This window comes from Crassostrea angulata, chromosome 6 (assembly GCF_025612915.1).
Source record: "Crassostrea angulata isolate pt1a10 chromosome 6, ASM2561291v2, whole genome shotgun sequence".
Lineage (NCBI taxonomy): Eukaryota > Metazoa > Mollusca > Bivalvia > Ostreida > Ostreidae > Magallana > Magallana angulata.
Window position 1 is genome coordinate 4290605 of NC_069116.1, and position 60948 is coordinate 4351552.

The 60948-nt window shown below is 34.6% G+C and overlaps 3 protein-coding genes across 52 annotated transcripts; 2 read left to right on the plus strand and 1 right to left on the minus strand.

Moving 5' to 3' along the window:
- The first annotated feature begins 22164 nt into the window (after positions 1 to 22164).
- On the plus strand, positions 22165 to 33005 carry LOC128190845 (uncharacterized). The gene is made up of 7 exons (XM_052863058.1): positions 22165 to 22342; positions 22450 to 22677; positions 26004 to 26110; positions 26827 to 27217; positions 27965 to 28330; positions 28619 to 28855; positions 29108 to 33005. Exons 1-7 carry the CDS (start codon positions 22165 to 22167, stop codon positions 30538 to 30540), a joined length of 2940 nt encoding a protein of 979 aa, XP_052719018.1. The 3' UTR covers positions 30541 to 33005.
- A 661-nt stretch (positions 33006 to 33666) lies between these two features.
- LOC128188424 (von Willebrand factor A domain-containing protein 7-like) lies at positions 33667 to 39054 on the plus strand. Its single transcript, XM_052859469.1, has 11 exons — positions 33667 to 33939; positions 35371 to 35493; positions 35744 to 35917; positions 36343 to 36421; positions 36517 to 36611; positions 36703 to 36888; positions 37042 to 37281; positions 37399 to 37518; positions 37649 to 37864; positions 37948 to 38015; positions 38165 to 39054. The coding sequence occupies exons 1-11, from the start codon at positions 33717 to 33719 to the stop codon at positions 38330 to 38332; spliced, it is 1692 nt and encodes a 563-aa protein (XP_052715429.1). The 5' UTR covers positions 33667 to 33716; the 3' UTR covers positions 38333 to 39054.
- Positions 39055 to 39848: 794 nt separating this feature from the next.
- Positions 39849 to 60735, minus strand: LOC128187089 (uncharacterized). Of its 50 annotated transcripts, XM_052857242.1 has the most exons (31): positions 60577 to 60735; positions 60390 to 60455; positions 58018 to 58046; positions 56703 to 56732; positions 55605 to 55652; positions 53667 to 53792; positions 53466 to 53480; positions 52748 to 52789; positions 52621 to 52656; positions 52496 to 52528; positions 52352 to 52372; positions 51668 to 51712; positions 51380 to 51436; positions 51151 to 51186; positions 51022 to 51060; positions 50770 to 50808; positions 50486 to 50524; positions 50138 to 50173; positions 49739 to 49810; positions 49302 to 49352; positions 48968 to 49009; positions 48475 to 48522; positions 48217 to 48255; positions 48020 to 48058; positions 47859 to 47888; positions 45480 to 45527; positions 44714 to 44764; positions 44315 to 44458; positions 40995 to 41241; positions 40458 to 40694; positions 39849 to 40340 (listed from the first exon to the last, which is right to left on the minus strand). In XM_052857242.1, the coding sequence occupies exons 3-31, from the start codon at positions 58024 to 58026 to the stop codon at positions 40228 to 40230; spliced, it is 1812 nt and encodes a 603-aa protein (XP_052713202.1). In that variant the 5' UTR covers positions 58027 to 58046; positions 60390 to 60455; positions 60577 to 60735; the 3' UTR covers positions 39849 to 40227. The 50 variants fall into 50 exon arrangements, with proteins under 50 accessions (XP_052713202.1, XP_052713181.1, XP_052713165.1 ...); XM_052857221.1 differs by lacking the exons at positions 44714 to 44764; positions 45480 to 45527; positions 50770 to 50808 and adding exons at positions 46525 to 46731; positions 50700 to 50723; XM_052857205.1 differs by lacking the exons at positions 44714 to 44764; positions 45480 to 45527 and adding an exon at positions 46525 to 46731.
- Between the last annotated feature and the right edge of the window lie 213 nt (positions 60736 to 60948).

A 60948-nucleotide genomic window follows, 5' to 3' on the forward strand; every position in this document is an offset into this window, starting at 1 on the left:
AGGGGGTGAACAGGTTTCCTTGGCAATTGTTTACGGGGGCCACGGGTGTAGAATGTTGCGCATTTTGAGAACTAAAACTATTATGATAGATGCTAATGCTGTTATTGCTGTTATTCATTTGTGTTTCCACCCCATGTAAACTTTGAACCATTGATAGTTGAGAATTAGTCACATGAACCTTTTGTGTCCTTTCACCGCTAACATGACTTATTTTTCCTTTTCTTTTTACGTGTATGTGACATTTCACATTCTTACTTCTAAGAAACACATCCTTATTCTTATCCAGACACGTACACAAATTCCGAACAGTTCTTTTGGTATACATTGAGAAAAAACAAAGAAGAAAAAATCCTTTCTGAAAATTCAAAGCTGCCACCCTTCCTCACGCATGCATACCGTCATCGCCATTCCGGCGTGAGCGATCTTTCACTCCTTCAAAACATTCTCTTAAGGATGACGTTTACTCAGAATGAAAAAAAATTCCACTGATGATAATGAAAAACCAACTATTGTGTGTTATAGACCTTACATGGTAGTGTCATTCATCACTTTCAAAAAAGTAGGTCAATTTTCTTAATTGTGAAATAATACAAATTGCTTAACTCTTTAACAAATAAATTCAGTTTATGAATGGTAGTGACATTAAATAGATACAAAGCATTAAATTTTCATTCACAATTTTTAATAGATATTCTAGTCCGAATTTCCTCTATCAGTTTTCAAATTACTACCCATTTTTGATTCAATATAACAAAAAACTGAATGATGATAATGCTAAAACATTTATAGTATTAAACTAAGTATATTGACCTCTCTCTGCTGGCATGAAGTTTATATGAGGTCAATGATCAAAATTTTGAGATATGGTGTCTTTAATCATTTTTAATCATTTTTCAATATTTTTGTAGTGTGTGCCATGCGCTTATCTAAACGAAAAAGCAAAATAAAACCATCAGAAAATATGCAAAATTATGTAGACTAACAAATAAAATCTTAACTTTAAATATTATAGTACTACCAAAAATATTTCAGTGGAAAACAAAATCTGAAAAATTTAGTCCGAATTTCCTCTGTTTCGCTAAAAGTCAAACTTTGTCAGAGCCTAATTCCATAATTTAGTAAAACTATCTATTGTTATGTCAATAATAACTCATTTCATAAATACTTTTTGTATTTAAAACAAGTTTTACTCATGAAATTGAACTTTTTCACAATCCGGATTTGAGAACTCAATCCCTGAGTAAACAACGTCCTTAAACAGAAGTTTAGCCTGGACAAAATTGCACAAACTGATAGACTGACTGAAAGATTTATTTAAAAATTCTCAAACATTTTCTTTTACGGATTCTTAACACAAAGTTATGCATATGAGTGTATATCTGGTTAGACTATGTAATCCATCAAATATTTACCTAAATCAAGTTCTATCTATTCCATGATACGTCGTTTAATTTCCAAAGTTGTCAATAAAAATAATAAATCGGCAAAACGAAACTCAACCTGCACAGAGGAATGCAGGTACGAAGGTTGTTAGAAAGGTCTGCGGACAAAGTGACTTACGGCAAAATTACGGTGTACTTTGTAGGATGACGTATGTTTTATTAAATGACTACCAATTGACAATAAGTATGCAAAATATATCATATGATTTTGAAGTTTGTTTTAAAAGATACAACAATTTTTATTTTGCATGAATTAGATTTACGGAGCACCATATTTCATATTTCCACGACGTCAGGTGACGTCAAACTACTGAAAGGTAATTTAAACCAGTCAATCTTTTTCAAAGTAAAGACACTTTTCATGCCATTTACCCATTTTTAAAACGCATGTTCACACCATTGTTTGTCAAATTTTGTATAATGTCTTTTGTGTTATATCGTAGATCATTTAGGTCCGAAAATCTCTGTCCACGCAGTTTCTAAGATAAGGAAATAAAGCGAAAAGATAAGGAGATAAAGCGAAATCCATTGGTGCAAGATCCGGGCTGTATGGGGGGTCGGGGTGCTGCAAGAGCTCAATGTATCAGTATTTTATTTTCAAACCTCCAATTCCATTTGTGATTCCAATTGTCAACCTTTGTCCTATAAAAATAGCAGCATGTAAGAATCTTTTGGTCTCCATCGGAGATTTTTCTGCGTGCACACAATATGACGACCCGGTGCTCCGAGGTATCTATTTACGTTGACGTTTTTGACTCATTTTTCTAGCGTTGATCGTCCATATTTGGCCATAAAAGGTCAGAAATTCCTCAACTTAATTGAAACTTTCACCAAATTACCTTCATAACTTATTGTGATCTCATATGAAATATGGTTCATTTTTATGCGCTTAAACTGTACATTTTCTTAGTAAGGAAAATGCGTACAAGATGTAAAACAATTGAAAACTGACATGATCCGTGAAGCTTATCTTATCAAAATAATTAATCTGTATATTTTTTAAAGTGCATTTAAAATATGCAAATCTTTACATATTTCTTAGAAAATACGTCAAGATTAAGTATGAAAAGTTTCGCTGGTATCATGCGAATAGTCCGCTTACAATCGAACTTGTCCGGGAACTTTTCTAACAACCCTCGTATATGCATGCAACCTGGGAGTGTACAACCATTGATTTTAATCCTTACCGTGTTTCCATAAATAATTTTGGTAACATCTGAACAAAAAACGTGAGGAAAATACCTTACTATGGGGGAAAACTACAATAAAGTGGTCGCCTTAAAAGGCGCGTCCGGAATTACAACTAAACCAGCAAAAACTCAATAGGCCAATCAAAGACTCAAGATCTCTTAACGAAATTTTCTTCCGAATACTTGTTGCAGCAAGTAGAGACCTTAAATTTCCCAACTTATTAGAGGGTCTTACCAGTAATGATGATTTTAGCTGTTGGCAATAATGTTTTAGGCTTTTATTGATTGCGATGCAATCGACACAAACAGAGATGAATTAAGGATATTGACGTTACTTTTTTTTTTTTATCCCAAATTGATATTCATTAGACCAAGTGGTCTCGGGACGGATTGTTGTAAATTTGTTACGAAATTTAAAACTCTTGTAAATATTTGATTTTTTTTTTCATCAGCCATACATGTATCTATAAACAAAACTGTTGATAACCATGTTCAATGTATTGATTATACTATGTCTTTGTGACGGAAAAATGCTTAAAGTTAAATATTTGGATTAAATCGGAACCAGCCTAAAAATAGTAAATAATTAACAATTAAAAGGCGTTTTCATCGATCACAAATGAAAAGTTCCAGATTTTGAATGAAGAAATCGTCAAGCAACATAGTATAACTTTTTCCTTTTGATAATATGGCCTTCATCATATTTGATTTAATGTAATATCGATGGACAAGGGTAGATAGTTCAAACAAGTGTTCTACTGCCGATATGTGCCTTGATGTGAATGTATTGTACAGTATGAATGATTTATCATTAATTTAGTTGATGCAGATAGACAATACATAATATCTATCATAATGACAGTTGATAATCTGCATTCCAAACCGTTCCACAACTTATGATCAGAGGACATTATTGCGTAAGTAGATTTGTTATACCCCTGTGAAACAGTTACTATATAACTGTATACGAAAAAAGAGTCCAGCGTTTTGACTGTTGGACTGGAACTGTTGGATTGGAACTGTTAAAATCGACTGTTAAAAAAGACTGTTGACCGGTGACGTCACAATCCCTCAAAATGAGTTATTGATTAGAAGGGGTATAACAAAACAGTTGTTGACTGTGTCTCGGGCAACATGCAGTTCATCTGTCGGACCGGCTCGCAAACTGTTGCCCGCGGCCTTCGGCCTTGGGCAACAGTGTGCGAGCCAGTCCGACAGATCAACTGTTGCCCTCGACCCCAGTCAACAATGGTATACTGTTAATTACTATATTTAAACGAAAGATGAAGTATTCCTTACTTTCCACTCTCTGTTTGAAATCTTTAAAAATACTAAAGAACACAATGTTGAAATGCTTTATGTGACAGAACAAAAAATTAACACAGTAAGATTTATGCATTTGAAATGGTTCATTGAAAAATCTATTGAGTAGCTCTAAATTTTAATTCACAATCTATACACACAAACACACATATTGAATGTTCATTTCTTGTTTCATTAAATGGTTTATATACTGTAAACCACCTCTATTTCGCGGACGAAAAACTTCGCGAAATTGACAGAGCCTCACTGTCGCGAGTAATACTCGCCACAAAAATGTTCTTCAATGTCTCTAGAATATCAATTTCTAGATAATCAAAATTTGATGGCGAAAATTAGTCGCCGCGAACCAGATTACCCCGGTAAATAGCGAAATAAAGAATTGCATAATATAGGCATATGTTATTCATTTGTGTATTGGCACTGTATTTCACAATATTTGGTTGTAATTATTTATATTATCTAGTGAAAAATCGACTTAATCGTGGTTTAATGAAAATATACAATACATATGTATTACAACTTACGTGCGATTTAACGACAAACAAAAATACTGTATTCAATTTACAGGAAAGATATTAACATCTACCTTGTATTTTCTTGTCTATATCTAACTCGACTTATGTTTATATTGCTATAGTGACAAAACTGAATCTAATTCTAATCTAGTTCTAACCATTATAGGAAGATTTATTCATTTTGATTATCTGCGTTCCTAGAACTTCCTGAAACTGCTCTCAAATGAATACATAAACATTTATTATTAACTGGCAACCACTACGAGTACCCGAGTTAGTGGGTCTTTGAATTTTTAATGAACATAGTTGCATACCTTTATTTTTTTATTTTTTTTTTTTAAATTTTATTGACAAAGACAGTAGAAAGGATACAAAGGATACAAGTACACACATCTCACAATGTAACAGATTTTCTCTTAAAGTATAATAGAATATAATGTAGGACTAAGTTACATATATACTATATATTATGCATATAACTTGTTTACAAATGTACATGTACCTGTATACTACATGAAAAAGGAAGTTAGTCAGTGAAAATATGATAAAAGAGAGAAATTCTTTAGAGAAAAGTATAAAAAAAATTATCGATAAAAACACATGTATAATTTAATGATCAACATTGAAAGAGAGCGATCTACGCTACAGAACGTGTGCCCGGTCCTAACTGTAAAAAGGAAAATAAAATATGTTCAAATTAAATCAATCATTGAAAAAAAATGATTTATATACAATTGCATGTATCTGGAGATACTTAAAGTGATTTGTAAATCTAATGTGGCTCACTACACCGTGAAATAGTTTCTGAAATCAGCAGAATATAACTTGATTTGGATAGCAAAAAGAATGGATATATGTCTCAAATAGGCGATAAATTTCCCATTCTGGATTAATTGAAATAATTTCTTCATAAATTTTGTTCAGTCAATATGAACAAAGGCCCCAAGCGGATTCGAACTCATTATCTGCGGTTCACAAGCGCGATATACTTTCACCATTGAGCTATTGCGATATACAGGTACAACCAAATCGATCCATTGTTACATTAAATTTAAGAAAACATTGAAATTGCCGTCTTGTGACCTAGTGTCTTGAAAAACATAAGTCTATGTGAAGTGAGGTGCCTTTAAGACTTAGGGTTTTATAACACATATGCTTTTTTTCTTGTAAATTAAATATAATTTGGCATTTCAGATGTAAAACTCATGAAACAACGTATACTAAATACCAAAATCATAAATCATATTATCTTAAAAATGATAACCAGACTAAACCTATGGTGTTTTTTTCTATATAAAACAATTTGGTGTATACGTAGAGAAAGTTACTATCGCTATTTGCATTGAGAGAGAGAGAGAGAGAGAGAGAGAGAGAGAGAGAGAGAGAGAGAGAGAGAGAGAGAGAGAGAGAGAGAGAGAATTATAATTACATAAATGTTTTAGTTAATCAACCTTTCTAATAAAGAAAACTCTGTTGCATTTGAGACATGTGATACATTTGAATAACTGGGTATTTCTAAGATATGAAACAGAATATCTATTTATTCACCACACCTCATCTATATATTAGTATAAATAAGAAATTAAAATAATGAAAGGTTGAAATTTATGGTTAACATAGGTTGAAAAAGTATGTAAAATACTGATTTCAAAAAAAGAACGTGGCTACACCTTTCAAAAGTGAGGGGGGGGGGGGGGGACAAGAAATGGCTACGGCTTTGAAAACTTTCCCAGTTTTTGAAGTTATGTTTAATTCATTAGTGAAAGGCGTTATAAGTAATGATTACGAGCGAGTATCAGAGAATTGTACAGAATCAATCAATAAACTCAATCAATACATGAAAATAACTTTTTTCTCTTTCATTGGAAATTCCTCATTATAGTTGACACTAGTGCACGTAGAAGGCACGATGTTCATGAAGAATATTCTATCACCAGTTGCCATTTGTTTTACCTTTGTTTTGGATGTTCTGTCCCAAGATACGGAGATATTACAAAGTAAGTATACTCTGTAGTATGGAATCGTGAGACATGGTGAGGGTTGATCTCTTTTGTCTTTGCAATAAATCGGGACCATATTAAATGTTAATTCTGTTTTTCTGCGCATTGAGAATCATATTCTGATATGACAAACTGGTTAAGAAATTGAGACTAAACGCTTGGATATCATAACTACTTAAAGGGCTAGATGGTCGCGGCCATTTATAGACGAATTTGATCTTTTCAAGATGAAGATCTCTGTATTAAGAAAAATTTAAAACTAATATATTTTTGATACATATTTGATACCAAATAATAGTTTATGGCCAAAATTTTCTGGTAGATCTGATGGCTAACCATCTAGCCTCCTTAGTATCTTATGAACGTAGATACTTGTAACAACAACATATTTTTCAATGGAGAGAAAAATATATTGTCTGCAGTTGTTTTTGGATTTTTTCTTTTATATCCCTATTATATGATTTTTTAACTGATTTATTGCAGAGTTATGATTACACGAATTCTCTTTTAAGTTACATCGTTAATTGGATTAATGTAATTTAAAAAATATTATTTGTCTGTAATGTCTTTTAAATTTTTTTATTGTAAGGGTACAGGAAACGCATTGTTTTAGCTCACCTGAGCTGAAAGTTCAAGTTGGCTTTTCTGACCATTTGTCCGTTGTCTGTCGTCGGTAACGTTGACGTTACGTTGTCGTAAACTTTTTCACATTTTTGTCTTCTTAACCACTGGACCGATTTCAAAGAAACTTGGCACAAAGCATTACTGGGTGAAGGGAATTTAAGTTTGTTCAAATAAAGGACCTTTCTCTCTCTTTAAAGGGGAGATGGTTTAGAATTATTGAATATAAATTTAGTATTTTAATAAAAAGGTGAAGTATTCCCAGGTAGTGTAGATTCAAGTTTGTTCAAATCATTGTCCCCGGGGGTAGGGTTGGGATCAAGTTCAATATATAGAAGATATAGAGAAAATCTTCTCAATAATTATTAGGTCAAAACAATCATTTGTGTGGAAGCATTTTCAGGTAGTGTAGATTCAGGATTGTTCAAATCATGGTCCCTGGGGATAGGGTTGGGCCACAATCGGGGGGGGGGGGGGGGTTAAGTTTACATTGAAATATATAGAAACAATTTGCTGTCCTTTAAAAAAGGACTGCAATACGTGGACCATATGTATGTGTTTCCAACGAAAACGTGAAAGCCGTAAGATTATCAGAGATTTCACCGACTCTAACCCCCTGCTTTTAATCAATAAATTTTTACGTTGCATTACGTATATGTATAGCCCTGACTTTTTATCTCAGAATATAAAAGGTTCGTACTTCTAAAATAAGTATGATCTATATCAATGAAGATTGCATGTATAGTATCAGGCATTCGACGAATATGAAGTGACAGCTTTGTGTAAATTAATTTCATATTTTGATGCATTTTTCTTGAGATTTAAACTTTTATACAATGACATAATTATACCAATCATATATTATACACAGTCACACAATTTTTCAATTATACTTAAATGCTTAAAAATGTTTAATCGGGAAGCACTCTAGCCTCGCCTAATAAAAAAATAAACTCAAGCTACATGTGTATTCGGAAAACAACAAAACAAATTATGCTATTTGATGCATGTTGTAGTTTCGGCTTGACATTAACTTATTTCATAATACTGATAGTTTATATCACATGCCGATCATTTCTTTAAAAAGAATACTTTGTTTATGTATTGGTTGGCGACAACTTTACAATTCAGCGCCTTTGAACTAATATATGCAAATGGCATGGAATCCCGATCCCGATTAAGATAAACGTGTGCTAGCCTTGATCCCTGAGCTATTCATTACGCACAAGAACAAGGCTTGCTCATGCGCAGACTGAATTTTCCCCATAGCATTTGGTTTAACCTCACTTATATATTTTCTGCGTGGACCTCAGGGTCCACGCAGAGGTTTTAAAATCTTCTCAAAAACTATTTGGTCAGAAAAGCTGAAATCGGTATGGATGCATCCTCGGGTAGTTCAAATTTAGTTTTTTTTCAAATCATGGTCCCCATGAAAACCTTAAAAATTCTTCTTACAAGTTGTTGTCCTTTAAAAAAGGACTACAATACGTGGACTATTTGCATGTGTTTCCAACGAAACGTGAAAGCCTTAAGATTATCAGAGAGTCCACCGACTCTAGCCCTCTGCTTTTAACCACTAAATTTGTACGTTGGATTACGTATATGTATAGCCCTGACTTTTTATCTCAGAATTTAAAGGGTTCATACTTCTAAAATAATTATGATCTATCTATTAATGAAGTCTGCATGTATAGTATCAGGCATTCGGCGAATTCTACTATTTGTGCACACATTACGATCTCGCGGATTCGCACTACTTTGTTAACTATGCAGTGACAGCTTTGTTTAGATTAATTTCATATTTTGATGCATTTTTCTTGAGATTTAAACTTTTATACAGTGACATAATTATTCAATCACACTTAAATGCTTAAAAAATTTTAATCGGGAAGTACTCTAGCCTCGCCTGCTATAAAAGTAAAGTTAAGTTACATGTGTATACGGAAAACATCAAAACATTGCATTTATATGCCATTTGATGCATGTTGTAGTTTCGGCATAACATTAACTTATTTCATAATACGGACAGTTCATATCACATGCCGGTTATTTCTTTAAAAGGAATACTTTGTTTCTGTACTGACTACTGTTTACCGACAACTTTACAGTTACAATTACAGCGCCTTTGAACTTTATGTGTGCATATGGTATGGAATCCCGATCCCGATTCAGATAAACTTGTACTAGCCTGGTTCCCAATCGCAACTTCTCGGGCCTTTCCGACAAGCTCAGAAAAACACCTCGAATGTATTACCTTAGCGTCCATGACAACCCCCCTTTTTATAAAACTTGATATAAATACAACGCATTTTACGATCTGTTGAGATGTAAGCTATACTTCATTAAAGTAAACGATATCCACTAGAATATAACACAGAAGCGACATACAAGACTGTCTAGCCGATACTTATTTTAATGGGAAGCGACTCCATTTTGTATAAAATTCTAACATCCGGTGATGTTAATACATTCGAGGTGTTTATCCGAGCTTGCCGGAAAGGCCCGAGAAGCTGCGATTGGCCTGGTTCCCTGAGCTACCCAATACGCACAGGAACCAGGCTTGCTCATGCGCAGGCTGAATTTTCCCCATAGCATCCGGTTTAACCTCGCTTATATATTTTCTGCGTGGACCTCAGGGTCCACGCAACAAGCTATTAAACCAGAAAAGATGAAATTTGTGTGGAAGCATCCTCAGGTAGTGTAGATTCAAGTTTGTGTAAATCATGGTTCCTGGGGGGTAGGAAGGGGCTACTATGGGTGGGTCAAGTTTTACATAGAAATATACAGAGAAAACCTTAAAAAATCTTCTTTTCAAAATCCATTAAGTCAGAAAAGCTCCCGTTTGTGTGGAAGCATCCTCAGGTAGTGTAGATTCAAGGTTCCTCAAATCATGATACCTGGGGGTAGGGTGGAGCCACAATGGAGAGGGATCAGGTTTTGAATAAGAATATATAGAGAAAACATTTACACAACTTTCATTATATCTAAAAAAACATTTACATAACATTCAGCCAAAACAAAACTGAAACTTGTGTGAAAGCACAAATTGTGCAGATGGAAGTTTGATCATGACTCCCTGGAAAAACGTGGGGCCACAAAGGAGGAATTTTTAAATAGTAATAGAGAAAATGTAAAACAATAAAAGGGGCTTTGTTGGTTGTGGATTAAAATCCATAGATTATTTTAAAAAACTTTTTGTGTAAGATACTATTATGCTAATTTAATCAGAGTTATGGCTATTGTTGCTCAAAAGAGCGATGTGGCCCCTGGACCACTTGTTCGATTTGGAAAAAAATGCATGTTAGTTTTAATTTTTATTTTACTTATGAGTCTAATTGTTCAAGTTGGTAACTGATCTGTTTTCTGATTAGCACATACATGTATATTATTTTTGTCTCCTTATCAAGTTAGCTGTAGAAAGAACTTTTTTTTACATATATGTGTAAATATGTAAATTTCTATGCGCAACACACCGTCGCAATGATGTAACATTGGGGTGCTTTGTCTTCCTTTTTTCACCATTAGAGATTTACATACATGCATTTTTGTAAGAAGATACACGAATAATTTTAGCGTATTTTAACCAAAGGTGTAAGTGAGCTTTTCCGGTCACCTGTTGTCTGTCCGTCTGTCTGTAAACTTAACACATTTTTGTGGAGCCAAATTTTACCAAACTTGGTACAATGCATCCTTATGAAAAGGAGATTCTAATTCGAAAAAAAAAAGTTTAACCCTGTTTAAATGAGAGATAATTAAGAAACGGGAGAAAGGGTGTGTGTCTAAAAAATCTTTTTCTCAAGAACCACTGCACCAGAAATACCATATTTTACCACAAAAGCTTGTAAACAATTGAAAACTCTAAATTGTTAAATTTGTGACCCCCGGACCAATACTGGGGCCCAAGGAGGGATTTAAAGTTTAACATTGAAATATATAGAGAAAATGTTTTAAAAGATTCTCCAAAGAACTACATGCACAATGCTACAATTTGTGAGATTACTATGCAAGCATCCTCAGATAGTTTAATTTCTAAATTGTTAAAATCGTGACCCTCGGACTAATTTACGGGCCCCAGGAGGGTTCAAAGTTTAACACTGAAATAAATAGGGAACGTGTTTTGAAATCTTCTACTCAAGAACTACAATGTCACATATTTGCGTTTACTACGCAAGCATCTTCAGATAGTGAAAAAAAATCTAAATTGTCAAAATCGTGACTCTAGGGGTTCAGAGTGCAGCAAAAAATCTATAAGGAAAATATTTAAAAATGTTTTTCTAGAGAACTACAATGCTACCATCTGATATTATTATGCTTCCTCAGATATTGTATGTTATAAATTGTTAAAACCGTTACCCTTGATCTATACTAGGGCCCCAACAGGGGTCTGAATTTCAATATAGAAGCATGCAAGAAAAATGTTTGAAACTCTTCTCTTGAAAAATACATTTAATGCTACCGGGTTTTTTTACCATTTAAGCATCCCCACACCTTTGTATCCTCATATAAACTCCATCTTGAAGAGTTTCATATTCAAACATTTCGAAATAGAGTGATACAAGAACCATTGTCGGGGTGAGTGATGTGGCACACGGGACTCTTTATATGGTTTATTGTGCAATTTATTACAGTATCATTGTGTATATTACGAAAGACGAACAGGGCCACATAAAAAATATGTTTATCTTGTAATTACGAGAAATGATTTCGTTATTACGAATTAATTATCTCGTTATTACGAGAAAAGATCTCGTAATAACGAGATCTTTTCTCGTAATAACGAGTTTATAATCTCGTTATTGCGAGAAAAGATCTTCTTACTACGAGTTAATTATCTCAAAAATAGCTTTTAAAAGTATTATAGAGATAAAATTGTAAACCCCTCAGTGGGATTCGAACTCATGACTTACAGGTTCGTAGTAAACCCTCTAACCCACTGCTCATCACTGTTAGGTAACAATACTGCGAAAGAAACTCCTTTTATTATTACTCTTCATTTTATTGTTTATTTCGATAAACAATACGTCACAACATGGAAGTGTCCAATACCACCTTAAAGTCATCTGTAATTAATAGAATCGTGTTTTTACGACAAGGACAACCTGGTATTTACTTCGAAGTGGAATAATAGCGAGTGCAGCTCGCTGGCACGCAGCGCCGGCGCGAAGCGAGCTCTACCGGCAAGGCGTGTGTGAATAGAAAATTCGGACTAGTTGCACATTCATTCAACGAATTTTTTTGGCGTCAGTAAATCGGACCAGTAATGCATTGTTTTAATCAACCCAGTAGTTCCTTGTAATCATGGCGATTTTTATCATTTCAAACTCTCACGAGAATCAGCAAGACAATGAAAAAAAACCAATAACGATGTATACGACATAAAGTCAATGTTACGTCTAAAGTTCATCTCAGTACAATCTCAATCAAAAATCATAGAGTGACGTCACAAAGGTTTACACATTGACCAATAGATTTTTTCGGCGTCAGTAAATTTTGACCCACAATTCAGAGTACCAATATTTTCCAACCTCACGTTCTCGCGTGAATCAAAGTAAAACTTTTGAGAAGCATATAAGATGTGTAATTTTAAGAGTCTCGTGCTTTTAAAGTAAATAAAACAGTATACTTCGTGTATTTTTATTTTGCATGGGAGTTTTAAAGAGTCAGACGACACCTAACCAACCAAAAAACACGTTTTGTCCAAGCTTGCCGGAAAGTTGCGATTGTTAACCAGCGTGAACTTTGACGTCACAATAAAGGGGAAATTACTCTAACTCAAGTTCTTGTAAATCTGCTGAAATTACCAAAATCCCCTCAAAATCTTGCAAAGCTAAAGAATGGGGATATTTGTTCAGATAAAGGAAACAGTTGTAACTTGCACTCATTTGGATGAATGCTCACATTACTTTATTCACTATAATTACGGTAATTTCAAGAAACGTACACGTAGCATCGTTTTTTTAAAAGGGGGTGGATGGGTGGGTGGATGGCAGACTCATCCAAAAAAATCTTTACAAGCAAAAAGAACAAAAAGGATAATTTTCAAAATCATGAAAATTCTAATCCTTCAGCTCTTAAGCAGTTTAATGGTGTCTTTATTTTCACTTCCATTTATTACATTTCCCAAACCCTAGGGGGGCGGGGGGGGGGGGGGGCAACTCCATGTTCCTTTGATATGATAAGCAAATATTTTTAAGCGTAAATCAAAAAAAAATGAAGAATAAAAATGATTTTTTATTAAAGGTGGAGGGGACAACTCCATGATAAGTCGATTTTCTATTTGTAAATTGAAAAAAAATTAAAAGGTTTTTTTTTTTTAACATGGGGGGGGGGGGGGAGGGATTCTATGATAGGTCAATTCTTATATGTAAGTTTAAGAAAAAATATCTACTGCAAAAAAAGGGTATGAACTGATGTTACAATCAATTTAAAAGAGGAGATATAGTTCAATGAACATTTATTTTATAATTTTTTTTATTCAACAAAATTGTATCTGAGATTAAACTATTGTTCTACATATAAATAAATAAATAAATAAATAAATAAATAAATAAATAAATAACAAATGTTATAAATTATGAATAATGAAAATTTACTGAAAAAATAGATATGTTTTATTTTGTTTTGCAGTATTTAAGATGAAAAGTAGAATTACATGAAGTTCTTTCCACTTATTCATATAAGATAAAATGTCAAATCCGATCATTTTTTTGTAAAAATTAACGAAAAATGATCGTTGTTATTTAAAAACTCGTCAAAATTAACGTTTCTGGAAAGAAAAAGAAAGACTGAAAGGGTGACCAGACGACTTTGAGGTCTTTTAAGAAACAAACAATTTATATAAGTCTTCTCGTAATAACGAGATCTTTTCTCGTAATAACGACTTAATTAACTCGTTATAAAGAGATCTTTTCTCGTAATAACTCGAAAATTCACTCGTAATAACGAGATTTTTTCTCGTAATAACGAGGTAATTACGAGATATTTCCATTTAATTACGAGATAATAATATTTTTAATGTCGCCAAATTCGTCTGTCGAAGTAATTACTTTGGTAATAATTAATAAAAGAATTATCTTCTGTCTTCTTCAACAGTTTCTCACGTGTCCTGTCGCTTTGAGATTCAAACAAGTAGTCGGACTTGGAACGAGGCTCGCCAAGCCTGCAAGCAGAGAGACAGGACTCTAGTCAGCCTTTCAAATACGGAAGAGGCCAAATCTCTTTTCAGTCTCGTGGAGCAGGCCGACAAGATGTATTCTCAACAATATACTCTAGATGAAAGGTAAAGAATATTTAACCTTATAAAGAAAAATAGAGTTTTGCAATTGTAAAATATAGTGAGCATATTAATAACAATACTAAATACTAAAACAATACTAAAGAAAACTGTTTATAGGGACTTGGACACGATTTTAGACCGAAATCTTATTTCTTATTTTTTAGATATAACATGGTTTATTTGCACATTTTGAATGATTGACCAAAATTTGAATGTTATAATTAAGTTATAAGAGAGATACAGAGGTAATAATTAATTGTTATGTAAACAAAGCTTGAGTCTTATATTTGTTTACAATAATGCAAAGTATGGAATTACCATTTCTCTGAAAAAATAACTCGCAAGAAACAAGGCAAACTTGTTCAATGTGTTTATAAAATATATTATCAATTGAAGAAAGCAACACATTTGATTGAGACTTATACCAATAAAACACATATTTAAACAATAGCTCGAGCTTTGTTTACAAAACAAAGAATTTCAAACTCTTTATCTTGATTATAACTCAATATCTGACTTTCAAATTTTGATAAAGCATTAAGAATACCCATATTAACCAGTCTGAACATTAAAAATAGAAAAATAAAATTTGAACTTTTGAGTTTAAATCGTGTCCTAGTCCCTTTAAGGCCAATTCTATGGATCGCAAAAATGTTCCCACTTTGTCAAGATCCAAATTGTTATTAATGCTAATAAAAGTGCTTAGTTTAATCATTCCAATCTTGCCGTGTGGTTGTTTATCATGGTGTTCTGAATTCTGCACTACTCAAATCATTGAAAACTTAAAGCCAGTCGATGAGAAAAATGAACCAGGCTAGGCCTACTCGATTTTAATGCTTATACTTTTTCAAGTACTTGACAGTAATAGTCCTGTAATTGACAGGAATCCACAAATCACTTAATGAGGTGTGACCACCCTAATCATGTTTAGATAACAATTAAAATAGCCCCAACAAGGATCTATTAAATCAGAACAATAACAAGCTGCAAACACAAATCATAAAGCATATTGCCGAAGATATTTCTAAAATTATAAAACTATATTAATTCTTACTATAGAAAAATTATCAAAATCATCAGAATAATTTGCATATTGCCGAAAATATTTCTAAAATTATTAAACTATATTAATCAAATTCTAATTATAGAAAAATTATCAAAAACATCAGCATAATTATGATGGCTAAATTTTCATTAAAAACTCGTTAAGTTCCAAGAAAAAATACTTTTTTACATAATGATAGATAATCGATTACTTGACAAAAATTAGTGTAATCGATTAACAATCGATTACAAAAAGTTCCTTTATGTAATCGATCATTAATCAATTGGTTTGAACATATTTTATTGTATATATAATATACACAGGGTTCTAACACAAGTTCTTGCAACTTACTAGGTTCTCACCCAATTTTTGAGTAATCGTGCCCATGCCTGTCATGAATATATCGATCAACATATCGAACAGTCTGTCGCCAAATTAACAATTGACAATTTCTTTATTCTCTTAACTGAAAAATTGAAAGTTTTTAGAAAAATTAAACAATAATAAAATAATATATATATATATATAATAGTACATGTGTTGAATGTGAAAAAAGTAGAGATGACAATTAACCTAGAGAGCTAACTTTCTCCCTTATAATTTTAATGAATTTACACAAATTATGCAACACTTTTTGTTGTTAATATTAAATAGTTGTAATAGTTTGTAAACATTTAGTTTTGAGTAGTAATATAAAGGTATGTATTAAACTCTTTTATCGTTAATCGTTACATCTGTACAATGAAATGAATATTAAGATATATCTTCTATCTCATTACAGTTACATGTCTTAATACATTACGGTTTTCGCGAGCTATATTATACAGTCTACTTCTTTCTGTAAGCAATTTTGCAAATCAGATATCTCATAGACAAATCCAATAATTGCTTTTGAAGGATAATGAGGTTTTAAAAATAGTATACTTAATACCTTTTGATCAATTATACATCTCACTATTCAATGATTGTTTAAATTGGTTAGGTCGTTTTCTTAACCCAGTGGATATTTACATTGTTTTTTACAAAATAAAAGATAGACCACAAATATTCAATATTTTAACACTAATTTATACTTAATTGGATCGACTGCGTATTATATCGAGTTCTTAGATATTATATATGAACCTTCTTTGTATAGGTAGGAATAAGATTTGGCTCCTGAGTGCCGGGGTGCAAAAACACTACTAAACTGTAAAAAATATTGTTCACCAGTATATAAACGAAACTTCAACTTTCTTTATTGCGTAAGACATACATCTTATTGCATATGAAATTTTTATAAATAATATGTGCAGCACATTGCATGGATTTACTAACAAATGGTAATAGCAATGAATATGTAATACAGTGATGATAGCATTGGAGAATGTCAATTCAACACATCAATTTAATTACAACAATTGTTTTAAAAATAGTATATTAGTCAACATGTAGTTTGAAGGCATGATGCAAGAATTTTCCTAAGTTACAGAGTTCTCTAACATTGTTTACACATAATAGCTGTATAAATTTATACATTGATGGTTTTTTCCAATAGTAATTTTTTATATATTTGGCTCTTAATTGCTGGTATCGTGGACATATTAAGACAAAGTGATATTCATCTTCAATGTCGGATTTACAAAATTCACATATTCTGTTATTTCGCACAATATTTCTGTGGCGTCCACTTTCTATGGATAAATTATGTGATGACATTCTGATTTTACTGAGTTGTTTTTTGTAGATACAGGGAATGGGTTTCACCAAATAATATTGCAGTGAAAAATGGTCAATAATATTTTTATATAACATACATCTAGATGAAATATTCATATCTGCAAAAAGAGTCTGTACAAAAGTATCAATTATTCTTTGCTTAATAAGTAAAAAATGGCTTTTATAACATATTTTGTGTTGGTCAGCCCAGATGTAGCCTAAACCAATTTCAAACAATTTGTCTTTGATATTTGACACCCAGTTTGATACATTTTTCAATTTGTGTTCACACTCTTCTAACATTTTATCATAACATGACCTCAAAATGCAATTTTTACTTTGTAATAATTTAAACCAAAACTTAAAAATCCGAAAATAGCGTACAATCCTCAAAGGCAACCTGCCAGTTTCAAAATACACCATAGACGTATTTGTATTTCTTCTAACACACAGAACATTTTTTATGAATTCTAAATATATTTTCTTAATGTCACCCGCACTGTGGTTTCCCCAGACTTCACATCCGTAATTCAATATACTACTTACATAAGTGTCAAAAAGAGAGAACATAGTTTCCACATTTAAATTCAATTGCCTAACCTTAGATCTTAGACAGAACATTGCTTTTCTACCTTGACTGGCTAATTGTTTTTGTGTTACATTAAAATTCCCATTATAGTTCAATAAAACACCAAGGTACATAAATTTATCTACAACTTCTATATGGTCAGTATGTATATGCCATTTTTCGTTTTCATGGATTTTACCTCCATTTCTAAATACTACAACTTTTGTTTTATCTGTATTAATGGCCAAGTCCCATTTTAAAGTGTAATCATACAACGTGTTCAACATTAGTTGAAGTTCATGTACAGATTCTGCAAAACACACCATGTCATCAGCATACATTAACGTAAAAAGATTTAACTCTTGTACTTGCAAAGGGACATTACCATTCTTAATGAACTCCATTTCTAAATCATTAACATAAAATGAGAAAAGAATGGGGGACGATACCTCCTCTTGAAGAAGACCAAGTGAGTTTTCAAAAACATCAGATAACATTCTTGTCGTCTTAATACAGGATTTCATATTATCATACATAGAACGTATATCATTTAATAACTTTCCTCTGATACCATACTTATCAAGTTTTTGCCCAAGTTTAAGACGCTCTACAGTGTCAAATGCTTTTTTGAAGTCGATAAAACAGCAATATAATCTTTTTTTATTTCGTAGAGACATATTAATGATTGAAGACGAACAAAAAATAGCCTCTGCAGTACCTATGTTGGGTTGAAACCCGAATTGAGCGTCTGTAATAACATTGTATTCATTAGCCCAATTTATAAGCCTGTTATTTAAAATTGAAGTAAAAAGTTTACAAAAACAGCTTACTAGGCTTATACCCCTATAATTATTTGGATCTGTCGAGTCACCTTTCTTAAAAACTGGAACAATTACTGATTTTGCCCACATTTTAGGAAAAATACCAGATTGTAAAATTCTATTTAATATATTGTGTACATTAGGGAGGAGGTTGTGTTTAAATTCAATGAAATATTCATTAATTAGCAAGTCTGTTCCATGGCTTTTGTCTCTTTTAAGGTTTGATATTGCCTTCTCTATTTCCTTCTCTGTTATTTCCTGGTCAAGTTCATCAAACACAGCCGAATTATCACTCCTTACGTTTTCCGTTGCCGTCGTCATCACGTTTCGATTTAACGATAACTCTTTAAAATGGTTAAAAAATGTACCTGAGTCGACATCCGATTTATGAGATTTCTTAATTTGGAAATATTTATAAAATAACTTGGGATTTTGTCTACGAATTTGATTAAGCATGTTTCCCTCGGCACGCATGTACTGTCGCTTCAGTTTAGCAGCAAGGGTTTTATATTCTTTCTTTGACTGCATCAGATTGCTGTGATTACCGCTCCCTTTATCCCGGTTGAACAAGTTAAGATAATATCTGTATTTGTTGTATTTTTCTTTTAACTGCGGAGTAACCCATGGTTTATCAATTGGCGTTCTGCTTGAGTAAGTTTTTTTTACGGTAAGGTGATTTCAAAGAGTGTTCGTCTTCAAATAAAGGCATCATAGCTTTTGTAATCTGTGTTGTAAATAGGTCGACAGACGAGTCAATAGAATCCTGAGTCTCGTGAGTAGGTGTCTTTGTGGCTGACATTAAAGTTTCGTAACATGTAGCTAGTGCAGTTCGCGCTTCATCCAGACACTCTGGTTTCCATTTACATGATTTTGTTGGTCTAAAGCTATTATCTGCAACGCTGTTTTCTCCTTTTGGTTCGGTAACAACAGGACAAGTCAAGATCTGTAAGTGTAGCGGAGCGTGATTGATCAGAATACGTTGTAAAATTCGCAACCTGAAATTTTTCAATCAGGCCGAAAATATCTGGCGTTGAGACACAGTAGTCCACTACACTTAGTCCCCTGGACCCCATAAATGTAAAGTCCCTGTCCATTTTGTCTTTATGCCGACCATTCAGTATCCTGATCCCCGATGATTTACACATTGTTAATAATTTTGTACCATTATCGTTTATATTGTTGTCTGGGTTAACCCGGGACGGTAAATCAGAGTCCATGTCATAACCAATAGTTTCCATATAATTTAAGTTGCTTTCATGTATCACATCATTCACTATAAAGTCTTCTCTATTTGAAGTCCGTGCATTCAGATCACCTAATAACATAACTTTTCCTTCGTTTTGGAATGTGGATATTTGGGTTTCCAGATCACTGAACAAGTCACAATCATACAGACGGTAAAACGTATAATTGCTTGGTGGGATATAAGCACAACATACGTATAAGTCTTTGTCAATATTTTTCAGAAGATTCTGAATCTTTAGCCAGATAACCGTATCATGTTGATTTTTTACAACCGATATAAAATTATGAAATTTTTTACGAATCAAAACAACAATCCCACCCCCTTGCGTGCTTCTGCTCTTAAGTCTCGGGAAAATGTAAGTGTCAAACTTATCCAAATTGACATCTAAGTCCTTTTGCACCCAACATTCAGTTAATAGAACTATGTCATAGGTTAATAAGAAATTTTGAAAACATTGGTCATTAATTTTTGTCGAGAACCCACCATTGATGTTCCAACAAATGATTTTCAGTCTTTCACAGTGATGTTGGGTTGAGTTTCTAACATTCTCCACGTCATCCTATCCCTCCATATGTGTGGCACCCTCGTCTCCATCCTTTGTGCCCCGAATACTAGTATCTAGCGTCTCCAGTCCTCGATATTCAACACCATCAATGTAGAGCTTATTTACGACAAGTGTAGCCCTTTTCCCCCGTTTTCTGGCATCTTTTAATATAGGATACAATTGCTTTCTCTGTTCCTGTATTTGTCAAGGGAATTGTTCTTGGATTCCGAATCTTGTTCCTCCTAATCTGGAAGCGTTCCAGCGAACTTTCTCTCTGATCCTGAATGATGAAAATTTTACTACCACTGGTCTGAATTAACCGGATTTTCTCCTTCCAATCCTATGCGCTCTTTTGATATCCTGGCTGATGTTCCTAATTCCGAGATAATCCTCACAGAATTCATCCACAATACTCACACAGTTTTCTTTTATGTTACCATCAGGTTCAGCTAAACCAAAAAACAACAGGTTATCACGCATACTGCGACACTGAAGATTAATCATTGTTTTTTCAAAATCCTTTTGTGTCTCTTCCAGTTTGTTGATATGGGACGATACCTCATCACTGACACCTGTCGTACGAGTTCGTTCTATATGTTGAACCCTCTCTTTGTTTTCCAAACTTTCCAAGCGTGTAAGAATGGACTTTATAGATTCTGAGAGAGAGTCTATTTCTTTCTTGTGTATACCAAGTTCAAGGTCTATATCTGACTTCATAGCTTTAAATTTGTTGTCGATATTGGCAAGAAATTCATTCTTAAACTTATCCAACTTACTTTCAACCATTGACTGCAAGGATTGCTGGCCTTTCTGTAATTCTTGAACTGCTTCAACGATCACTGTCATTTTGTCCACCAGACCGCTACCCGCACCCGCACCACTTCTCGAACCGGTCTCGTTGTTCGCCATTTTTACAGTCTTTGTTGACGGTCTTGGAGTTTCTCCGTCAGAGGAACGTCGCCGTTTCCCGTTGTTTTTGTCTGGTTTTGACATCAATGGTATCCAGGAACTTCAAAAAAGTAACTCCCATCTGCTATGGAGGTTGCATATACAAAATTCACGTTAAATACTCAAATAACTTAGAGTTGAAATCTTTCTTACGTCCATTTCAATCCCACGCATGCGCATTCTCCAAAACAAAGAACCCACATGTTTCAATATTTCCCTTGAATTTAAAACTTTTACAGTTATGTGGTTCTCGTTTTGCTGGAGAAAAATAAGTATATGAGGAATCAAATGTTTACATTATTGTTTCTCAAACACATATAACTTCGTATACTCACCAGTTTTGTGTTTTTCATTACGCTTTTTTATTTAGATATTCATCGAGTATTCGCCGATTATCTACTTACATAATCATAGGTGTCCATGCCATGATGTAATCAATAGGCTTGTCTTGCTAGTTATACCTGGTCAAACCTGGGTAAATATGTAACTGCATTACATGACTCAATATGCCCAACTGCATCACATGACACATGACTAAATATGGCGAAATGTCAAAGGTCAATGAAATTTTGCTTTTTCTTCTCAGTATCAATAATCATAAATAAGATTGACTGTATAACAATTTTTTAAAATAATTGGTTATTGGATATTTTGTGGATGAAATGATATATCAAAATAATGCAAAATAAAAACCCAGCGAAAATTATCTCTATCGAAGTCAAATAATGATTCCGTATTCATTTAATATATGCTTTCTAAGTCCGTAGTCGTGATACCCGTATGGAACCACAAAAAAGGTGTATAATTGTTACAATTAAATAATTCACAGAATAATATTGATTTCGTAAATAAATGGTAGATTTTCGGGGTGAATTTTTTTAAATGCTAAAGTTTTTTTTTTTCAGAAAATATTGGATGGGACTTAATATGATGGACGGGAACTATCATTGGGCGGACGGCGGCTCTGGTGACGGTGTGAGAACCAAGTTTACTGAAATACACAAATATGGAGACGCAGATGGGTGTGGCTACATCCATTCGGGGGCGACTGTAAGCATGACCCAGTGTGACGTTAGAGAAGGTTTTATATGCGAGCATACACGTGGTAAGGAAACAGTGAAAACGATTGACTGCGACCAGCATATAGTTTTTAATTATTATCAAACAGATAAATCAGTAAGTCAATAAAATTAATCATATTTATACTTCTAGGAATAGACACTTGTTATACAACATTATCAACAACGAATAGCCCCATGGGCTATGATAAATCCAGTGCTCTTGGGTATGAAGAATGTGCCAGTGAATGTTTGATCAGCGAATCTTGTGCTGGAGTGTATGTAACATCACAAGACTCGTGCACATTGTTAAGTTACAAAGATGGTTTACCTTCATATCTATCAGACACTCAGCTCCAATCGACGCATTTCTATCATCGAAGTAAGTTTTCCATTTAAAGCTGCTTGGTTCGATTTTATACGATGGTTATGCTACACATGTGCATTATAAAAGGCATTGCCGTAGTTTTCCTGTCAATCAAGCCATTATTCAGTGACAAAATGATGTAAAATTTGCTTTAAAAACAAACAACACACAAAAGATACTGCATTATTTCATCTTTCATATTGAAATTCACCCCTGACGTTGAGATGGCTATGGTTGTATTAAGACTTTAACGTGATGTCATCGCTATAAATAAAGATCATTATAATGTTTTGGCAAATCAAAAATAAACCTGTTTACATTATGTTTACTAATATTACTAATCCTGAAGTGTGCTGTGTTTACAATCGATGCATAATATGCAGGTTGAATAAACCTCAAGCGGGGGACAAAACCAAACGGTTCCTGTTTAGCTCACCTGAGCTGAAAGCTCAAGTGAGCTTTTCTGATTAAATTTTGTCCGTTGTCTGTCGTCGTTGGTGTTGGCGTTGTTGTAAACTTTTCACATTCTCATTTTCTTCTCTATAACCACGGGGCTGATTTCAACCAAACTTGGCAAAAAGCATCACTAGGTGAAGGAGATTCAAGTTTTTTTCATATGAACGGTCCCACCCTCTTTAAAATGGAGATAATTTAGAATTATTAGAGCTTTGTTGGTATTTTTCAAAAATCTTCTCAAATACTATAAAGGCAGAAAAGCAGTAAGTTGTATGGAAGCATCCTCAGGTAGTGTAGATTCAATTTTGTTCAAATCATGGTCCCCATAGATAGGGTGGGGCCACAATAAGAGGATGGAGTTTAACATATGAATGTATAGAGAAAATCTTTCAAAATCTTCTCAAAAACAATATGGCCAAAAAAGCTCAATTTTAGGTGGAAGCATACTCAGATAGTGTAGATTCAAGTTTGTTCAAATCATCATCCAATGGGGATCGAATTTTTAATTTGGAATAAATAAAAAAAATATATATATTTTTTTTTTAATTGGGTTTTTCATTTCACAACATATGTACATATATAACATAATAAATGATTGGAACAATTATATAAACATATTACAAAGTCTTTAGACTATGTCTACTTAATAGTACAGTTTTGTATATTTCATATGAAGTGAAGCTGATTTTGAGAGAGAGAGAGAGAGAGAGAGAGAGAGAGAGAGAGAGAGAGAGAGAGAGAGAGAGAGAGAGAATAAAAAATATTTAACAATAGGCCCATGGGCCACATCGCTCACCTGAGGAACAATAGGTATGATAAAATCAGCTTAATGGAGTCATTATACAAACTATCTGGACAATGTACAATAACACATGTAGATCCTGTATAAATAAAATCCATTTTTCCCCTGGATATTCTTATGTTTATAATCATTAGTCCCTTTTCTAACAGGATGATTCTATAGTCATAACACATGTTGAGTATTGCAGTTCTCAAAAAGATCCTTAACAATGGTTTAAATATGGGATATAAAGCTACATCAAACTCTGAACCTTCTTGTGAGGCCAAAGAATTGTCCTTGAGCCAAAGTCTTAACGATTATAAAGAATCATCTGGCTGATTAGTTTCTGAGAAGAAGATTTTTAAAGATTTACTCTATATATTCCTATGTAAAACTTTGACCCCCATTGTGGCCCCACCCTACCCCCGGGGGTCAGATTCTCACAACTTTGAATCTACACTCCGGAGGATGCTTCCACATAAGTTTCAGCTTTCCTGGCTGATCAGTTTCTGAGAAGAAGATTTTTAAAGATTTCTATATATTCCTATTTAAAAATTTGACCCCCCATTGTGGCCCCACCCTATCCCCGGGGGTCATGAATTTCACAACGGTGAATCTACACTATCTGAGGATGCGTCCACACAAGTTTCAGCTTTCCTGGCCGATTAGTTTCTGAGAAGAAGATTTTTAAAGATTTACTCTATATATTCGTATGTAAAACTTTGACCCCCCCCCCCCATTGTGGCCCCACCATACCTCTGGGAATCATGATTCTCACAATTTGAATCTACACTACCAGAGGATGCTTCCACACAAGTTTCAGCTTTCCTTGCTGATCAGTTTCTGAGAAAAAAAATTAAAGATTTACTCTATGTATTCCTATGTAAAACTTTGACCCCCCCCCCCATTGTGGCCCACCCAACCCCCGGGGGTTATGAATTTCACAGCTTGAATCTACACTACTTGAGGATGCTTCCACACACGTTTCAGCTTTCCTGGCTTTATGGTTCTTGAGATGAAGATTTTTGAAAAATTCTCAAAATGTTTCATTAATTTCTAATTATCTCCCCTTGGAAAAGGGTGTGACCCTTAATTCTCACAACTTTGAATCCCCTTTGCCTAAGGATGATTTGTGCGAAGTGTGGTTGAAATTGGCTCAGTAGTTCTTGAGAAGATGTTGAAAATGTGAAAAGTTTACAGACTGACGGACAGACGGACGACAGAAAAAACTCACTTTAGCTTCAGCTCAGGTGAGCTAAAAACTTCTTCTAAAAAACCATTTGGCCAAAAAATTTAAATTTGTGTGGAAGCATCCTCAGATAGTGTAGATTCAAGTTTGTTCAAATCATGATCCTGGGGGTAGGGTGTGGCTTCATGGGGGTCAAATTTTTACGCAGGAAGATATAGAGAAAAATCTTTAAAATCTTCTGGAAAAGAATTCAGCCCAAAAAGCAGTAACTTGTGTGAAAGCACAGGTTGTGCAGATTAAAGTTTGATCAAACCATGATTTCTTAGAGAAAAGTGGGACCACAAAGTGGTGGAAGTGGGGTATATAGGAAAAAAGAAAAATCTTCTTACATACAACAGCAAAAGGGACTTGATATTTACCATAAAATATGTGGATCAAAATCAGTAGATTATTTTTATTTTTTGAGCAAGACTGTACTTAATTGCCAAGATATTTTGATTTGGTACTGATTTGATCAGTTAGGGCTATTGTTACTCAGGTGAGCGATGTGGGCCTCTTGTGCTAAACATTTCCATGATGCAATTTGGTTTGGTTTTTTGTATGCCCATATGGAAATTATTTAATTTACTTTGAATATTTCTAACTTCGAAAGGAGACCGATTCTGCTTGTGTAAATATGCGAACGTCTATGACTTTCTAAGATAATTGGCTTGTATGGAAAATTATTTGGTACTGAAATAGCAACAAAAAAATCGGACAATGCAGCTTTAAACCTTCTATAGACTTAGTTATCTGTACTTCAATTCAAAAAATCACATTTTCATTTACAGACACTTTTATCGACGCAACAGATTTGTTCATATTATTATTATAACTTCCATAACTATAACAAAACAAAAAATTGTTTATTTACAGGACTTCTTTATCATTCCACATACCAAGCGTTTGATATTCACCCTAACCGATACAGTTCTCCGACTCCATCAGTAATTGATACGACTAGAATAGAAGAGCAAACAACGGTAAGCAAGCAGCTATTTGCACGTATCTTTGCTTGTGAACATCCTTCTCATTTAAAAAGACTTAGATGAGATTACATCAAAATTTTAAGATTTGAATTGTTTATTTTTAATGTACAGAATAGTAGGAGATTTTGATTTTAATGAATGACCATATTTCAAAAGTTAGAGTTCATTTATAAGCGAGATACAGAGGTTACTCATCGTTACGTACGCAAAGCTGTACTGTGAAGAAAATAGCATAAGTTAACAAAATGACAATCGGCCACAAGATAAACTGATTCACTGTGTTTATATATAATGTGGCCATTAAAAACGATATTTGATTGAAGTTCACAGCAATACAACAAGTGTAAATTATAAGAAGATTCGAAATTTGTTATCAAAACAAAGAATGAATCAGACCTTGCTTATTACTTAATATTGGAGACTCAAATTCTGATGAAGCATTTAAAAGACCTATGTTAACCATTCTATACTTCCAAAATGGAAAATTTTAATACATGTGTGTTATAGTATATATCAAAGAATTGTGAGTTCTGTATCTCGTTTATAACTTATGAAGATTAACACTCAAATTGTGGTTGATAATTAAAAATGCTTCACTGAAGCATTGTAAACATTAAAAAAGGATAAATAAGACCAAAATCGTGACCCTGCCACTTTAACATATTCATAACAATTAAAAAAGACTCAAAGTTTTTCTTATGAATGCATAGGGGGAAGGAATAAATCCAACGACTTCCTGGAAACCAACGACTGACATCCCAAACACAACAAATGATATCCTCGAAGGTACTTATAACAAAAGTAGTACTATAAACGACAACGCAACCACTAAGAGTACTACTGATTATACAAGTAGTAAAAAAAACATAGAAGGAAGTGGTAGTCCACCAGATTACGTGACCACTAATAGTGCATATGATGTAACGGATAATGTCAGCAATACGGAAGGAAGTGGTAGTCCCCCAGATCACCTGACCACTTATAGTACTTATGATGTAACAGATAATGCCAGTAATACAGAAGGAAGTGGTAGTCCACCAGATCACGTGACCACTAATAGTGCTTATGATGTAACAGATAATGTCAGCAATACAGAAGGGAGTGGTAGTCGACCAAATCACGTGACCACTTATAGTGCTTATGATGTAACAGATAATCAAAGCTACACAGAAGGAAGTGGTAGTCCACCAGATCACGTGACCACTAATAGTAAATATGATGTAACAGATAATGTCAGTAATACAGAAGGAAGTGGTAGTTCACAAGATCACCTGACCACTAATAGTAAATATGATGTAACAGATAATGTCAGCGATACCGAAGGAAGTGGTAGTCCACCAGATCACCTGACAACTTTTAGTACTTATGATGTAACAGATAATCAAAGCTACACAGAAGGAAGTGGTAGTCAAAATGAACACCTGACCACTAATAGTGCTTATGATGTAACACATAATGTCAGCAATACGAAAGGATGTGGTAGTCCACCAGATCACCTGACCACTAATAGTGCTTATGATGTAACAGATAATGGCAGCAGTACAGAGGGAAGTGGTAATCCATTAGATCACCTGACTACTAATAGTGCTTATGATGTAACAGATAATGTCAGCAATACGAAAGGAAGTGGTAGTCCACCAGATCACCTGACCACTAATAGTGATTATGGTGTTACAGATAATGTCAGCAATACAGAAGGAAGTGGTAATCCATTAGATCACCTGACTACTAATAGTGCTTATGATGTAACAGATAATGTCAGCAATACGGAAGGAAGTGGTAGTCCACAAGATCACGTGATAACTTATAGTACTTATGATGTAACAGATGACGAAAGCTACACAGAAGGAAGTGGTAGTCAAAATGATCACCTCACCACTAATAATGCTTATGATGTAACAGATAATGTCAGCAATACGGAAGGAAGTGGTAGTCCACAAGATCACGTGACCACTAATAGTACTTATGATGTAACAGATAATGTCAGCAATACGGAAGGAAGTGGTAGTCCACCAGATCACCTGACCACTTATAGTGCTTATGATGTAACAGATAATGTCAGCAATACAGAAGGAAGTGGTAGTCGACCAGATCACCTGACCACTAATAGTGCTAATGATGTAACCGATAATGTCAGCAATACAGAGGGAAGTGGTAGTCCACCAGATCACCTGACCACTAATAATGCTTATGATGTAACAGATAATGGCAGCAGTACAGAGGGAAGTGGTAGTCAAAATGATCACGTGACCACTTTTAGTACTTATGATATAACAGATAATGTCAGCAATACCAAAGGGAGTGGTAGTCGACCAAATCACGTGACCACTAATAGTGCTTATGATGTAACAGATAATGTGAGTAGTACAGATGGAAGTGGTAGTCCACCAGATCACCTGACAACTTTAAGTACTTATGATGTAACAGATAATCAAAGCTACACAGAAAGAAGTGGTAGTCAAAATGAACACCTGACCACTAATAGTGCTTATGATGTAACAGATAATGTCAACAATACGGAAGGAAGTGGTAGTCCACCAGATCACCTGACCACTAATAGTGCTTATGATGTAACCGATAATGTCAGCAATACAGAGGGTAGTGGTAGTCCACCAGATCACCTGACCACTTATAGTACTTATGATGTAACAGATAATGTCAGCAATACGGAAGGGAGTGGTAGTCCACCAGATCACCTGACCACTTATAGTGCTTATGATGTTACAGATAATGGCAGCAGTACAGAGGGAAGTGGTGGTCAAAATGATCACGTGACCACTTTTAGTACTTATGATGTAACAGATAATGTCAGCAATACCAAAGGGAGTGGTAGTCGACCAAATCACGTGACCACTTATAGTGCTTATGATGTTACAGATAATGTGAGTAGTACAGATGGAAGTGGTAGTCCACCAGATCACCTGACCACTAATAGTGCTTATGATGTAACAGATAATGTCAACAATACGGAAGGAAGTGGTAGTCCACCAGATCATGTCAGCAATACAGAGGGAAGTGGTAGTCCACCAGATCACCTGACCACTTATAGTACTTATGATGTAACAGATAATGTCAGCAATACACTGGGAAGTGGTAGTCCACCAGATCACCTGACCACTAATAGTGCTTATGATGTAACAGATAATGTCAGCAATACAGAGGGAAGTGGTAGTCGAAATGATCACGTGACCACTTTAAGTACTTATAATGTAACAGATAACCAAAGCTACACAGAAGGGAGTCCAGATGAGAATACAAGTATTTTTATTCCTAACGGACATTTATCTACTAGTTTTGATGTAACAACAAGCACCTGCTCTGATAACGACGGGGTTTCTAGTATTTCTGACGGAACGAACTTCGTGAACGACCATTTTTTTCTCAGTATTTCAACTTATGTTTTATGTTCTTTGATCAGTAGTAGTTTAGCTGAAAATATTCAGGTGGGCGGTTATTCACGTAGTACAACTACTGAAAAAGCCAGTACCGAGAGTTTATCTGAAGGAACAAATACCATTTATGAGCAAGTGACAATCTACAGCTCTTATGAAATAGGTACATTTATCCACCAAACAAATTCCATCATCGATGGAACTTATATTTTCACCGAACAAGTTGTTACAACAAGTAGTTATGATATAAAAACTATTAGTTCTACCAGCGAAATAGCGATCATTAGTAGCTCCGGTGTCATAAGTAACTTTGACAATCAAGCTTCTATAGGAATTACAAGTGTAAACGATGTTACAATACCGGGCTCGTCTGTTGAAAGGAGTGACCAAGTAATCACTGACACTTTTATGGTAGAATTAACTACTTTAAGCGTTCAAGACGCAACTTACGGCACTAACACCGATCTAATGTATTCCAGTGGGACCTCATCACACACCGATCAAACGTATTCCATTGGGACCTCATCACACACCGATCAAACGTATTCCATTGGGACCTCATCACAAACCGATCAAATGTATTCCAGTGGGACCTCATCACACACCGATCAAACGTATTCCATTGGGCCCTCATCACACACCGATCAAACGTATTCCATTGGGACCTCATCACACACCGATCAAACGTATTCCATTGAGACCTCATCACACGGACCTAGTGTACTATTTACGTATCCTCTGGAGAATTCAACGCTGTGTGAATGCATTTGCAAAGAATCAGACGAAACACTGGAAGAGAAATTACAGAGAATTACTTCTGAGTTGGCCTTAGATAAGCGATCGCTTTCCCCGGCGGCTAGAAAGAGGGTGTCTGCTAGCGATCCGAGGCCAAGTGCCCGGTACGTCGGGTACTTAGGTGTAGCCATCATTTTAATCTTTGTCGGTACAATTGTTTGCTTCGATATTCCAAGATTTGTTGGGTTTGTTCGAGGATTGCATGGCAAGTATAAAAAGAGAACAGAAACTGTATAAGCAGGCCGTTCTTAATAAATGCATTGTTGTCAATATTTGTGCGAAGTTTCAAAACTGCTATCACAGATGTTGAAGTGTGCATAGCTTTATCAAATGTTATTGACATACAAGTAAAAAGAAACTATAATTAACATTGTGGCGGATAATTATGCCAGTGCCAAGGTCGCATTTTTGAACCCGTCTAAGTTGCCATATATCGAAAAATTCATGTAATATGATAGACCATTACTTATAGAGTTAACAACCACCTTTGTTATCATTGTATCTCATCTGACAGGTGAGATATTTACCTTTCAAATATAAATTCCTACAGGAAAATATTTCTCCCATAGGAAAAACAACATCGGAATTCCTTTAGGAAATTCAATTCTGATAGGATTTGATAAAATCAGGTAGGATATTTTAATTTCTTATAGGAAAATGCCTGTTTGAATCAAATTACTACAGGAAATACCATTCTCCTATAGAAAATATGATTCTTTTAGGATTTTTAGAAAATACTGTCGCATTGTCAAAATTTCCTGTAGGAAGGGCATTTCTCCTGTGATAATTATTATTTTCCTATGGAAATTATTATTTTCTTATGGGATGTTATTCTTTAAAGTTACATATCTCACCTGTCAGGTAAAACACACTTAAAACAAAAGTGGTTATACAGAAACTGCATCATATAACTGTTGTGTATACATGTATAAGGTTAAATAGTTGTTCGAACAGATAAACAAGTTTTGTAAGGTTTCTAGGAAGGGATATAGCTATTGGTACGTTGTCGTTTGACAATATTTGATACAATCTAGAAGATAAATAATATAAAAGCACCGCTGGCTTTCATTTTTTCAAATAAAGAGAAAAGCTTCACAGAAATAGGAGTTGGATTAAGAAACTGAAAATGACTGATGGAGTGAAACTGTAGATCATTAGAACCACAGCACAATAAATGCAAATTAACATTTCGTTGTAAAATCCAGTATGTTTATACTGTAATAATCGGCCTCCAGAGGCGGGGCAAATATCTCTCATAAATAATCTTCAGAAATAAAACGAAATTAAGATGATCTTTAGAGAGCAGTTTGAAATTCGAATGATACACATATATAGAAAGAACCCAAAGAATTTCTTTGATATTGATCTTTATTTTGATAGTGTTTGCAAACTTTTGTTGATTTAAAATGCATCAACTTCAACAACCGATGAATAATTATTTCAAAAGTGATCGTTATTTCTAATTATTTCAAAGTGGTCGTTATTTCAAAAAACGGTAGGTGAATGTAGTAAAATATATCTATACAGTCTCATGCATTAAAATTTGATTTTTTTAGTCTTGGGAATTTTTGTAAAAGAAGACGCAGACACAAACTTACACTCATGTGCAAAATACTTAATAGTTATAGTCCTGATCTTGATCCTGATATGATATAACTAGGCAATTTTTACCAGTTACACATTGCCGTAGGCAATAATTATTTGTATCATTACTAATTACTAGAACAGTTGCATACTATAATACCTTTTTAATCAACAATTAAGTTATTGATCAACTTGCCAGATAGCGAGAAATCTGCTACAAGTGTAGCAAACTTTAAAGCAAAGCACAAAAACAGAAGTCCTGAAGATAAAACAATATCCAAATATACAGCTATGGTCAAATACATCTAAATATATTCCATTGTCAGCTTAGCAACTTTTCAAGTAATCCTAATGCAGATTTGTTAAAGCATAAGTTAACTGACTCAGATAAATGTTGTAAATGATGTTAATCTTGTGAAGACTGTCTTCATTTCCTTGTTCATGTCCATGTTATAATTCTGCCAGAATCTCTTTGATTGTATTTATGGATAACCATGGCTTGCCGATAGATATTAATATTGTATTATTTGGCTACAACTATTCCCTAGAGGAAAATATATGGGTTTTTTTACCAAATTCATAATTTCAAAAACACATAAAAAGATTTTAGACTGTTCATTTGTATTAAGCAACAATATAATTATATATATATACATAAGACTGCCGTCATGAGAAAAGGGCCCTTATCTTTTGACGTCACAATGCTCAGAAAACGACGTCAAAGTAGCGGCATTGTAAACGCATGTTTTTTTTAATTTTCTGTTTCTAATTTTTTTCTGTCTATGTTATTTTTATTTTAATAACTAGAGCCTAACCTTGTTTTAATACCGCGTTTAATATTTTTTCAGCCTAGTATTATATGTGGATTAAAAAAATAAACATTTTATAACTAAAATATACACATGTAACACCAATATCTACCCATTTATTATAAATATATGTTTGTAAATAACTTAAGCGTACATGTACACATAAAATTGCTGTGTCTACTTCACTTTTTTTTTTCTTTTGTGTGTTTTTTATATTTTACAATTTTTCCATTATTTCCCTCTTTTGTTTTCTAATTGTAACTGATTGTTATTCTTCATTTTATTTTTCTATTTAACTCTAGTTTAAAAAGTCTCTGTAAAACTAGAAACATATACTATTTTTCTTTATCTTGATCTTAAATGAAAGAACTAATATAGGCACTTTGCCCGCTGTTTAATCTATATTCACTGTATATAATTTCACTTATCACTATGTACATATTATGAATAAAATACTTCTTCAAGAATTTTGAAACTTGTGTTAAATGACTTTATTATTTGCAAATGGTTTGATGCCAATAAATGGTTATTTCTGACAAGACAAAAGTCGGATACAAAATGTATTCTATAAGTTTAAAAGATAAAAGAAGGAGCAAATCAACTTGTCATGGAAAGAATAGAGAAAATACTTTTGTCTGGCGTTTCTACTTCATTGACCAATTTAAAGAACTGCATAAATAAAATAAGTTATTTTTAAAGTACCCCTGCCTTCCATCTTTTAGGAATTTCTTTCTTTACAATGACCTTGTCTGAGTAATTATTAATTGCGTCTATTATAAGTAGACTTCGATAACGCTAAGACAGATGATGAATTGAAGACTTCCAGTTGTACAGAAACCGACAAACACATGAACGGGCGGTATCGGTCAACAAACAACACTGTATTCACAAACGCCTCCTTAATCTCAATTAAAGTTTAACTTTACAAAAAAAGCCTTATCTTTCTGTGGGCATTTATAAACTTTAAAGCAACGCGAACATTCAAATTAGTTCTATCCCTTGGCAAAGGCTCTCACAGAAATGGCGATCAAGCTGTTACTCCTACTTGCGGTATCCATATCGACCGTGCTGGGATTCTTTCCTACACAGGAAAGTGGCAAAATAGGAGACTACAGCCATCAGAGTATCACAGAACGCGCCCTGTATGAATCCGCCGCCGTTTTTATCCGGACGTACATTAACGCTGGAAACAAGTACGCTTCGCGGAGCGGCGTCGACGTCACTGTGGACTTTATCAGGGGAGGTAAGTTACTCATGGATTATCTCGACCAAATTGTAAATAGGAATATTAGTATCATTAAAACAGGCTATGTAATATTTTGTTATGCGAGGGATTTAAATTCAAATTTAATTGAACATACATGCACACTCGTTTGTAAAATAAATTTGTTAGTGTTTCTTTGAACAATTTACTTTTACTTTTGCTACGCAAACTCATATTCAAAATCTAAAAGAGTTGGCTTTTGTACTTTTTAATAGGAAATTACTGATGTATGACTTTTCATTATTTAATGTAAAAAACTACAATGTGTATATTGATTTTCTGAAACAGTTTAGAATTAATTTAATATTCGATTGAAAACATCACATATGGCATTACAATTTGAATAATTTATTAAAGAAAGCAATGGAATGACGTTCATTACATGTGGGGAAAAAAATGAGAAAAATGTTGATATCATTTATTCATCCTTTACTTAAATGCCAAAATATAATCTGTCTTTCGTGCTTACCATAGGAATCTGTTAAATGGTTGTTTGATTGCATTTGCAAATAGTGTCAGCACATTTATAGACAAGCTGACGTTTTTGGCAAATAAAAAACATATAAGGAAAGTGAAAAACTGAGAAAGAAAGACATAATTTTAGTTAAACGTTTTGTAACTTTTGATATTTAATCGTTAATTTTTTCCCCTCCAATATTAGGATTTCTATAAGAAGATCAATCGGCGGCATATCGATTTTTTAAAAATATAATTGTTTGATTCCATTAGTGGGTAGTAAATAATTTAAAACTCCTGCCATTTTTGCCAACATTAGGGTCGCATGATATATGCTTTAACATTTTTTAAACTAATTAACAGTTTCACTATTTTAATGGGGAAAAAATTAAAACTATCGTTAAAAAATTGGAGAACAACCACTGAAGTGGGAGAGCACCAGGTCTAATTATTGGATGTTCTGCACGAACTTGTCATTTGCGGACCAATATACTGTATTTTGTCTCTATACTAGAAATCTGCTTGTTCTGGATGTGGTGTCTATTTCTCAATAAAACATATCTATCCTCTATTTCTGTATACAAAACATAATACAAATAAGTATTATGGTATCTTAAAACTCCAACATATAACGGTGATCTTATATATAAGAGTTATCATTGAATCTTATGATAAATTGTAGTCTCAAGTAAGATTGTAGTCATACAATTTGGCTTGAGTAAAAGTTGCCCTTGATATTTAAAATGTAAAGCTACATGTACAAATTATTTTTTGTACTCTCCCCGTTTTAAGAAAACATCAAATTGTTACGTTTACATAACACTTGGCATTTGATTTGTTTGTCTGTAATCAATTAAGATGCATGTTTATCTTGTGTTTACTTTGAGTGACAAATTTATTCAATGACACACACAACAAACAAATTCTTCATCCTCTTTACCTTTTTTTCTGTAGATAGATCGTACGAGGCAGTATTCGGTACGGTAGTAGAAACGATCGTCTGGGGAAACAACAACGCACAGCGGATGTATGCCAACGTTCCTATGAGAACCATGAACGCGGAAATGATTTTTGCAGGTAGACTGACGTAATTTTTCGGCCTCTCTTTGATCTGTCGATTAACTTTTGTTACTAAATTCCATTTCCTCTTAACAAGAAGCCTTTCTTACAGGAACATTTTCTGTTAACATTTACTTGACTACACAATAGAAAAAATATATATATTCGTATAATCATTAAAATGAGTAATAGTATACACATACGATATATTTTTGTAATATGAATATGCAGGCACTTATAGCTTTTGATAAGCCTCTTACCTGTGTAGGTAACCTGTTGCTACAATCCCTGAGGGACCAGATCGTGGTCCTCTCACTGTCCCCCAACCCTGACTGGAACAACGTCCGCAAGCTGATCGGGGAGTACCTGTTCACCATGCAGATGTTTTACTCCAACACAAACTGGGTGGAGACGTATGGTAACGTCACCTGTAACGAACTAGGTGAGTTGTCCCAGCAGTCTTCCCGTTTAGTCAACTTCCGAAAAGATTTACTGTCTTATGAATTGTTCCTTGCGACACAATATATGAAACAGATAATTCCATGACTGTTATGATAGTTTAATTGAGTTAGTTTTTTATGTGGTTGCATATTTCTTTCTGAAATCATTCATGATAATGCAGTTTTAAATGACTGAATGAAAATACATTAAAGGCTATCATCAACCTTAAACTCCAATAAAGCTATGATACAAATTAGCGTCTTCTTTAACAAATTTCACATGTAAATGTACATGCCTTTTTTAATTTATATGTACTTAAGGAGTTTGATGATTTATTAACAGTCGACGAAAATGTTACGTTTTTACCGGAGATATGATGATAGCTATGTATGTGTTGTTTTTGACGTTGAAAGAAACTGTTTTCAGGAATTCAAGGAAGAAGTCTGATGCCCACAGCCCCACCAGATGTCGCCACGTGCGCCGGATGTGTATATTCCCATCCTGCGTAAGTTTCTAAACTGGAGTATCTTTGTGTGCAGTCGACAATGCTCCTATTTGGGAGAGTTCAGTATTCTGTTTTCACTATTATTTTTTTTCCAGAGTAGACAAGCATTCCTGTCAAAACAACATACTGGTGAACGGACAGTACCTGACGAGCGGATACCTGAGTGTTCAGGGCATCCCAAAACCGACAGGTAAGCCGGTCTCACTGGTCGACTCAGTAGCTCGCTCTGTAGATGCAATGTTTCACTTTCTGATTTCAAGTAAAACAATTGTCTTTGAAAGGAAACGACTCAGTAGGAATTGGGAAATGTAGTCACGGCGGGAAAGACGATGCGTTTTCTGACGTAAACGCCATTGGCGGGATCAACAAGGAGACATCTGACTCCAGCCTGTCCCCCCACTTCTTCCTTCACCACACGGCTGGGGAGGCCGCCATACAGGCCACCAACCAGTTCTTTGTCGGGGAAGGTAATTTAACCCCGTTTGTATATTCGATTTTTTTTATACATTTATGTTACATTCATGATCAGCAGATGTCGTAAAAAATTGTATTTAAGATGAACAATAACAATGGTATGAAACTTATTCAGTTCGTGTTTCTACACAAATCCATAATTGCAGTTACCGGGCTTCTTGATCAACTTGGACCTCGATTGTTCGGAGAATTGGTTGGACTACCTGTCGCCTGCAAAGACTGTTTGAAACCTGGATTATCCCTTGCTTACGTCATTGACACGTCATTGTCTATGTCAATCGACTTTGAACAAATCAAGACAAAAATAACAGAGACGATACAGTCATCTCTACATGAGAACAAGACCATGCCCTCCGATTTTATCCTCTCAACATTCAGTGACCCAGGTAACAGAAAATAAGACAACCGCTTTTTGTGAGAATTTCTTAAATATGTATTGTTCTCCATGCACAGTTGTCTGTATTGACTTTGGTCTTACGTGTTTGGTTTTTTCCATAATAAAGTTTCACTTAACCACGTGCGGAGCACGACAGACGGATATGAAATGATAAGCTGGATTCAAGACATGAAACAGGAGGGCGGAGGGGATTGTCCGGAGTTCTCCTTCCATGGATTACTGGCAGGTATAGCCACTGTTATTATAATCATCAATCTGTTTATTAGTAAGCACTACGAATCGTGTAATGTGAACCAGCCTTTTACCTCTGTTGCTTAATCAAAACTTTCATAATTTGTTGTCATGTTTTATTAAAGCGTTGAAGATAATTCGGCCGGATTCCTGTTTATTCTTTTACTCCGATGCCGATCCAAAGGATCCCGAGTTAGAGTATGCAGTTCTACAAATAGCTGCTCAGAAGAACGTCCATATCGCATTCCTGATTAAGGGAACTTGTAATACCGGCATCCCTTTCCTCGCTCGATTGGAAAACTCTACCAAAGCCACCTGTTTGAAGCAGTCTCTAGACAAAGGTTCTTTTTCAAATTTTGTTATTTTCTACCATAAGATATTTTATAAATTCATTTATGTTTATATTACTTCCCGGATATTTCAGACAGAAGAAAGCGCAGTACCGATCAAGACATTCATCAACCCTGGAACAAGCTCTATTCTTTTGACAAGGTCTGAGTTCGTCATTATGCGTGGTCTTCGCTTGAATTGTCGGTTCTTGCAAACTTTGCTATATACTTTTGTGACTTACATCACACAAGATATATTTAATTCTGGTTTTTATGAATACAAAAGAAAAACTTCTGTGCTCTTAATTTCAGGCTTCACAGAAAGGGTACAACTTTTCTACACTGGTAGTGGTTGGTTTGGCAGCAGTTGCAGTGGTATCGCTGTTGGCAGTCATTGCGCTACAGAAACACAGAACTCACAGGAAACAACCAATCACTGAGCAAGGAAATCATCGCGTGACATTTCCCCAAACAGATTGAGCGAAGACAGAATATGCTATTAGCATAGGCACAGAAAGACAAGTGAATGCCTGGCATTCCTGATCATTATGTTTGTTTTGTTTAAGTTGCTGCCTGTTTAACAGTGCTTCTGATGTCTCTATTGCAATGCTTGTATAAAAATGAATTACTAAGTTTAATAATATTTTGGTTCATAACGCTTGCCTTCAGTGGGTTTAAGATACATGTAAATGTACAAGATGTACCATTTCGACGATGCACTGCTATGTACCCCGTTTGGGTAAGGTGCCGAGTTTTTACAACTTTTATGCTATAAAAGTATTCCAAGGTCCAAAGTGTAGTTCTTATATACATATGCATGTATAACCACTTTTATTTCTCGTGTGCGTCTCGTATATTTGGAAGGAAAAAACTGTATTTTCAAAATAAGCATCCCCAAAGAAAAAAGAAGCATTCCCATGGGAGAATATTTTCCAGTAAGAATATTGATAATAGCATTCTATACTGAAAAAAATCTAATTGTTTTACATCACTGTCAAAGTTTTTACTTTTGTCTAAATCATTATTTCTAATTATCAGCTACAGAGAGTGCTTTTTATAAAGAAAGCAATATGCTTTAATTCTAGCTGAATTCTGAAACTTAAGTTGATTTATAACATGTACATGTATTGCTGACACTGCTTAAGAACGATAACTTCTATTATGTTGCTTCGAACATTAGAAATTAAAATGGGTAAATTATAGTTTTGTTTGTTTAATTCTTATAAAAGTTTCGCTACTAAAATCTGTCGCTTGGTGATTATTTTTAGCTAGATTGCTAAAAAAACAAAATGTTATTGGAGCTTTGACAAGCTGTACACGACGTTTTGTTCGATCGTTGCTGGAGTCGACGGAAAAAAATACGGCAACTTATAAACCAAACGTAATATATCATCTAAGTGACAATATATTATTTTGATTTGAATCGGTTTTCGCAATTAAACGTATTCTTTTCTTGTTTCCCGCAAATTTACCTTGAATAAGCCACTTGTTCCTGTAATAAAAGTGTATCCTAGAGTACAATACAAGGTAACTAACTCCGAATGACCTGATCCAGTACAAAGGATTCGCTGCTTATGCAGATGGAAGTATATGCCAAATTAGATTATGAATGTAAATAACAGACCCCTTCACGATAATTGCAGAACTGCTCTCTTGCAGGGCAAAATGATATACTTTGCCGAAATTTCAGTAGGTAGATAATTAAATGACGTTAATGAAACAATTGACGTTACGTAATATTTCACCAAGCTATGTCATTTTGCCTTGCAAAAGAGTAGTACCGCAGTTACCGTGAAGGGGTTAATTATAGAACAGATCTTAAATAAGCACTTAAATTGTTTGATGCTCTTCCCCTCAAAAATGAAAATGATAGCAATTCACTGAAAAGAGTTGGGGGGGGGGGGTGTCGTTCATGTAAATCAATGCAAGAAACCTTGTACTATAATTCTACTCTAAGATCGAGCACACCTCGATATTAGGGAAAACCGACACACGATATATGAAACAATTTATTAAACAATGGTTACAAAATAGAAGTCTGTGTAAAGTTCTTATAACGAATGTAAAAACATCACTTAAGGTATGAAAACAACAGAAAAAACAACGAAGGATATTAATGTCCATTCAACAACAGGTAACTATGGCTATTGTTATCACATGAGATGTACTGGTCCAGTACAAATGACCTTTCTCTGACTATAGACTGTGCTTCATTGTACACTATCTGCAATACTACGTTTACTACTCTACATAGGAAGTGCATTGCATTTTGGGGAATATATAAAGAACTTGTATAGTTTGATAACGGATCATTGCTTTTCGAATAATATACTCCTGTATACATGTAGGAATTGCTTCGTTGTCGGGTCTTCATGTTACACATATTTGTCCAGGGTAAACATAAAGCTGACCGGTTTAAACCAGTTCATGTAAACCGGAAGTTGTTCGATACGTCTACTAATTTCCAGACGAATTTGTTTGTATTCCGCTGTAGGGAGAAAATAGATCAGTTGATCATTTATTCACTAAGCCATTAAAATAAAAACTTTTGAAAAGTCCTTTATTGACAGAATGCAGGATAAAAAAATATTTAATGTATGCTTACGGTCTAGGAAAAAGTTAAGAGCGTCTTGTCTGGTGTTGAATCTGATGGTGGTAATGAGGCTGCTGGGTTTGACCCAGTGACCCCGGATAACCTTTGCTCCGACCGACTGAATGAAGAACCCGTCGTTGCCATGCTTGTAGAGCACTTCTTTGATCTTAGGAACGAAGTTTTCTCGAAACATGACTGGATCCAGCTGGCGGGGGTATTCCGTGGTAATGTAGGTGTAGGCGATCCGCTCTAATAAACAGGAATACACGTCATTGCTTGTAATAAACAGTTACATTTCCATCGCAGTTACATGATAAACAGGGTCATTGAGTGTAATAAACAGTTACATTTCAATAACACGATATACAAGGATAAACGTCATTGCTTGTAATAAACAGTTACATTTCCATCGCAATAACATGATAAACAGCTAGGGATATACGTCATTGAGTGTAATGAGCTATGCAATATGATGATAGACGGAGATACACGTCATTATTTGTATAGCAATACACATTACATTCCTTAGTATAATGAGTATAAGGTCACCTTGTGGCTGGCTATCGTTTAAAGGAAGAATCATAACGTCACTTCCGTAAGGTTCGGGAAAGCTGGGAGTCTTAAACTTCCTCTCGCTGATGACCCACTTCTCGGCGTCGTTAAAGGTCGGGAACCAGATGACCAGGATCATGTCGTCGATGACTGTTGAATCCTGGGAACGCTCCAGCCAATAGTCCCCAGTGCGCGTCATATTCGCCCGGATGTTCCACCCTTCTTGTCCCTCCAGCAACTGAATCTGAAGGTAACATGATATGTTTATAGTTCTGTTAAACGACGAAAAAACTCACGTTTTAAAGTCATGGAATAGGATATTTGACTGTCGCAAATGACGTGTAATAATATTGTTTTACACGATAAAAGCAGTTTCTTTACATTATTTGTTTTTATTAACCATAGATGGAATTTTATGTATATATCGTGTGGCTTCATTGAAATGAGAAGAACATTGTTTATATGTTAACAGTATTTATTTGCCAACTATTGTTCTCTATATTAACAGATTAACGCACCCTAGTTCCGTACATTCAGGGTTTACTGTAAATTATTACTAGCAGATGTATTGACTATGCATGATACTTTGCTAGCTCCACCATACTACGAAAAATACTAATATAAAGATTATAAAAGTAAAACTATAGTATTTACCAACGACTTCATATCTCTGGGACTTATTCTGGTAAGTAAGTTAATTGCAGACTACGGACATGAACGTAATATACTTGGTTGTTTTTGTCAAAACAGCAATTATAGTTTAACGGAATAAATTCGTTTATGATGCAGTCTTCATTTTAATACCAGTATTACTTATGAATGACAGTAGTGAAATGTAAATTCGAGAAACACAAAAACAGCATTTCTTCAAATAAAAGAAAATTGCCTGGTCTCGGTTTATCTAATAAAAATACACCAAATGTCAAAGATATGCATTGTACTATTCTATAATTTTCGCACTGTACGTAAAACTTATCAAAAAATGAACAAGAAGCTCTGTAACAATGTCTTCTGATCTCCCTATGATCAAAGTTCTATCAATAATAATGGATGTCAATTAGGCATTGAATGCTAATTTTATGATGCCGTCGGTCATATAATTAACACAGCTTATTATAATTGTTCTGCACGACCTGGTAAGTTATAGTCGACCGACCACATCAAAAACCATCAGATTTCAATGCTTATATCATATTCATATTTTGATATATATTTATGTACTTTTTTGATATATAAACATGTGTTGATGATTGACTGTTTGAAATATTTGTGTATCGTCGCTTAAAAGCCTTTGTACATAGTGAAAAATATTTTTTATTAAAAAATACATGGATTTTACGATTATTTTCATAAGTCCATAATGCATAAGAACATCAAATTAGTTAAGTAAGTTTAAACGTTTCATTTAATTTTACGATAATAAATATATTCAAAACGCAATGACGTTTATACTTTGGCTCATGCGCCGTCACAACGCTAATTAAATGTGGTTACAGGAAATTGAACGTCGCAGATTTCCAACGCAAACATAAGGGAAATGTACACTAAATGTAAATATTCATTATTGCGCAACGTCTAAAAAAATTAAACAATTAAAAAATGCAAACACATTTTGAATCTTTTGATTTAATTTATTAGAGAACACCTTTCCCAATACATGCAGAAAAATAAATAGTGAATTTGTTGAAGGTCACCAGTGCTTGATGCAGAAACGCAAATAAATAGCATGACAGGATGGGACTATATACAAAAGTCAAATAAGACTGAAACATGTTATGATATATGATATCACAGGGGCTCAGAAGGAATTCCAAGTTTTCTTTGAAGCAATATATATTAGTGTCTACATTTATAACTAAACAGTATTCAGGCAGTGGACGGACATAATTCTATTTAAAATAAATTCAAAACTTAGAAGCAGAAGACGGAATGAATATTAGAAAGAGGACTATAATCTTAGGATAAGGGCTGTCTATCTCTGAGTAATACTGATCCACTGGTTCTAAAACGTGTAGCTAGTATTCAGTTTTTATCACAGATTGTTTGGAGGTTGCTTTGGCAGCGATTGATTGCCGGGGGTGGGGCTCACACGGGGCGCTCGGTCAGGGTGAACATGACGGTGGTGCGGTTCTTGGAGATGTCCCTCACTGACCGCCTCAAACGTTCATACTCCGCTGCAAAATATAAACCCAAAAGTGAATAGTCATGTAGTAGGTATAAAGCAGATCATTATTCAAGGAAAATAAAGGATAATCCAATTTCTTTCTATCCCTTATACTTACGGTCATGAAAAAACCGCAGGGCCGCTTCACTGCTTGGGAATCTGGTGCACGTTACCACGCTCTTGGGTTTGAACCAGTTCCCACGCAGATGCTTGATTCCGACTGTCTGGATGACGAAGCGCTCGGCCTCGTGACGGTGTAACACGTCACTCATGTTGATGGCGAACTTCTCCCTGAACTGATCTGGGTCAACGATTCCTTCGAATTCCGTTACAAGGAATGTTGGGTAATGTCGATCTGAAAGGAAATTTCATAGAATAACAGTTAGTGTCTCCTGAGTACTGCCTTCATTTCATCGTTTGTTTTACAATATCTACAATATTTCAGTGTGTGGGAACTACAGGTACCGTTTGTCGGGTTCCAGTTAATTGGTAGAGACACGACGTCAGATCCATAGAATTCCGGAAAAGCTGCATTACGGAAATGTTTTTCATGACGAAGCCACATTTCCGCTTCCTTGCTGGTAGGGAACCAGATAACTAAGACGATATCGTCTATGTTCCACGTCCGTTCTTGGTCCACGGACGGTTGGTGAGTCCAGCCATCCGGTCGTCCCTCCAGCAGACTTATCTAAAATCAGCAAAGGAAAATGAAAATGTATCAATGTCAAAAAGCTGGTCTTTTTTACTTCATATATGATCTTTAGAAAGAACCAATACTTACCAATCCATGTCTTCTGCTAAGAAATGGCACGACATGGTCCGAAACACGAATCCACGATAAATTTTGAATGAAAATGCTGCGACCAAATGGGAAGGTCAAGCACAAAACCTGGAACCGGTCGCATCTAGGGGCTTTCTGGACATTTTCATGATTAGATATCTAAGTTTCTTTTTTATCTTGTTCTGAGTATGTTATATCGATATTCAAAATTTATCGTGATTTCGGCCATGTCGCAGCATTTTCAAAGACCGCGATTGCAGACTTGCGAGGAACGCAACCAGTAGTATATAGTGTTATAAATACTTGACAAAAGGCTAAGATTGTACCAGTCAATAAAACAAGTAATGGCTAGTTTAATGGTGGGATGTTTACCTCCCTGTTGGTAGCGATGCCCTTGAGTTGCCCGTATGAGTTGGCCAGCACGGAGCGTCCCTCCTGTAGAGCCTTGACGACGTCAGCCTTGGCGAGTTTGTTGGTTCTGATGAAGAGGTAGACTCCACTGTTGGTGGACTTGGGCTGCAAGTAAAACACAAACTATCAGGTACTGGTTCCGGCAATGATCGGATAAGTCCGACACCCTCAATCGTGACCACTAGATCCCATTCAAACGCCCAAAGTGACCTGATACATCAGTCAAAATGTGCGGAAACGCTTTCAACCAGCCAACCATAGATATATGATATAAATATGATGTGTTGAAATGTACAAGTGTGTATTGCATTATCAGAGGAATTATATGCGTAAAACAGCGCTGACACGTGACTCTGTTACCTCTTCATCATATAACGCTTGATCTGACGGCACTGTCCGAGGTCGAACTTCCTACAAAATGTGAACTACCTTAACTTTTGGTTTCTCTTAAGTAAACAATGAGTACGTTGAGAAATATGTCTTTGTGTTCAAACAACAATTTATAAAGGAATGTCACTGATTTAAATCGGTGTTTAGAACTGGTGTATTACAAGCCTTTCATCGGGGTAAGCAATTATTTAAATAGATTACACAGAAAACTATTACCATGGGATTACCTGCAATGTAGGTTAAACATATGGATTATCTAAAAATGAAATATTTTCTGTAAAAACTTGATTTTCTAAATTACCTTTGTATTTCTCTTTGATTCAGATATGAATGTTCCCAACAACAATCACAAGCGACCCTCAATAATCTGTCATTAAACATAAATAAAAAATTCCTGGTCGTCTGATTGTTGCTACATGTAACTGATAAATAATCAGGATAATGACAACCCTTTAGAATTTTATACACGTAGCTCTGTACTGAATTAATTTTAATTTCTTTTAATGGAGAAAGTGACCCAGGTCCCTTTTTAAATTTATATACGATGCCATGCCGTAAATTGCTCTACCATCAGAAAAGGATTGCATACGAAGGGGGAATTATATAAATTAGAGTTCCAAAAATAGATTGAGGACAAAACGTGAAGTTCAATCAAATAGGCTGGTGCAACTTAAGGCAGACTTTTCAGATGATTGTTTGACAAAAATGACCCCCACCCTCACGGCAACCTTCAAACCTGGCGCTCGCTGGAACCGAAATATTTCTCCTGTTCGTAGTTTGGTCCCTACAAGACAAGCTAGGCAGTTCAGGGTTTTATTGATGACTTCTAAAACATTTAAAACTCGGTGTCCTTAAATAACCAGAAGCAAAATCAATACTAAACTCAGAGAAAAATTAATTCGATTCCCGGTACCACTTGCACTGAGATGATGTATGCAGACAAGCAAGAGGGAAAATTAGATTGCTGATCCTTCTTATGTAAATTAATGTATCTACATTAAATGACAGAGCTATCTAGAAATGAACAGTATCTAAACATTCATAATTAATAGCTTGTGAAATTGATGGGTAAAACGTATGTACCTCATCCGTATATTTAAAAGGAGGCCTTTAAACTTTTCAATTATTCTGGCAAGATTCCGGTGGAAAATTTATTATAGAGAGGAAATGCCTTTTCTCAACTCAAAGAAATGTGTGAACGTGCGTAGTTTACTTAAGGCCATAATTCATACACTAATAAACCTTTTTATGTGGGATATATTCTGGCAGTCGACATGAACGTACACAAAGCAAACTGAGCTTTCGTAAGGTTTGAATCAAAATAAAACCGTTTTGTGGACTACTTCAATGCAATTCATAAAAGGGCTTGTTCAATAATGTATACCATGACAACAGCAGATGTATAAATAAACTCGGAGGCCCTTGCTTGTGGGATAAGAGCGGGTATTCGTAACAACATCCAAAATCTCCGTCTTTGTGCGTAAGCCTGGGTACACAGCGACCGAACAATTCCCTTCACTGAAGCCCTACACACTACAACTAATTGTATGATTAGTGTTAAGAAAATGTAAGCCTCTTGAAAGCACTCAATAATAGGTAGAACAAGCCTCGCTAAAACCAGACGCCATTTAGCCTGATAGGTAGTAGTACAAGACAAACACTACACTGTCGGAAGACACCATATAGATATAACTACAGCTCTATATTGATGAAAACGCTACAGCGGATGATGACGTAAATAAAGCTGATGACGTAGGTTAATGGTCATAGTGCTACCTTACCACGTGATGCGTGGGGTTCTTAGCATCCCTCGCCCAGGGTTTGAAATTCCCGTCATGCAACTCGATTTTTTCCATTTCCCGACGGATCTGAGCTTCAAGCTGCCGTTCCCTCTCCAGCAACTTATCCTGGCTGTTGTAAGGTTTTCTCACCATTTCCGGCCCATGCATTTGCTCCCTGTAGGTCTCCCTGTGGGTTAGGTGATCCCTCTGAAAATCCACATTTCGTTTGTCAGTATCATTTTTATCATTGGGTGAGTAATATTTGGCCCTATCACGATCATCCTCATTAAACCTAGGCGATTTGTGCATCGTCCAGAGGTCATCTTGGAGTCTGTTGTTCTGAACCCTCAATTTGGACAACTCTTCCTCCAAGTTTCGCAGCTTCGCAGAGTGAATCTCCTCTCGCGTTCTGAACTCATCCATCTTAGTGTCATGGTAATGGATGTTATCTTCCAGCTCGTGAATTTTAGATCCGTAAGTTTTCCAGTCTTCAGCCATGGCTCCAACCTTCTCGTCCACTAGTCCCACTTTCGCTTTCACGACCTCTATACCCGCTGCTACCGTGTCTAGCTTGCTGTTTGTGTATCGGAAGGAATCATTGGTAGCCATGTGATCGGAATGCAATGTACAGTGTCAACAATGTACGTAGATCGCTTTTGAAATTGACAATGAATCACTTGAAAAGACTGGCTAGGATGGCATCTATTAATCCTTTACTCAATCTTAGACAAAAGCAAACACATTCAGGTCTCTACCAGGATTTGGTAGAAAATGGGCCTCTGGACTGGTAGAAATTAAATCAAATGAATGTAAAATGACGGCAGTAGTTTTCACTCATTTCATTTAAAACTGGTTGTCGGTGTTGGCGCATGTTAAGCGCTTCACATAAAGATAGAAGTCATTGACTTGGAGATGCACGCGATATATAGGTCCTTTCAATCGATATCGATTTTAAATCATTTCAGTGAGAGGAGCCGGAATATTTTTATTTGGTAAATACTGATCGATTATTATAATATGTTTAAAGATGGATCAAAGGTCTAACGCAGGTGAATGCATAAAATCATTGCTTTTGTTTACGACTGAAAGCCAGAACGATAAAGGACGGATTCAAGTAGTCAGCACCGGACAAAATCCAAAGACAAGAAAAGTAAACAAGTCAGAGTTGTGTGTATTGAGGTAGAGGACAAACTAATTCAACAAGTACTGACCAAACAAACCACTATATATATCTACTTCTATAGGCTGTCTTTGAGGTAAAGAAAGATAACTGTCCAAAAAGGAGCAAAGTCTATCAGGAAACATAACTCCTTAAAAAATATTGTTTTACTTACAAGATTAGCGGCCGGGTATTCTACGGGTTGCTGAAATTAAAGAAATTCAGGTATTATTATATAAGAAAGAATACGATCTATAGATTAACAATAAAAATAATCATATTTAAAAGCATTGCTCTTATTTAATATTAGATGAATAATCGGAATAGAAGTCCTACCTTTTTAAGTTCATCCAATTTTATCTTTTCTTGCAGAAACTAAAAAAGAGGTAAGAATAAAGGTGTTATGATATAGTCATAATAGAGGCAATGATCAGGTATTCATAGAGAGGGGCGGTTAATTAGCAAAGATTTGCAATGAACAGGTAAGGTCAGTAATTCAATCAATACAATTTCAGATGTCTATAGACATGTACCTCTCCATAGTCCTTGTATGTCGTTCTGTCGGTCATTTTCTGAAAAAAAGGTTCAGCGTGTTTTATTGAGTACTGATTTTCGAACACAAATTTAGTATCAAAAGGAAATTATGACGAATTAAATTGTACAACAAGTGATTTTGATACCAAGGATTAACATCTGATTCAGTGCTATAGCACTTGATTTTCTTAGTTTATGATATACTTTTTATGGTGAAGCTAAATATGTATGTAAGATCGATATATCTGAGAGCTCACCCGATGGTCAGCGTAGCTGTCAATCATTGGTTGTGCTGGCCTCTCGTACTGAAACACAAAAATTCATACCTAATGCCGTATTCAAGATAAGTTAGCCAGTTCACTTAAACAGTTTTCATCATCATTTATTTTTAGGAACCAATAGAATTGTAATTATTCGCTTTACAAACATGTCTTCATATAAAAAAAATATTCTATTTCGTTCCTTTTTACTTTTGCGAAAAGAAAATTCTATTTGTATAAATATGGCTTAAAGTTAATGCATGTGTAATATTGTAAAAAAAAAAAAAAAAAATTAAGAAATTATTTTGAATAGCTATTAGCAACAGCGTTGATTTTATCCAAGTCCCAAAAACAAATGAAGGATATTTAAAAAATTGTTATTCATGAAAAAAATGCTACAAAACATGGTTGTTAGGGCATGATTAGAAACATTCTGTTTCTGTTTGATTGTTAAAAGTTGCGGCATGGTTCAACAGCAAGTTGTGCATACCAAGTCGAGATATTTGAACTTGTCACGGAATAGGCGAGAGTACTGTAACACAAAAACTTCAAGTTTCCTCACAAGATGCCAGATGTGTAATTATGAATTGCATTATACGTAACATTACATTTCTAATTCATTTACATTAAACACAAAAAATAATGCAAAATTCTACTCTCTGATTTTTTTAGATTTTTTTAATTAATGAAAAAAAATGAAATCCTACCTCTTCCAGAGACATGAATTTTGTCACTGCTTCTACTTTTTATATTGTACTATTTTAAAAGCCCAATAAGCGTCTATGATTACGTGAGAGATAATGATCACGAACTACAATACGTACCCGATCATTATAACCATTATAACCATTCCGATCCCGATCCCATTCTCTAAACTAATAGAGCAATCGTATGGTTAATCTTATATTGTTCAAGTACAAATGTATGAACAAAGTGGATATCTTAACCATCAGACACCTTTTACCAATAAAAAAAAATCAGCTGGGCATAGTGCTTCACCAGTTGGATATTTTAATTATACATGTATGGCTTTGCAAAAAAAAAAGGTCAATTTGTATCAATAACAACACACTGCTAAAACCAGATGAGGTCATTTTGGATTTATTTCAAAAGATCAAAGGCTTAGGTATTTTGTGCGGTGAAATTGAGTAAGATTTTTTTCCCTGTAATTTCCTGTACAGGGCTACAGTATTATTAATACTGGGGGGTACAGTATCATTATCATAGGGATACAGTATCATTACTACTGAGGGACAGTTACCTTGCCAGGGGACTCGTCTCTCCTCCTGTCAAAGTCCCGACCCCTACCATTGTCTCTCCCACGGTCGTAATACTGTAACAAATAACGGACACCCTTATAACAGGTACTCATATCAATCGAAAACTCAAACTTTCAAATCATATAAATATGAAGGGTCAAATCAAAAACTTGCACATAAAACAATACTGCCCTCCAAAATCTGGAGAAAATCTGAGGCTTACCCTGACGTGGTCATCTACTAAATGTTTATATGCTGTATATTAGAAATGTTTATATGCTGTATATTAGATCACACGTATAGTTGGTAAGTTATCAAACATTGGGATGGTTAAGTATAGGAAAGCAGTCTATTGTTTCTTTATAACAGTTTGTTTTTCTTAAAATTATAAAATTTCTTACCCTTTCGGGTGACCCGTTTCTCCCTCTGTCTTGATACTGCAAAAATAGCAAGGAAGAATTTGGATTACTATGAGACGGGCTTTTTTTACAAAGAAAAACAACTCTAAAATGCTACAGTCAAGAAAACGATTACATGGTAATCACAACTACAGAACACAAACCACGTGGTTATATTGTTAATGGCTGAAAAAAAGGCAAAAAAACAAGACTGATGAAAAATGGTTGGAAGCCAACAAAGCGCAAGAAATACTCCAGTGTAAATCAAGTCATTTCCGTCGCCACGTGTTTGTAAACAGTTGGCTTTTGGACACTAAATGACTGGTTTTACACAAGGAAGCCCCAACCTACCAGTCCCTCAAACGGGTCCCTCCTCCTGTTTTGGATGTACTGAAACCAATATGCATGCAGATATAAATCAATCAATTCTCAGACCGCTACAAGAAATTAGTTAGTTTACTTTTAAATCACATTTCCCATGCTACATGCTATTTGGTTTTTTTTATTTGTTGTCATTAGTTTTGAGTTAGCTTATTTTTTTTCTACAAACTTTCTCTATACTTGCATTTTCCCGTGCAGGAATTTCAAACTGTAGAATAGTAAGTTCTATTGAAATTTGTGAGAGAACAACGTACTTGCTTCAGATTTTCTTTTCGTTTATCCATTAAATCGTACTGAAAATTTAAAATCATTTGTCATACTTCTTTTACAAATATTTAAAATGTATTTAAATTATTTACAGTCAAATTCATTATGTATGGTTTAATATTTCTCTCGAAAAATATGAACGAAATTTTTTTTCTTTAGCTTCGTTAAATGAAATGCCAAGCATTAAACAAATAAGCCTTTAAATCATCGTTATGGTATAAGCCTTCATTTCAGCATACCCTATCTAAGGAGGTATGGCGCCCAAGCCTCAAATTTTGCTGGAAAGAGGAAAATACAAATTCACATGTCTGTATGTAAACTTACAGCCATTAATCGGTTTTAGCGATAATTTAGACTGAAAAACGTACCCTTTCAAATTCATTGTCCCTGTTTCTATTTATTGGCTGCAAAGGATTGCAATATATGTTTAAAACCAATACCTTTTGAAATTCAATAGAAGAAAATTTTATTTATTTTTGAACTATTATTAGAAACGTAAAGAAATAACTATTGTTGGATTGCTATCGCTATGATACAGAATAATTTTGGTTTAGCGAGTCGACACTCTATTACTGGGTTTTAGTTACACATATATACCCTATCTAAAGAGGTTCTTCGACCATTATCCAACACATTATAAATTCTGTCATCTCCCTGAAATTGAAACATGAAAATCTCAACTTTCAGATTCCCGGAAATCGCAAGTATTTCAGTTTTATATTTTCAAGCAACATGTCCAATAATAACCGACGTCATGTTTATGCTTTTCTTAAAGACTAGGTGTTTTTTTTTTAATTTAGGAAGCTTGAAAAGTTGTCTGACAATTCCATGAATAGAGCAATAGAGAGAACCACTATTGGTGCTGTGGATAGAGCCGATATTTACCCGGTAAGGCGACAGATCCCGGCCTCGCTCCCTCTCGTAATACTGCTGTAGAAGACAAGGCAATGTGTTAGCATACAAACAGGTCAGGTTAAACAATAAGGGGGAATCTTTGCAATACAAATAACAGTGGATAAAAAACAAATGGGTGCTTTAATGGTCATAAGTGTGTTAAATTGTCCGCTAAAATATTTTGGAACTTAATAAGACATAGAGTTTCGACCATATAAGTAAAATACTAGTAGGTGGTTCCCTTGTATCAAAGTTTAACTCTGGGTTTTTTTTCTTAAAAATTGATTTAGTTAAAAATACATTATTGTATAAATATACATGTAGGAAGAAATTGTTATCTTATAGATTTTTTTTAATTAGCTTGCAGTTCAATTATTTTCTAAATTTGAAATCTAATCTTGTTTGAAGTTTTACTTTATATGCGTATATCTAGCAATATAATCTAGATAGATAAATATATTTTTTATCAGATATATACATTTAAAAAAAAAAAAAGATCTAAGGACAATTTGAGTTCAGATGATTTGAAAATAGTTGGGGTTTTCCCCAAAGCAAAGATTATTTTTACATAAGAACAGAAAATATAAATCCTCTATATAGTGACAAGAATAGATGGTGGTACATGTTTATGCAGATTACGAGTAATAGATGCAAAGACTGTGGAGCAAGACCTACCCTTCTTGGTGGACCGTAAACCTACAGCAGGGGGAAATCACGTGCGTTTTAGATCAATTCTGACAGGGCAATTAGTACATCTAAGGTAAATAGACGAGGTACAAACGTTGTCTATATCTATATAAGTACAAATAGAATACTAACCCCTCGGTCCGTCATAGGCTCGTCATATCGTCTCTGTAAAATAAACGTTCTCATGTAAAACAAGAGTTATTGCTCATGTCTTTCTATACACCAACAGGTGTCGTGTGTATGGTAAATGTACTTACCCCTCCAATCCATTCCTCTCCCCGTTTTATTCTTTGCTGAAATGAAAAAAGGTCAAGGTGTAAAGAGCAATTGTCTTTCATTGAGTAAAAGTACTAGGACGTTTCCGAGTACTGAGGTGAGGCTTACCCTGTCGGTGAGAGGCTGGTCATCAAATCTTTGTCCGTCCAACTACAACAATCGATAGTACAGCACTAAATCTGGGGGGTTCTTGTTTACATGAAGCACACAAACGCTGAACTTTAATTGCTAAAATCCTTTTGTTCATCAATATCGTTATACTAATATGAACAATGTATATAAACCTTTATTACTTAAATGTGTAAAACCCTACAGTTTCTGAAGGATTTTTGTTTATTAACCAACTACATGTACATGTAAATTAAAACATTTTTATTACTTATTTATTATTTAGCACATCATGCTAAATTTCAGTATGACATTGCTGGTTTTTGTTCATTGATGTAGTTTCTGGTTATAATTAGTAGTCCCAGTTATCAGTTTCATAGATTTACCTTGACTGTTTGCGTTATGAGGCTGTTATTTAATCAGCTTGATTTTTTCCCTGCGCCATCGTTAATCAGAGATCATAACTACTAAAAGTTATTTGTCCATAGAAGATTAATAGATATTCAATTATTTATTGATTAATTAGACACTAGTTTAATAAGAGACTCTGCCACAAGTATATTTCTGCATGCACCAAAAAGAAACCCTAATATTAAGGTTAAATTCAGACTTTCTTGATCATTTCTAATTCTAGTTTTGATTCCAATTTGAACCATGTGACATGCAATTTATGATTTTCAGCCATGTCACAATATGTGGACTTTAATAGAATACTTACATAATTACGAAGCTGCTAAATATTTAATCAATTAAAAATTATTGGTGTATTTTTGGTTATTATATAATAAGAAGTATTCTGTTTAGTATTTACAATTTAGTTTGAGATTTCTCTTTAAACGTCATAAATCTGCTGTATATTAGGATTGAACATTGAACATTAATAACAATATTGTAATTAGAATATAAACACAGTGTTTACATCTCTGATATGCTGGGGGAGGGGGTCGCCATATCTGGGCCGGAAGTTGTTGTAAGGACCGGGAATGTCCGCCTTGGGGGCGTCGGCTCCGTAAGGGTAATTGGTCTGTCTGTTCCTCGGTGAGATCTGTGGAACAACAACCAGACTTTTACATTTAAGATTTCAACTCATAACAACTAGTCTCAATTTATCTATTGACAGCATCCATCATACATTGGCATATAGTTATGAATAACAGTACCATATCTGGCATGAGAAAGAGTTCTCAGGATCTATGGAACAACAAATATAACACAACTCATTGCGTTAAACTTACAGCATGAAAAATAGTTATCCTTTAATGACATTAACGTGCTCAATATTTGCACAAAGGTTTAAAGGTAACATAATTGTGAAAGGTATTGCATAAAGATAAGGAATTTCAACGTTATTCTAGATAGTTAATTGTATGAGAATATTTCCCCTATCTGGACATGATTTCACTTGACTATGCATTAAACTGAATGAAATCCAAAAAGAGGTTTAATAGTCATCCAAATACTTACCCGATATATGGTGAATTACGAGATCAATGATTTTAGGAGTGTGTAGATTTTCTGTAATTACCCGACGGATTCCTGAGCTTAGTTTTATTGTGTTATAGAATCAACCAATTCTATCACAATCAAACGATAAAATCTTCTTTAATGCCATTGTAAGACCTTCCTGTGATAAAAGGACTTAACCAGACACGAATACTCTAAAACTGCGTAAGATATGCACAGGAAACATTTTGGATTTATCCTTTCAAGTTTTGCATTTCATTAAACATATCAGCTGACAAGTAAAAATAGTGCAAAAAGTCCTCAAAAAGCGTAACACCCATTACAACCATTTACTGAATTGACACAAAACTCCATTTTGCAGAAATGATATATCTACCTAAACCTTTACCATTTTTGGAATTTTGCTGGATACCGATATAGATTTCCCGGTCAACAATTGATGGCAACATCAATTTCATGAAAACATATTCTGCTATCACAATTGACGCATTTACATTTCAGCACACGAAAACCATAATTTGCTTTGTATCGCTTATCAAGAAAAAAATGCTTTGCATTTTTGCATATGCCGTATCTTCATTTAATAATTTAGGAGTGCTTATGAAAGACTTCTGATAATTTGCTGAACGTCAGATTATTTTCAATCGATTTTCACTCGAAGGTTATCATCCTACCCATTTTGAAAGAACATTGTCCCTCAGTGATATTGCCTCTGCTGTTGTTTGTAAATGAACCTTAAAAAGGGTCAAGTCAACGCATTGTAGATATGGGTCAGTCTTCGACGGCAACCATCTTTATGTCTATCATAGGGTACTTAAAACCCCAGAAGGGCCAGAATTTTTAACTGAAATTGACATCGAAATCGATATATTTTCACAGCATTCCTAAGTAGCAGGACTAAATAGCGTTTCTTAGTTGTGGGCATAATTAAAACACACAAATATAATCATAGAGCTACGCGACCATAAATACAAACCGACCAAGAAAGCACTAAAGCACAATTATGAAAAGCTTCAATAGCAATTTCGAATAAAGATAACATCTTCAAACGAAATGATTATACCAGCAATACGGCATACATACTTGTGTTTTATACTGACAAGAGAGAATTAATTGTGTTATACACAGGAATTCGTAACGAAAATGTGAAGACTGTCAGAAATATTGAGAAAAGGCAACAGAACTTGAAGTTCTAACATGTATACTCCACAGATGTGACACACAGACAGAATGCATAGCCTTTCAGAAAAAGAAGCGTGCCCTATCTATGGTCAATCCGAAAAGAGCCGTGTCGATTTTGAGAGATCTTTTATTTCAAATTTTGATGCTTTATTTTACAACAAACAGCTCTGTTCAATTGATCAGTCACAGATGAAAGTCCTAGAGTACCTACCCCTCCCGCCGGGTTGTAATCATGTTTGTATGTGGTCTGTTGCATGTACTGAAAGACAAAAAGGTTAAAGGTCAACACCCGCTGTCCCGGCACTTACCCCGTTGGTCGGTACAAAGTCGTGCCTGTACGTCGACTGTTGCATGTACTGCAAAAAGATACAAAGGAGAGCCCTGGTTAAACACCGGCCTGTTGCTGGCTTATAAAGGTCAAGGACAATAAATGAAGGTCAAAGTGTATTTGGCCAAGTTTTCAAGTTAGTCATAATTTGTCTGTTAATTTCATAAGAACTACAAAAATTATGTTTTTAAATATCTTATAAAGTAAACATCTTTAAGAAACAATTACATGTATTTGAAAAATATGCACCAAGAATAACAAATAGAATTGTTGAAACCTTCCAAATTAAACACATATATACAGAAAAATGTTCATGATTAAGTAACAGTCATAATAATTTACAATTGATTGATTTTTCAAAGATTATAAAAATCCCAAACGTTTATTGCACGGCAAACTATATATACAAGATGATTCTATTCTTTCTGATAATATCTGGCAGAAGCGGCTAAATCTACTAGAACCATTTTAAATATGAATGTAGAACACAAAGAAAAGTTTGCGTGACTGAAGCTTATTTGTGACGCCTCAGCACATTAAAAATAAATTAGCGACAGAAATGATATAAAATTAAAGTTTTTGAAGGTTGGATACAAGGATCAAATAATTACATTTACATATATATACAATGATGTAGCTGTTCTATATCTAGATTCATTATAATTAAAGTTTGTAAGAAAACTGATTATTTTAAAAATCCCAAATGTTGTATATAATATGACAGAATAAATTTAAAAAAATAATTTAAATCACAGTTGTTCTTAAATTTTCAATTAAAAAAAATTATGTGGGAATGTGTTCTGAATTTTTTTTATGAATTGATTTTTTATGTATGTCTAACTTCAATAAGAGAATAATATAAAGATATAAAATCTTCAAAAACTGCTACACAAAAATATCATTTAGGAAGGGTCGAGGCGTGAACAGAAGAGTTTGTGACAGGGGAGGTAACAACACAGTGGGGAGACATGCTTTACTGACCATCCCGGACCACGGCTTGACGTTCTGCTCCTGTCAATCATATTTATACATGGTTACCATAGAAATCACAAACTTGACATGTAACTGCCACCGTTTTAGTCTTGACTTCCAACGGTTCACCCCACACAACCAATAAAATATAGGTATTTCAATGTTAGGTGGTAAAAGTTCGATATGTGTTTTGTTAATTAATCACTTCTAGATCTACTTTGACATGTCTGTCTTTGGTTGAAAATTCAACTTAGTAAAGCCAAATCGTCAACACGGCTTCTACAACATCGTTGACTGTAAAAGGTTCAGAAAAGTCGATCGACACATCAATACAGTCTCTAAGCCTTTCTACAAACTTAACGAAAGTCGACTCAGAAACTCCCAAGGAAAAGTTTTGAGATTTAAATCTTATTATCAGCACTTGAACGATCAAACAAGACTCGGTGGTTCTATAATGGTTGTTAATTGGGGGTGAAGTCGATCAACAGAGGCCAATTAAGGCCGTCTCTGCTCGGTACTGAAGCCAAAAAAGACAAGAAAAGACAGGCACCACGTTTTTGTATTCTAATTTTTGTTATAAGTATCGTTTTCTGTGCAATTAAAAACAGTTAAAGTCTATTTCATTGTATGCCTACGCCAAAGTTCGTTTTTAAAAACACGGCTCTTTCTTTGCTGTTAATATTTTGTTTTACAATGAACAGTGGTCAAATCAAGAAGTCGTTCAAGCGACAGTCAAATTCTGGCCGTGGTTATCTACCTGAACACCGCTTTCAAGAAAAAAGTTAGGGCCAAGGTAAATATCTGCAAGCGAAAGTCTACTTAAAATGGGTTGATGAAAAGAAAATATTGACTATATTAAATGCCTTTCTAGATATACACATAACTCTATGAGCTGCATGAATTAGCTTTAGATAAATATTCCTACGCCAATTCACTTCTAGAAATGTATATTATTTACAACGTCTGTGGCTAGCTTCTAAAAAAGAAATAAAAAGACTAAAGTGAGTTCATATTTCATAAGTCTGGCCTTAGATAATACTGGGTGTTGCTAAAGATGTATCCCTACCCTAGTCATTGGCCATAATGCTACGGGCTGAAATTAGATAATAGTTTGGGAGTTACTGTTTCTAAGGAATTCATACAATGGTCACTAAATATATATTTCATGGTAACGTATAGCTGAATATCAAAGTCAGTTCAAATTTTTCACAAAAATGGAAGATTAAGAAATATGGGTTTAGATAACGTGGGAATTTATTCAAGATAAACTATGTCAAAGGATGAGAAACATTGGTTCAAGAATTCATGTTAGTATAGTACTTACGTATGACATCTCGATTGCTTCGTCGGGTCCTAAAATAAATTAAAATATCATCACGACATTTATGACAGCATCATAAATTACAATTATGATGGGTATTATGCAAATATTAAACTCACGGATAATAAAAAGTTACTTGACAAATATTCAGGGTATGGGAATTTTGTAAGGAGAACATGCGTATATTGGTGAGGACTGACTCTCGCCAGTTGAGAGTTAGGTAATTTTTTAAAGGAGGTAGATAATTTAGGTTAGACTGGAATAACAGTTCTAAAACAACCGATTCTTTACCCTTGGTATTATCTATCAGCTATCTGCCAATGCTATCAAACCATCGCACTTATCGAGATTTGTTCGAGACTTGGAATATAGGGTTTTGCTCTTTAGTTTGTCTATTGAACAAGGGTATTATTGTTGACATGCAGTGGTCAGAGTCAACTGTACGAAATAATACATGTACCCTGTTGTTGATGAAGATAACTGTTTGTTTTGGAACAGTTTCAAATCCGCTGCCTATCGAAGGACAACTTCTGAATTCAAAGACATTAGTATTGGTCGTGTACCAAGTATAGATAAAGTTACTCTTAAACAAGAAGATATGGAATCTCTTATCGACAAGTATTTAAATTTACTTAACATTGCAAACTTCTTTGTACAAGATTAAACTATATGTGTGTTGCTTTGAAAACTGTGACTCCACGTGTCACTATTATTACGCAAGATCTGAAATAATTTCGCCCTCAAGATTCATTGGTTTAGTGCAAACACTGGAGTTTTCTCTATAAGTGCTCTTTATAAAATTCCAAAAAAATCGATTGGCTTTCCGCGTAAACTACGATTAAGTTGTCATCATTATTGTTTTGCTAATATACAAATGAACCGATTGTGCCATATTTTTCCAAGAAACATTTGAAAACGCAGTTTTGAACTTTATGAGGTTTATCCCGAGGGTCTCACTTGCGTTAATTCAACTTTGTGAGAGGAGAGTTCTATTGGTTTTACGTACCTTGAAAGGTTTCAGATCGATTATCAGAGATCCCCGTCCGACACTAGTTCATTTATTGCAAGTAGGAATTTTACACTTTTTGAAGTGTTCTGCTGTTTAAGGCTATCACTACATAGTTACTAATATTGACACTAAGATTTCCATTATTAGGAGGGAAGAGCAAATACGCCTTCCATACAGTCAAGGTTTTAATCTGTGCTATACGACCCCTAATTTAAATTTTGTCAAGGCGACGTGATAAATTGTTTTTGATTGCTTTTCTTAAATGAGAAGAGTGTGCTATCGGATAGCTTTCTCGACATTGGGTTCGGATATGGACTTCTGTTATTAACTTCTGTTTTACAGTTTTTAAAAAACAGCTCGTTATAATAAGGTCCAACAAGTTTAAAATCCTGATTTTGTATAACAGATCACAGTGTCTAATGTGAGACAAAAATTGACGGGTGGATGTCTTTTGTTGCAAATGCCGTGAAAGACGTCATTATTCTACACACAAAAGAATACTGATAGGACAATTCGGTATTATATATGAATATGTAACTGTCTTTTTTTACTTGATAAGATTGTTATGTAAGTAATTGATACTGTATCCACAACAGGCAGTTATAATGTACTTTATTCTGAGCTTTAAAACCTTAAATCCCACAATCCTAGAACTTTAATTCTCTCCGATTGACTTCTAATCAATCCTAAATATTTACTCTACGAATTTTTCAACTTTTATTCTTTACGTCTGTCGGGGCTGACCTATTTTTGTATCGAATTAAAATTCCAAACCTGTCTTTAAAAAAAAAAGTTAGTATATCTTGGTAAGTTTAGTCAGTGAAAGTGGAGCTTAACATCGTTATTCTTAGCAACGCGCATGCGCAATTATTTCACTTTCAATTAGCAAGCTAATATTGAAGCGGTCTTTTGTCTTACGTCTGTTAATTTTGTAGTTCCGTATTGTTTTCTCCCTGAGGTGAAGCATGCAATGTGTCCTTATTTAAAAGCTAAATTTTAACACAACGCTTTTTAAATCAATATTCCAGATCATGGAGATTGAAATTTAATAAAGTTCGGCGACAAAATGATTATGTTTCCAAGTTATCTACATTCCCCGAGCTCCAGATGTGTAAATTATGCATGTTAGACGTTCATTGTGATGAAGTCATTTTTCACCCCCATTCAATGTCATCAGAGTGTTTCTATCTGACACTGGTGGGACAGTGATAGGATCTGGGGGTGTCAAGTAAATGATCTACACCATCGACTACCCATTGTCCTGTCCCTAGAAACAATGTCTCAATGTCTAAGTCAGTGATTGTCAATCAACCCAATACACAATTCCTAAAACTTTCCGGATTGTAAAATTAAAGTTAGTACTCACTCTGTAGAGCTTCACCCTCCGCCTTTTCCCGTGTGTCAGAGAATACTGCTATCTATTCGATCCGCACTAAAACACAAAAAGTAATATCTCTTTAACTGCTAATTCGTCACGTCCGATTGAACACCAAGGCTACGGCAAATTAACACTCAATAAATACTTTTTAAATATTGGGTGTTGCAAGCCTTACCGAAGGTTCAAATATTCAACGCATAAAATAGGAACTCCGTATTTGCTAAACGATATTGATAAAACATGAAGGAGAGAAACTGCTATTGACTGAAAAACAATGTTTACCCTACTGGCTTATATGCTCTCTGTAGAAGTAAATCTAGCGTCGCTAATATAAATTGTTTAAAGGGGCAGACAACTCGCAGTATTTAAATGAATAACAATAGATTTGGCAAACTCTGTCAAAACGATATTATGTGCTGATACACATCTGTCATTGTTTTCAATAATACACCCCGTGTTTACAAGTGAATTGCTAGTTTTTGAAAGAGAGAAAATATTGGATAGGTTCCATGGATCAAGATAAGTTTACATGGTTAAAAAGATTGTA

Coding starts and splice junctions, on each gene's coding strand:
- LOC128190845 (XM_052863058.1), top strand. CDS start 22,165: ATGATGGACGGGAACTATCATTGGGCGGACGGCGGCTCTGGTGACGGT. Junction 22,678..26,003: donor GACGCATTTCTATCATCGAA/GTAAGTTTTCCA, acceptor GTTTATTTACAG/GACTTCTTTATCATTCCACA. Junction 26,111..26,826: donor GAATAGAAGAGCAAACAACG/GTAAGCAAGCAG, acceptor ATGAATGCATAG/GGGGAAGGAATAAATCCAAC.
- LOC128188424 (XM_052859469.1), top strand. CDS start 33,717: ATGGCGATCAAGCTGTTACTCCTACTTGCGGTATCCATATCGACCGTG. Junction 36,422..36,516: donor TGTGTATATTCCCATCCTGC/GTAAGTTTCTAA, acceptor TTTTTTTTCCAG/AGTAGACAAGCATTCCTGTC. Junction 36,889..37,041: donor CCAGTTCTTTGTCGGGGAAG/GTAATTTAACCC, acceptor CCATAATTGCAG/TTACCGGGCTTCTTGATCAA.
- LOC128187089 (XM_052857205.1), bottom strand. Junction 52,373..52,495: donor AGCCTATGACGGACCGAGGG/GTTAGTATTCTA, acceptor CCCCTGCTGTAG/GTTTACGGTCCACCAAGAAG. Junction 47,889..48,019: donor AATTGGATGAACTTAAAAAG/GTAGGACTTCTA, acceptor CTTTAATTTCAG/CAACCCGTAGAATACCCGGC.